The sequence below is a fragment of the Mesoplodon densirostris genome, chromosome 8 (assembly GCF_025265405.1).
Source record: "Mesoplodon densirostris isolate mMesDen1 chromosome 8, mMesDen1 primary haplotype, whole genome shotgun sequence".
Lineage (NCBI taxonomy): Eukaryota > Metazoa > Chordata > Mammalia > Artiodactyla > Ziphiidae > Mesoplodon > Mesoplodon densirostris.
Window position 1 is genome coordinate 38,101,164 of NC_082668.1, and position 72,089 is coordinate 38,173,252.

Sequence of the window (72,089 nt, forward strand, 5' to 3'; positions counted from 1 at the left end):
GAAGGAAATGATAGCAAAGATCAAAAACTAAAAGCTGGTTCTTTGAGAAGATAAACAAAATTGACAAACCATTAGCCAGACTCATCAAGAAAAGAAGGGAGAAGACTCAAATCAATAGAATTAGAAATGAAAAAGGAGAAGTAACAACTGACACTGCAGAAATACAAAAGATCATGAGAGATTACTACAAGAAACTCTATGCCAATAAAATGGACAACCTGGAAGAAATGGACAAATTCTTAGAAATGCACAACCTGCCAAGACTGAATCAGGAAGAAATAGAAAATATGAATAGACCAATCACAATTGAAACTGTGATTAAAAATTTTCCAACAAACAAAAGCCCAGGACCAGATGGCTTCACAGGCGAATTCTATCAAACATTTAGAGAAGAGCTAACACCCATCCTTCTCAAACTCTTCCAAACAATTTCAGAGGAAGGAACACTCCCAAACTCATTCTACGAGGCCACCATCACCTTGATACCAAAACCAGACAAGGATGTCACAAAGAAAGAAAACTACAGGCCAATATCACTGATGAACATAGATGCAAAAATCCTCAACAAAATACTAGCAAACAGAATCCAACAGCACATTAAAAGGATTATACACCATGATCAAGTGGGGTTTATTCCAAGAATGCAAGGATTCTTCAATATACGCAAATCAATCAACGTGATACACCATATTAACAAATTGAAGGAGAAAAACCATATGATCATCTCAATAGATGCAGAGAAAGCTTTTGACAAAATTCAACACCCATTTATGATAAAAACCCTGCAGAAAGTAGGCATAGAGGGAACTTTCCTCAACATAATAAAGGCCATATATGACAAACCCACAGCCAACATCATCCTCAATGGTGAAAAACTGAAACCATTTCCACTAAGATCAGGAACAAGACAAGGCTGCCCACTCTCACCACTCTTATTCAACATAGTTTTGGAAGTTTTAGCCACAGCAATCAGAGAAGAAAATGAAATAAAAGGAATCCAAATTGGAAAAGAAGAAGTAAAGCTGTCACTGTTTGCAGGTGACATGATACTATACATAGAGAATCCTAAAGATGCTACCAGAAAACTACTAGAGCTAATCAATGAATTTGGTAAAGTAGCAGGATACAAAATTAATGCACAGAAATCTCTGACATTCCTGTACACTAATGATGAAAAATCTGAAAGTGAAATCAAGAAAACACTCTCATTTACCATTGCAACAAAAAGAATAAAATATCTAGGAATAAACCTACCTAAGGAGACAAAAGACCTGTATGCAGAAAATTATAAGACACTGATGAAAGGAACTAAAGATGATACAAATAGATGGAGAGATATACCATGCTCCTGGATTGGAAGAATCAATATTGTGAAAATGACTCTACTACCCAAAGCAATCTACAGATTCAATGCAATCCCTATCAAACTACCACTGGCATTTTTCACAGAACTAGAACAAAAAATTTCAAAATTTGTTTGGAAAAACAAAAGACCCCGAATAGCCAAAGCAATCTTGAGAACGAAAAACGGAGCTGGAGGAATCAGGCTCCCTGACTTCAGACTATACTACAAAGCTACAGTAATCAAGACAGTGTAGTACTGGCACAAAAAGAGAAAGATAGATCAATGGAACAGGATAGAAAGCCCAGAGATAAACCCACACACATATGGTCAACTTATCTTTGATAAATGAGGCAGGAATGTACAGTGGAGAAAGGACAGCCTCTTCAATAAGTGGTGCTGGGAAAACTGGACAGGGACATGTAAAAGTATGAGATTAGATCATTCCCTAACACCATACACAAAAATAAGCTCAAAATGGATTAAAGACCTAAATGTAAGGCCAGAAACTATCAAACTCTTAGAGGAAAACATAGGCAGAACACTCTATGACGTAAATCACAGCAAGATCCTTTTTGACCCACCTCCTAGAGAAATGGAAATAAAAACAAAGATAAACAAATGGGACCTTATGAAACTTCAAAGCTTTTGCACAGCAAAGGAAACCATAAACAAGACCAGAAGGCAACCCTCAGAATGGGAGAAAATATTTGCAAATGAAGCAACTGACAAAGGATTAATCTCCAAAATTTATAAACAGCTCATGCAGCTCAATAGCAAAAAAACAAACAACCCAATCCAAAAATGGGCAGAAGGCAAAATTTTAAAATTTTTTTTAAAATGTCATGAAGAACCTAGGGGTAAAATGGGAATAAAGACACAGATCTACTTGAGAATGGACTTGAGGATATGGGTAGGGGGAAGGGTAAGCTGTGACAAAGCGAAAGAGAGGCATGGACATATATACACTATCAAACGTAAGGTAGATAGTGGGAAGCAGCCGCAGAGCACAGGGAGATCTGCTCGGTGCTTTGCGACCGCCTGGAGGGGTGGGATGGGGAGGGTGGGAGGGAGGGAGATGCATGAGGGAAGAGATGTGGGAACAGATGTATATGTATGACTGATTCACTTTGTTATAAAGCAGAAACTAATAAAAAAAATAAAATTAAAAAAAACAAACAAAAAAAGAATCAATCTTATTTATTTATTTTTGGTTGTGTTGGGTCTTCTTTGCTTCGCTCAGGCTTTCTCTAGTTGTGTTGAGCGGGGGCTACTTTTTTGCAGTGCACAGGCTTCTCATTGTTGTGGCTTCTCTTGTGGAGCACAGGCTCTAGCCACGTGGGCTTCAGTAGTGGTGGCATGCAGGCTCAATAGTTGTGGCTCACGGGCTTAGTTGCTTCACAGCATGTGGAATCTTCCTGGACCAGGGCTCTAACCTATGTCCCCTGCACTGGCAGGCGGATCCTTAACCATTGCCCCACCAGGGAAGTCCCTATAATTATATGTCTTCTTTACCTACATTAAAGTTTAACTTTTCCAATATCAGGATGTTATCAGAAGTTGTAAAAGGAAACACTGGACCAGTATTTCAATTCCGTGGATGAAGGACACCTACCCTTAAACCTTGCTCTAGATTGAAGGAATGTTACCAAGAGAGATGTCTTTGTATAACGATAGCAGGGATGGATAGAAGAAGAGTAGAAAATGACATGGTGGAAATGTAAGAAAACAAGACAAACCCACAAACAATTATAAAATAAGGCAGAACATGTCACATCACATAAAAATTTGAGGTCATATCCAACACAGATAACAGGAAAGCATCTTAGAAGAGATGAAATTTGAGAAAAGTCTTGAAACATGTACCCAAGATTCTTCATATTTTAACATAAATGTGAATGTATAGAAACAGACCTTGACTCTTAGTTTGAATGTACGTTAAGCATATGACATGGAGTTGTGACATACTACGAATTTATATATTGAAGATATGATTTAGCCTGTTCATTGAACTTTATCCAGGCCCTAAATCATTGGAAGGGAGGCAAAAATAACATATCTTATGGCATCCATGACTTAAGAAATGATAACAATGAGAGTTTTCTTGCTAGACAGTTTTCTGTGCATGCGTGTTCGTCTTAATGAGCCCTCTGACAGACAAGTGCCTTGTAAACCTTGATTTTCTTTGTTTGACAGCTATAAATTGGGCACAAGGATAGCTGATATGGTGGGCGGTGGGTGGAAGGAGGAAGTTCTCAAACAGCTGAATTCTGCCTGTTCTGCATGCATATGCAAGGCATGCAGCTGTTTCACTTTTTAAATTCCAACTCTAATATAGGCAAAAAAAAAAAAAATAGAAAGAAAAGAAAAACTGGATGGCTGGATGTTTCTTCAAATAAAAGTCCAGAGCTCAAAGGCAAAAAATACTTGAAGACAATGTACAATAAGGGCATTTTTTCAAGTCATATAAAAGCTGTTTTATGAAATTAAGCTGGAAATATTATAAGTGGGAAATGACCACAGAATAAATAGGAACATTTTAGAAAGAGAGCAAACACGTGTTATTTATTTTCCTAGTAAACAGAAGTGGCAGATTCAATCAGCAAGAAACATTGGATAGTTATGACCATTTTAATCAGTAAAAAAATCATAAGATTTGTTTATGGTGCATTAAACAGCATTTTCAGGTTAGTATTAAGGAAAGTGAATAAATTCTATTTACCAATAGACAAGAGATAAGAAGGGACCAGATCTCTTACGTGGCTAGTAAAGCAAAGGGACATAGACTATTTCAGCATCTCTGCTGCTACCTCCTTTTACTTTTTATAAACATATGGAAATAGTTATACCCAATTTCATAAAAAATATTTAAAACTATAAAACAGTTCCAAAGCATGTACTGTGCCATATTTCATGTGGAGAGAGACTTCCTTTAGTTCAATTTTGAAAGGCCTAAAAAGTGCAAAGCAATAGTACTTTAAGTATTTATATCTACTTAGATTCCTTAATGTTTAAAGTCATGTTGAAAAATGTTAATTATAGAGCTGGAATAAAGCATTGGTTATAAAATAGCTAGCTGAGGTTAAATCCCTCCATAATGATCAGTTTTTTGGTACTCCTTGTTATTTAAAATACTACCAAAGAAATACATTACAAAAAATACACTAACATGTGGCATATCTCTTCAGTTGGAATTTTTATGAATGATAAAGCTAACTAGACACAAGGAAAGCAAATATTTTCTGGTCTCAAGTCTACCTTATTCCCTAACATATGACATGTACAAATCTTACATTTACTTAGAATCAAAGATTAAAGGTAACATCCTAATGTAAAAACAAAAATATCAAGCATTCCTTGAAGGATGAAGCCTCAGCTTTACAGAACTTAATTTTTATTTTTGCCTTGAAAATTATAATGGGTTTTTGGGATGGAGATGTACATTTTTTTTAAATGTCAAGAACTCTAAAGATTTTGTAAAATGCTAAAGGACTTTTTTGTAAGTAAATACTTTCTCTAACTATGAACCAGTTTACTTAAGGAAGTTCACATATAGGATTCCACAATACACTGATGTCTCTTTGGCAAAGCAGAATGAACAAGAGTCAATTTACTGATTAAGAATCCTGTACTCCCTCCCCAAGATATATGTCATATGGTTGTCAAAAGGAGGAGTTAGATTTCCTCTGGATATATAGTAAAGAGATTGGTCTCATAAATTTTCACTCACTTTATTATTAATAGAATAATATGTGAAGAAGAGACTGACTCTTAAGGTAATACTGAGAAGCTGAAAATTGTTGATGTTCACATGTCTCTATTCACTAGTCCTTCATTTTATCTTTCAGCCCTTTTCCTTCCTTCCTACTCCAAGCCACCCATGTCCCATGCTGCACTTCTTAGATGCCAATAATACTTGTTTTTTTATTGACTTTTTTTACATCTTTATTAGAGTATAATTGCTTTACATTGTTGTGTTAGTTTCTGCTGTATAACAAAGTGCATCAGCTATACGTATACTTATATCCCCATATCCCCTCCCTCTTGTGTCTGCCTCCCACCCTCCCTATCTCACTCCTCTAGGTGGTCACAAAGCAGGAGCTGATCTCCCTGTGCTATGCGGCTGCTTGACTTTTAATCTACTTTCTCTCATTGAAAATATACCTGATCTACATTCCAGTTCAATAAAACCTTTTACCCATTTTCCAGTGTATCAACTGTAACCTCATGAATAAGTTTATTTTCAGGCAATCACGAATGAGAAGGATTTAAAGTGGCAGCTTTACACAAATATTTTTATTTTGTAAGTATTTAAGTATCAATGCCTAATCTGAAAGTCATCTGTCACTCTATCTACATGAAGTTCCACCCTACTGTTAACAGCACAGAGAATGCTATCAATTTTAGGGCACACCTTTATTTTATAAACCACTAAGGAAGAAAAAATGCTGCTATTTAAACCATGACATGATGCCTTAATGATAATCCTGTACAACACTTGAATTGATAACATCAGCCCCTCATTGCTTTGAAATGATTTCATCTATTCCAAAGAACTTGGCAATCTACCCTACCTTCAGTTGCAGTACTTAGAGTGTGAGAATAATCTTTTTGCAAGTATTTCAGGAACAAAACATAACACATCTTCATTTACTTGTGGATATCTTCCTTTTTTAGGTCCGTAAAACCCTTGGTTGTTAATTTGTAAGAAAATATGAAGTTCTGATCATTTCTACAATGATGCTTTATTAATATAAAACTTATTTTCCACCCAGCAATGTGGAGAACTGTAGAGAGTGTCATTTACACCCATATAATGTAAAAGAGCCAAAAATAAAAATTCATGAGTTTTCTTGAAACTATTGATAGCTGAGATTGCAGGGCAACTAACTAGCCCAAAATCTAAGAAAAGATGAGTGCCTGCAGGAAGTGATAACGTAAGAAATGGCTTACCTATGGCAGATGCAACAGAACACCAGTAAAGAGTTCAATTAAGTTGTTTGGGAAATTGGTGGAGGCAAAATATACTCTAGAGAGAGTACGAAGTCCCTGAGAGATAAGAAAATTGAGGGATTCCACATATTCTTTAGGACTTTTCTCCATGAACCAAGGACAATCACAGAATATACTGAAGAAGGTTTTAAGAAAGTGAGCCTTATGGTGCAGATCCATCACTGCAAGAGAGACACAAGCCCTTACCTACCTTCTACTATGGAGCAAAGCCTTAAACTATGGGAGCAAGGAGGAAAAAAACACCACCACACTTAGGACACTGGTGAAAACAAATGGTAGCTGGGGGGAGGGAGTTACAACAAAAACATCCTGCTCCTGAGAGAGGGTGGGCTTGCATGCAGGGTCCAGGGCCAGAGCGTAGAGAGGGGCATCACTGAAGAGTCCACACTCCAGGACCCAGGGACATGCTATCATTCTGGTGTAAGACTAAGACTTAATATGAACAAGAGAAAATGCTTACTACCACATCCTATAGACAAGCTAACAAGCACTAAGTAACGACATTGGAATATGGGTAGGAGAGGAATAGGGAGGAACAAGAGTAGATAAAGAAACACTCACAGTACAATGGAACATCTAAAATTAATGCAAGAGCATTTGTTGAGAAGAAAGAAAAAAAAACCCTCTTTCAAACCAACTTAACACAAGGAATCAGCTGGAGGAGTTTGAAAGCTGTGGTGGCCTAAGTGTAACCATAGCAACAATAAACCTAAAGCCAGGCCCACCTCCTAACTACGTTAATTCAAATCCCTACACTGTAGGTCTAGCAGAAGGAAAAGGATCCCAATTTCCAGGCAAAAAAACCACACAAGATGGCTGACTTTCAACAACAAAAACAAGGCAAGGAACAAAAATGCAAATAGAAAGAACAGCCTCCTATGGGAAAAAATAATTATCAGATTCTGACTCAAATATGACACAAGTAGTGAAATTTCCCAGGAGGAAATTTAAGGTAACTGTGATTAAGATGTTAAAGTCTCTAATGGAAGTGGTAGACAGCATGAAAGATTAGTCGGGTGATTTCAGGAGAAAGATGAAAACTGTAAGAACGAATCAACTGCAAATGCTAGAAATTAAAAATACAATAACAGAAATGAAGAATGTCTTTGACAGGCTCATTAGGCTTGACACAGGCAAGGAAAGAATCAGTAAACCTAAGGATAATTTGAAGAGAAGTCAACAGAAATTACCCAAACTTAGATACAAAAGAAAAAAGAGTGGAAAAGCAAACAAACAGAGTGTCCCAAAGCTATGGAACAATACCAATATATCAATTGATCTAACATACACATAGTTCAAATCCTGGAAAGAAGAGAGAAGAGGGCAAAAGAAATATTGGAGGAAATAATGGCTAAGAATTTTTCAATATTAATAACAGATACCAACAACAGACTGAAGTAGCTCAGAAAACATCAACCAGGTAAATACAAAAAAAAACCCAAACTACATACCATATTCAAAATGCTAAAAGAGAAAATCTTGAAGGCAATTAGATGAAAAAAGATATATTACCTATTGAAGAACAAAGATAAGAATTACAGCAGATTTCTCATTAGAAATGATGCAAACTATTCAATAGAAGACACTGAGTGACATTTTTTAAATGTTGGGGAAAAAAGAATCTTTCAACCCACAATTCTACACTGAACAAAAATGTATTTCCAAACAGAAGTGAAGATTCTCTTAGGTAAGTAATTACTGAGGAAATTCAACACCAAACATCCTCCTCTCTAAGAAATATAGAAGGAATGAATTTTTTTCATAGGGAAAGAATATGATACCATTGTGATTTATTGTATATATATATATATATATATATATATATATATATATATATATATATATATATATATAGTTAACTTACAACTTAAATATATGACAATAGCACAAAGAATGGGAGAATAAATTGAGAGCATATTGTTATAAAGTTCTTACACTCTATAGAAGTAGTATAATATTATTTGAAGGTTGGCTGTGATAGATTAAATATGTATATTTTAGATAACAGGGCAACCACTAAGTTTTAATAGAGATATAAATAAGTCAGTAGAATAAATAAAATTAAATTATAAATGCAATTAAGCCAGAGAAGGTAAGAAATAGAAAGGAAGTGCTATTTATTAGCAATAAAGAAGGACATTATATAATGATAAAGTGGTCAATTTACCAAGAAGGCATAAGAATCCTAAATGAGTATGCACCTAATAATAGAGCTTTAAAATATATGAAGTAAAAATTGATTGAACTAAAAGGAGAAATAGACAAATCTACAACTAGAGTTGAAGACTTTAAGAATCCTCTCTCAGTAATTGGTAAAGCAAACCATTAAGACTGATAGAATCGCTAAGTGTACAGATGGTTTCAACACTACCAACCAACTTGATCTGATTGACAATTATAGAACACTCCCCTCAACAACATCAAAATGCACATTCTCTTAAAGTGTACATAAAACAATAACTAAAATAAACCATATTCAGAGTAATAAAACAAATTTAAAAGACTAGAAATCATACAAAATATGTTCTTGGACTATAAAGGAATTAAACTAGAAATCATGAGAAAAAAAATCTGAAAATCCCCAAATATTTGGAGGTTAAACTACATACTTTTTTTTTTTTTTTTTTTTTTGCGGTATGCGGGCCTCTCACTGTTGTGGCCTCCCCCGTTGCGGAGCACAGGCTCCGGACGCGCAGGCTCCGGACGCGCAGGCTCAGCGGCCATGGCTCACGGGCCCAGCCGCTCCGCGGCATATGGGATCCTCCCAGACCGGGGCACGAACCCGTATCCCCTGCATCGGCAGGCGGACTCTCAACCACTTGCGCCACCAGGGAGGCCCTAAACTACATACTTTTAAATAACCATAATTCAAAAATGAAATTTCAAAGGAGATTTTAAAATATTTTGAGCTGAATTAAAATGAAAATACAACACATCAAAAATTTGTGGAATGCAGCTAATGCATCATTTGAGGAACATTTGTATGATAACATGCTTACACTAAAAAAGAAGAAAGTTTCAAATTGGTGTCTATTTTAAGAAACTAGAAAAAGAAGAACAAATTAACCTCAAGTTAAGCCTAAGAAAGGAAATAATAAAGATTAAAGCCTAAATCAATGAAAGTGAATAACAGAAAATCAACAGAGAAAAATCAATGAAACCAAGAACTGGTTCTTTGAAAAAAATAAGTATAATTTTACTCCAGCTTCTGTGCCTTACCAAATACACAATAACTTTGCATTTCAACATTAAATCATAGGCTAATCTTTCAGAAGATATTTTAAATGGTGATTAAACTCAATATATATAATTTCAACAATGTACATATCTCATTTGAAATAGAAAATCAAAATAAATCTACAGATATTTCAGATAAAGGAGATATCAGATAGGCAAGGACTTTAACTATAATTAATATATATAAAAATCATATGCACAAATATATGAAAACATGGAGAATTTTAACATGAATTTCAAAAAGATAAAATGGAAATTCTAGAACTGAATGATATAATATCTGAAATTCAGAACTCATGAGTTTAACATCAGATTGGACACAACAGAAGATTGGGTGAATAAGCTCAAAGTCACATAAATAAAAAGTATATAAATTGAAGCACATAAAGCAAAAAAGAATTTAAAAAAAGAACATAGTATAAGTAACATGTGGGACACAAATCCAACCTCTATTTACCCCATCACAGAAGAAGAGGGAGAAATTGGGAAAGAAGTAATATTTAAAGAAATAATTGCAAAGATTATATCAACTGGAACTCTTATACATTGCAGGTGGGAGTATACATTAATACAACTGACTTGGAAAACAATTTGGCAGTAATTACTAAAACTAAACCAATACATATTCTATGACCCAACAATTCCATCTCTGGGCACATACCCCAAAATGAGAGCTTATGCTTACCAAAAGACTTGTGCAAGATTTCTCATAACAGCTTTATTCAAAATAGCCAAAAAACTAGAAACAAATGTCCATCAACAAGAAAATGAATAAACAATTTCTGATATGCATAAATGAAATACAGCACACTAATAAAAGAGAACAAATAACTACACACAAAACCGTCAATGAATCTCAAAAATATTATGTTCAGTAAAAGAAACCAGACACACAAACAATTACATACTGTATAATTCTGTTAATATAAAGTTCAGTAGTATAATTTGCAGGGAATATTAACTAGGAGAGGACACAAAGAAGCATCTGAGTACTAGCATTGTTCTATATTTTGATCCAGATGATGAATATATATATAGGCAAAACATCAATCTTTACATTTAAGATTTACACACTGCTATTGACTGAATGTTTGTATCCCCACAAAGTTCATGTTGAAACTTAATCCCCAATATGATGGTATTTAGAGATGAGTCCTTTGGAATGTGAATAGGTTGTGAGTTAGGGTTAGGGTTAGTGTTAGCTCTCTCGAATGGGAGGTGTGCCTTTATAAAAGAGACCCCAATCATGTAAGTGCCCTTATAAAAGGGAGCTCTCATACCCTTTCCATCATGTAAGGACACAGCAAGATCACCATCTATGAACCAGGAAGTGAGCTCTCACCAGACACTAAATCTTTCAGTGTCTTGGCCTTGGACTTCTCAGACTCCAAAACTGTGAGAACTAAATTTTTATTTTTCATATGCTACCCAGTTTATAGCACAGTTGACCCCTGAACAACACAGTTTGAACTGCATGGGTCCACTTATACATGAATTTCTTTCACTAAATATATACTATAATACTACACAATCCACAGTTGGTTGAATCCACAGATGCAGAATCTGATACAGAGAGCTGACTGTAAAGTTATACTCAGATTTTCAGTTGTGCAGAGGGTCAGTACCCTTAAATCCCAAGTTGCTCAAGGATCAAGTGTATTCTGTTATAGGAGCCAAAACAGACTAAGACATATGCCTACTGTATGTAATTTTATTTCAATTAAAAATATTTTTTAAAGTATATTGTTAAGATCCTTACTTTGTCCCCAGACAGAACCCACACCAGTTTTTGCATGGAGAAAATATAATATAAAGAATTAATAACTATGTATAAAGTTGTTAACTAGGTAATTAAAAGAGTAAAAGAATTATCTTAAGGTATCTCAGAAATAGCAACTTCAGGAAGCAGCTACGAGCCTACAGATTATGGGACAAAACACAAGAGGTTGAGATAATTATAGAACAGAATTCTAGAGGAAGGGCCCAGTGGGCTGAACATTAGTCTTCTCTAAGGGGGGCTGATCAGCTGGGGTTGGTGTCTCTGCATTGATACACCATGAAACTGGTTCTGACCTGCTGGAAAATCTGCAAACTAGATTTCGATGTTACTAGAGTGACTGTCATGGCCACCACAAACTCACAGAAAGCCCGCTGGAAGCTCACAAGGAACAAACAGGAAAGAGAAAGTCCATTCTCTCTCCCACAGCTCCCTGGTCTTCTTCTAGTGCCCTCTATTGGCAGAGTGTTACAGGGAGCCTCTGGCAAAGCTAAAATCTAATTTGCAGACTCCTGGCCCCAGCATCATAAAGGGGAGTATAGAATGCAGATTGTAGAGCTGAGACAACTTAATGATAAGCATCACCTTATTTTGTTGTTGTTGTTGTTTAGAGACAATTTTTCTTTAGGGATAAAAATTTTCCATTTTTATACTCTTATAGAAAAACAATAAAACAAGTAAAGATTGTAGGAGGGTCTAGGTACTAGTGGCCATAAATGCAAGAAATCTTGACTTTATCTCTTATCAGTCAGCAAGACCAACTTTTAATGAAGAGCAAGATGTAACCATTTTTTTTTTAAGTAGAAAATTACTTTTCTCTCTCTCTTGGGTGTCCCTGTCTTCCCACTACAGTACCCATAGGTACCCACAGGTACTGTATGTAAATATGTTTTTTCTCTTAGCCCTCAGCGTCTACCACAGTATCTGGCACATAGTAGACAGTACGTCCTCAGGAAACATTACCAATACATATTATTTTTCTTTTTATAAAACAATGGAGTTTTACTTAAAAAGCTATCACTGCTATTCTTTCTTACCATTTAAAACTGTTCATGCATTAAGAAAGTCACTAGTTATTTATTTTTAGTACTCTGCTACTATAAGTTTGGGAGTAACAAATTATCAAGGTGTATGGTTCCTTAGAGACCATCTTGTTCAGCAAAGCCTTCATATACTGATAAATAAGCTGAATTCCAGGAAGGCTCTATGACTTGCCTATCATCACATAATTTAAATTCATGTTTGCCATCCCCTGTAACCCACTACTCCTCTATTGTTTAATGATTTTTCAACTGATACCAGCCTTTTAAAATATCCAGAAAAGAAACAAACAATTGATAATGGCTAAAAATCTATCTTATTTGAAGTTCTACATTGCCTCCTGAAACTTGCCACATAGTAATGATTTGGTGTCACTCTATTTTAGCCACCTCACCTCATATAATAATAGCTAACATTATTGATGGCTTATTATATGTCAGACTGTTAAAAGTATCCTACATGTATCTCCTCATATAATTTTCATAACCATCAACTATCAGTAGGTATTCCAACTTTACAGATGAGGAAAAGGAAGCATAGAGAGAGTTAAGTAATTTGATCAAGGTCACACTACAATTGTAGCCTGCACAATTTGCCTCCAGAGCCTGTATTTTCCTAAAACAACAAACTGACTCTGAAAATTTTCTCATTTTCTCTGATCTTTTTTTATCCCTTCTGAAAACAAAATAACTTTTCATTTCCAGTTCAACTTTTTAATCTGTATGCCTGTTCTCTGCTTGAAAATACTGAAAAGTTTAAAATCTAAATTCCTTATATATTCTTAAATGAATTATATAGCTTTCACATTGTCTTGTAGGAAAATCAGCCACTGTATCAGTTGTCTATTGCCACAATAATACTATTTAACAAATCACCCTAAAGGTTAATGGCTTAACGCAACAACTACTAATTATTTCTCACAAAACTACGGCTGTGCTGAGCAGTTTTGCTGATCAGGGCTGAGTTCAGTTGATCTAGGATGGACTCATTCACGTGTCCAGTCAGTTGGTGGATGGACCAGAATTGGCTGGTCTGGGATGGCCTCAGCCAGGACAATTTTGATCTTTTCCACTCTCTCCCATTCCCTCCAGTTAACCAGCCTGGGTATGTTCTCTGGGTAGTGGCAAAAGTCCAAGTAAATAAGAGGAAATGCACAAGCATTTTTTAAGGTTCTCCTTATGGCAAATTTATTCTGTCTCGTTGGCCAAAGAAAGTTATGTGGCCAAGTCTAAGATCAGTGTTGGAGGGTGACACCAAAGGGCATGGCTACAGGGAGATATAAAAAGTTGAGGCCATCGATTCAATCCATCTAGCACATACACTTGCCAGTTTTTCCTGGGCTCTACCCTCAAATCTATCATAAGCCATCCTTTATCTATCATAAGAAATCCTGTAACATGCAAGATGCTTATATCTCAAAGAATTCATCTTTTCCCTTGAGGAATCTTGTAACTCAAGTGGTGTATCCTTAAGGGAATTATCAAATGTCACCTCAGTAATGAAGAGTAATGCCTTATAAGGCTTGCTGTACTATATAACCATTTTAAATATCTTCTGCATATAGTAATGTTTAACTCAGCTTTATTTTATGATAAAGTAAATGAACTAAGATAAATGGAAGGCAATGTCTGCAAATATTAATGTAATTTGAACCACTGTGAATTAACACCTTCTGCAGAACAGTCTGCACATGGTGAGTTCATTTGGTTGGTGAATGGAGTTAATACAGATAGAATCATGTATTTAATTCCCATTTATTCTGCCTCATGGACAGAGAGATGGTCCCTCATTCTAACTACTCATTATATTAATTACTAAGAAGAGGAGACAAACAAATCTCAATTTGTTGATTAGTAGATTATCTCACCTATGCAGAAAATATGTAGTGTACATTTGCTATGTCCTTAGTTCTAGACATACAAAGAGGAATAAGTCTTGGTCCCTGTCCAATTCCCGTCTTGAGGGAGAGAAAGAAGTGCATGGTTGGTACTACAGAGATGTTCCGTGATAAGATATGAGATGTTAGATCAGCCAGCTCAAATTGGGTCTTAGGTAGCAACAATTTGGGCAGAGCCAATTTAGAGAGTCCAAGCAGTTGCCAGGAGTAGGGCAGAGTCAAAGGGTTATATTTTATGTTTAGCCTCTGATTCATAGATGAAGTGGACACATGAAAAGGAGCAAAATTAGGTCAGACAGACCCTCCCTTTAAGAAGTTCCCTGGGCATGGGACTTCCCTGGTGGCACAGTGGTTAAGAATCCGCCTGCCAATGCAGGAGATGTGGGTTCGATCCCTGGTCCAGGAAGATCCCACATGCTGCTAAGCAACTAAGCTGGTGTGCCATAATGGCTTAGCCTGCACTCTAGAGCTCACAAGCCACATCTACTGAAACCCATGTGCTCTAGGGCCTGCAAGCTGCAACTACTGAGCCCTCATGCTGCAACTACTGAAAGCCATGTGCCTAGAGCCCATGCTCCACAACAAGAGAAGCCACAGCAATGAGAAGCCCGTGCACCATAACGAGAGTAGCCCTGCCCACCACAACTAGAGAAAGCCCGCATGCAGCAACGAAGACCCAACATAGCCAAATATATATATATATATATATATATATATAAAATAAAATAAAATAATAAATAAATAAATAAGAAGTTCTCAGGGCAGAAGTCCTTTAAATGACCAAGTGCTATAGCAATGAACAGAACAAAGTGTTATAAGCATACTGAAGACATAGGAGCAAATTTTTTAATTAATTAATAATAATTATTATTACTATCATGAAAAGTTCCATTCTAATCGATAGGGCCTAGGGGCTTAGGAGGTATTAAATCTGTGTGTATATAAGGATAAAAGGCACTGAACTATGTCACTAAGAATTTAAAGCTGGGGAAACTCACTTAGCTCCTGTCTTCAAAAGCAAGAACAGGGGAGGAGCTTCAAGACACGGAAGAGTGAGATGTGGAGATCACCATCCTCCCCACAAATACATCAGAAATATATCTACACGTGGAACAACTCCTACAGAACACCTACTGAATGCTGGCAGAAGACCTCAGACCTCCCAAAAGGCAAGAAACTCCCCACGTACCTGGGTAGGGCAAAAGAACAAAGAAGAAACAGAGACAAAAGGATAGGAATGGGACCTGCACCAGTGGGAGGGAGCCATGAAGGAGGAAAGGTTTCCACACACTAGGAAGCCCCTTCGTGGGCGGAGACTGCGGGTGGCGGAGGGGGAAGCTTTGGAGCCACAGAGGACAGTGCAGCCACAGGGGTGCAGGGAGCAAAGCGGAGAGATTCCTGCACAGAGGATCGGTGCCGACCAGCACTCACCAGCCCGAGAGGCTTGTCTGCTCACTCTCCGGGGCGGGGGGGTGCTGGGAGCTGAGGTTCGGGCTTCGGTCGGAGCACAGGGAGAGGACTGGAGTTGGCGACGTGAACACAGCCTGAAGGGGTTAATGCGCCATGGCTGGCTGGGAGGGAGTCCGGGAAAAAGTCTGGACCTGCCGAAGAGGCAAGAGACTTTTTCTTCCCTCTTTGTTTCCTGGTGCACGAGGAGAGGAGATTAAGAGCTCTGCTTAAAGGAGCTCCAGAGACGGGCACGAGCCACGGCTATCAGCACGGACCCCAGAGACGGGCGAGGGACGCTGGGGCTGCTGCAGCCACCAAGAAGCCTGTGTGCGAGCACAGGTCACTCTCCACATCTGCCCTCCTGGGAGCCTGTGCAGCCTGTCACTGCCAGGGTAACATGATCCAGGGACAACTTCCCCAGGAGAACACGTGACGTGCCTCAGGCTGGTGCAAAGTCATGCTGGCCTCTGCCACTGCAGGCTCGCCTCACACTCTGTACCCCTCCGTCCCCCTGGCCTGAGTGAGCCAGAGCCCCTGAATCAGTGGCTCCATTAACCCCGTCTGTCTGAGCAAAAAACAGACACCCTCAGGCGACCTACATGCAGAGGCGGGGCCAAATCCAAAGCTGAAACCCAGAAGCTGTGCAAACAAGGAAGAGAAAGGGAAATCTCTCCCAGCAGCCTCAGGAGCAGCGGATTAAATCTCCACAATCAACTTGATGTACGCTGCATCTATGGAATACCTGAATAGACAACGAATCATCCCAAATTCAGGTGGTGGACTTTGGGAGTAATGATATTTTTTTTTTCCTTTTTCTCTTTTTGTGAGTCTGTATGTTTATGCTTCTGTGTGTGATTTTGTCTGTATAGCTTTGCTTTTACCATTTGTCCTAGGGTTCAGTCTGTCTTTTTTTTTTTTTTTTTTTTTTTTTAGTATAGTTTTTAGTGCTCGTTGTCATTGGTGGACTGTTTTTTGGTTTGGTTGCTCTCTTCTTTCTTCCTTTCTTTCTTTTTATTACTGTTAAATTTTTTTATTTTTTATAATTATTTGTTTTATTTTTTATTATAATAACTTTATTTATTTTCTTTCTTTCTTTCCCTTTTTCACGCTTTTATTCTGAGTCGTGTGGATGACAGGGTCTTGGTACTCTGGCTGGGTGTCAGGCCTGTGCCTCTGAGGTGGGAGAGCTGAGTTCAGGACATTGGTCCACCAGAGATCTCCCAGCTCCACGTAATGTCAAATGGCGAAAATCTCCCAGAGACCTCCATCTCAACGCCAAGTCCCAGCTCCACTCAACAACCAGCAAACTAAAGTGCTAGACACCCTATGCCAAAGAACTAGCAAGACAGGAGCACAGGCCCATCCATTAGCAGAGAGGTTGCCTAAAATCATAATAAGGCCACAGACACCCCAAAACACACCACCAGACATGGACCTGCCCACCAGAAAGAAAAGATCCAGCCTCATCCACCAGAACACAGGCACTAGTCCCCTCCACCAGGGAGCCTACACAACCCACTGAACCAACTTTAGCCACTGGGGGCAGACACTAAAAAACAACGGGAAGTACGAACCTGCAGCCTGTGAAAAGGAGACCCCAAGCACAGTAAATTAAGCAAAATGAGAAGACAGAGAAACACATAGCAGATGAAGGAGCAAGGTAAAAACCAACCAGCCCAAACAAATGAAGAGGAAATAGGCATTCTACCTGAAAAATAATTCAAAATAATGATAGTAAAGATGATCCAAAATCTTACAAATAGAATGGAGAAAATAAAAGAAAACTTTAACAAGGACCTAGAAGAAATAAAGAGCAAACAAACAATGATGAACAATACAATAAATGAAATTAAAAATTCTCTAGAAGGAATCAGAGGAGAATACCTGAGGCTGAAGAACGCATAAGTGACCTGGAAAATAAAATATTGGAAATAACTACTGCAGAGCAGAATAAAGAAAAATGAATGAAAATAATTGAGGACAGTCTCAGAGACCTCTAGGACAATATTAAATGCACCAATATTCGAATTATAGGGGTCCCAGAAGAAGAGAAAAAGAAAGGGACTGAGAAAATATTTAAAGAGATTATAATTGAAAAATTCCCTAATATGGGAAAGGAAATAGTTAATTAAGTCCAGGAACTGCAGAGAGTCCCATACAGGATAAATCCAAGGAGAAGCACACCAAGACACATATTAATCAAACTATCAAAAATTAAATACAAAGAAAAAATATTGAAAGCAACAAGGGAAAAACAACAAATAACATACAAGGGAATCCCCATAATGTTAACAGCTGGTCTTTCAGCAGAAACTCTGCAAGCCAGAAGGGAGTGACAGGACATATTTAAAGTGATGTAAGGGAAAAACCTACAACCAAGATTACTCTGCCCAGCAAGGATCTCATTCAGATTCGACAGAGAAATTAAAACCTTTACAGAGATTTAAAAACTTTAAGAGAATTCAGCACCACCAAACCAGCTTTACAACAAATGTTTAAAGAACATTTCTAAGCAGGAAACACAAGAAAAGGAAGAGACCTACAATAACAAACCCAAAACAATTAAGAAAATGGTAATAGGAACATACATATTTATAATTACCTTAAATGTAAATGGATTAAATGCTCCAACCAAAAGACACAGACTGGCTGAATGGATACAAAAACAAGACTCCTGTATATGCTGTCTACAACAGACCCACATCAGACCTAGGGACACATACAGAGTGAAAGTGAGGGGATGGAAAAAGATATTCTATGCAAATGGAAATCAAAAGAAAGCTGGAGTAGCAATTCTCATATCAGACAAAATAGACTTTAAAATAAAGACTATTACAAGAGACAAAGAAGGACACTACATAATGAGCAACTGATCAATCCAAGAAGAAGATATAACAATTGTAAATATCTATGCACCCAACATAGGAGCACCTCAATACATAAGGCAAATACTAACAGTCATAAAAGGGGAAATCGATAGTAAAATAATAATAGTAGGGGACTTTAACCCTCCACTTTCAACAATGGGCAGATCATCCAAAATGAAAATAAATAAGGAAACACAAGCTTTAAATGATACATTAAATAAGATGCACTTAACTGATATATAGGACATTCCATCCAAAAATAACAAAATACAGTTTCTTCTCAAGTGCTCATGGAACATTCTCCAGGATAGACCATATCTTGGGTCACAAATCAAGCCTTGGTAAATTTAAGAAAATTGAAATCATATCAAGTATCTTCTCTGACCACAATGCTATGAGACGAGATACCAATTACTGGAAAAAAATCTGTAAAAAATACAAACACATGGAGACTACACAGTACACTACTTAGTAACTTAACTAAGTAACTACTTAGTAATAGATCACTGAAGAAGTCAAAGTGGAAATCAAAAAATACATAGAAACAAATCACAAGGAAAACACGATGACCCAAATCCTATGGGATGCAGCAAAGGCAGTTCTAAGAGGGAGGTTATAGCAATGCAATCCTGCATTAAGAAACAAGAAACATCTCAAATAAACATCCTCATCTTACAACTAAAGCAATTAGAGAAAAAAGAACAATAAAACCCCAAAGTTGGCAGAAGGAAAGAAATCATAAAGATCAGATCAGAAAGAAATGAAAAAGAAATGAAGGAAACAGTAGCAAAGATCAACAAAACTGAAAGCTAGTTCTTTGAGAAGATAAACAAAATTGATAAACCATTAGGCAGACTCATCAAGAAACGAAGGGAGAAGACTGAAATCAATAGAATTAGAAATGAAAAAGGAGAACTAACAACTGAAACTGCAGAAATACACAGGATCATGAGAGGTTACTACAAGCAACTATATGCCAATTAAATGGACAACCTGGAAGAAATGGACAAATTCTTTGAAAAGCACAACCTTCCCAGACTGAACCAGGAAGAAAGAGAAAATATGAACATACCCATCACAAACACTGAAATTCGAACTGTGATTAAAAATCTTCCAACAAACAAAAGCCCAGGATCAGATGGCTTCACAGGCGAATTCTATCAAACATTTAGAGAAGAGCTAACACATATCCTTCTCAAACTCTTCCAAAATGTAGCAGAGGGAGGAACACTCACAAACTCATTCTACGAGGCCACCATCACCCTGATACCAAAACCAGCAAAGATGTCACAAAGAAAGAAAACTACAGGCCAGTATCACTGATGAACATAGATGTAAAAATCCTCCTCAAAATACTTGCAAACAGAATCCAACAGCACATAAAAAGGATCATACACCATGATCAAGTGCGGTTTATCCCAGGAATGCAAGGATTCTTCAATATACTCAAATCAAACAATGTGATACATCTTATTAACAAATTGAAGGATAAAAACCATATGATCATCTCAATAGATGCAGAGAAAGCTTTCAACAAAATTCAACACCCATTTCTGATAAAAACCCTGCAGAAAGTAGGCATACAGGGAAACTACCTCAACATAATATATGACATATATGACAAACCCACAGCCAACATAGTTCTCAATGGTGAAAAACTGAGAACATTTCCTCTAAGATCAGGAACAAGACAAGGTTGCCCACTCACACCTCTATTATTCAACATAGTTTTGGGAGTTTTAGCCACAGCAATCAGAGAAGAAAAAGAAATAAAAGGAATCCAAATTGGAAAAGAAGAAGTAAAGCTGTCACTGTTTGCAGATGACATGATACTATATATAGAGAATCTTAAAGACTCTACCAGAATACTACTAGAGCTCATCAATGTATTTGGTAAGGTAGCAGGATGCAGTATTAATGCACAGAAATCTCTTGCATTCCTATGCATTAATGATGAAAAATCTGAAAGAGAAATTAAGGAGACACGCCCATTTACCATTGCAACAAAAAGAATAAAATACCTAGGAATAAACCTACCTTAGAAGACAAAAGACATGTGTGCAGAAAACTATAAGACACTGATGAAGGAAATTAAAGATGATACAAATAGATGGAGAGATATACCATGTTCTTGGATTGGAAGAATCAACATTGTGAAAATGCAAAGCATTTTCAAAGCAATCTACAGATTCAATGCAATCCCTATCAAACTAGCAATGGCATTTTTCACAGAACTAGAACAAAAATTTTCACAATGTGTATGGAAACACAAAAGACAGTGAATAGCCAAAGCAATCTTGAGAAAGAAAAATGGAGCTGGAGGAATCAGGCTCCCTGACTTCAGACTATACTACAAAGCTACAGTAATCAAGACAGTATGGTACTGGCACAAAAACAGAAATATAGATCAATGGAACAGGATAGACAGCCCAGAGATAAACCTATGCACCTATGGTCATCTTGTCTTTGATAAAGGAGGCCAGAATATACAGTGGAGAAAAGACAGCCACTTCAATAAGTGGTGCTGGGAAAACTGGACAGCTACATGTAAAAGAATGAAATTAGAACACTCCCTAACACCGTACACAAAAATAAACTAAAAATGGATTAAAGACCTAAATGTAAGGCCAGACACTATCAAACACTTAGAGGAAAATATAGGCAGAACACTCTATGACATAAATCACAGCAAGATCATTTTTGACCCACCTCCTGGAAATAAAAACAAAAATAAACAAATGGGACCTAATGAAACTTAAAAGCTTTTGCACATCAAAGGAACCCATAAAGAAGATGAAAAGACAACCCTCAGAATGGAAGAAAATATTTGCAAATGAAGCAACTGACAAAGGATTAATCTCCAAAATTCACAAGCAGCTCATTGCAGCTCAATATCAAAAAAACAAACAACCCAATCCAAAAATGGGCAGAAGACCTAAATAGACATTTCTCCAAAGAAGATATACAGATTGCCAACAAACACATGAAAGGATACTCAACATCACTAATCATTAGAGAAAGGCAAATCAAACTGCAATGAGATATCATCTCACAGCAGTCAGAATGGCCATCATCAAAAAATCTACAAAAAATAAATGCTGGAGAGGGTGTGGAGAAAAAGGAACCCTCTTGCACTGTTGGTGGGAATGTAAATTGATACAGCCACTATGGAGAACAGTGTGGAGGTTCCTTAAATAACTAAAAATAGAACTACCATACGACCCAGCAATCCCACTACTGGGCATATACCCTGAGAAAACCATAGTTCAAAAAGAATCATGTACCACAATGTTCACTGCAGCTCTATTTACAATAGCCAGGACATGGAAGTAACCTAAGTGTCCATAGACAGATGAATGGATAAAGAAGATGTGGCACATATATACAATGGAATATTTCTCAGCCATATAAAGAAACAAAATTGAGTTATTTGTAGTGAAGCGGATGGACCTAGAGTCTGACATACAGAGTGAAGTAAGTCAGAAAGAGAAAAACAAATACCATATGCTAACACATATATATGGAACCTGAAAAAAAAAAAGTCATGAAGAACCTAGTGGCAGGACAAGAATAAAGACGCAGACCTACTAGAGAATGGACTTGAGGACACGGGGAGGGGGAAGAGTAAGCTGGGATAAAGTTAGAGAGTGGCATGGACATATATACACTATCAAATGTAAAACTGATAGCTAGTGGGAAGCAGCCGCATAGCACAGGGAGATCAGCTCCGTGCTTTGTGACCACCTAGAGGGGTGGGATAGAGAGGGTGGGAGGGAGATGCAAGAGGGAGGGGATATGGCGATATATGTATATGTATAGCTGATTCACTTTGTTATAAAGCAGAAATTAACACACCACTATAAAGCAATTATACTCCAATAAAGATGTTAAAAGAAAAAAAAGCAAGAACAGGTGGGAAAATATCTGTTAAAAACAGACAACAAAAAGAATGTCAATAATAGAAAGGGTCTTACGTGTTAGGGAGATCACTTATTCACTTGACACGATTTCAGAGGGAAGAAATGATTTGTAGAATTGATAGATTTTGAAATAGAGAACTAGGAAAATAGTGCAGAAACTCTAGATGAAAAGAAGAATTTAGCAGCAAAGGAAATGTGCTGTTTTGGAGACCAGTCAAGAGTGTCATCATTGGATAAGTTGTTTTCCTTATAAGATAGCCCATGACATAGATCCAAGGATGCAGGTAGCTCTTTGTGGCTTATCTCTCTATTTTTGCATGCAAGCATGTTTCAATAACAAAAGGACATCTGAAGTGATGTTGCAATGGGAAGCATGTCCACCCTCTATACTTGTCTACTACTAAGAAATGACCAATCTTTCTCCGAATAATCACTTCAAAAAAAGAAATTGGGGCTTCCCTGGTGGCGCAGTGGTTGAGAGTCCGCCTGCCGATGCAAGGGACACGGGTTCATGCCCCGGTCCGGGAAGATCCCACATGCCGTGGAGCGGCTGGACCCGTGAGCTATGGCCGCTAAGCCTGCGCGTCTGGAGCCTGTGCTCCGCAACGGGAGAGGCCACAACAGTGAGAGGCCTGCGTATCGAAAAAAAAAAAAAGAAAGAAATTGTTCTGGTTTAGAGCTGAAAAACCACATTAAATCTTAGTATAAAATCCTTTGGTCAAGTTATAATTTTTGAAATAGGTACTATAATGAAAACACTAACATCATTTTAACCATAGAAACACTGATTATTCATAGGACCCATACTATTATCTATTTTTGTAACTATATTTGGGATTTTCATATAATGTTGAGATTAGTATACATTTCATCAAAGTGACATATATGTATTTTGTTAGTGTGAATTTTATGTGACACTGGATCACGGTAACAACTATATAAGAACAAGCTAAATGTAAGTCAGTTTATCAGAGGAAAAGAAGTCTAGAGATTTGAAATACCTCAACGTATTTTACCTTTTTTAATCAGAAAACATGGGCATGACAACGGAAAGGATATCCAAGACCAAAGAAGAGGGCAAAGCTTCACTTTAAATGGCTTCAATCACATTATAATTATATAATTTTCCTAGATATCTTAAAATATACATTTTGGTTAAAAGCATTAATTACGCTGCATTTGTCTGTTAGACTATCAATATGACTACTATTTATAAACAAAACTATTTTCAATAAATTTCCACTTCCCCTTTAATTTTCCTTGTTTAGCATGTTGCTCTTTGTATTAAATGCACTTTTCAAATCAGAAAAGAAGTTTTGTTCTACATTGAGCTAAAGCTTCTTTCTGTACCCATAATCGGATGTGATCACAAAGAACAAGCATGGGATTTAAACGATTCAAAGGCAGGGAGCCCAAATATATTTGGGGCTTTTCATATTCCACTGAAAGGCCTGGTCTCGTTCTGTGCTCTCTGTCCAATAAGCATGCCACCCTCAAGGTTTGGGAAATGTTCTTCCCATACTGACACAGCTCTGGGCTTCAGGAAATGGCATCTTCACCTCTCCAGAGCCTTGAACTTTTCTGTACCTTCTGCCCGCACTATGTTGCAGGGAAATCTGAGAGGTGGTACAGCCCCATATGACAACCTGTACCACATATGCCACTCCGCTTCAGTGTCATTCTGAGTGCCAAGAACCTGCTGTCCTGTTGCTTCCCTGGGGCCTTACCTGGGCAGGTAGAAACAGTCTTTACATGATAACATATTCCATTTTTACTCTGGCTCAGAAGTGCCCAAGATTTTGAGACTAATGTCAAGAAAAACCCCCTCTTCTGTCTCTGAATTTCTGAGGCAATGAAGATAAAATGCGTTGCTGAAAAGAGTTAGGGAGTAGAAAGAGATACCAAGAACAAAAACATCAGTTAGTACCTCAAAAATATTTTCTTGGATCATGGCTATTCAGATCATGAATAAAGAATATAGTTATTCTCCTTTATAGAATCACAATGCATGCTCTGAGGGAACAATCAGTTGGTGAATATTTGCTCAGTTCTTGCTTCAGAACGCTAGGTTCTACACTCCTGATTCTACCATTGAACTTGTGCTTAAATAAGTCCACATCCCTACTGCTAAGAAGCAGGGTCTCACCTAAAGGTAAGGTCCCTCTGGTGCCAGTTAGCGGAGAGGACACTGTCTTTCAGGCCAGAGGACAAGCCTGGAAGAAAGAACTTGAACCCTAAGGGCAGAATGGGTCAGGGACGGGATATAGAGTGATACAGGTTTTCCTGGTGGCCTTTATTCCATTCCCAAACTCTTGTGTGAAGTTGAATGGGAGTCAGTTAGCTAGGAGAGGATTAAAAATCTACATTTTGTGAGACAATTTACACTCCCTATAGACTACTCATACATAGTTTCTTGTCCCTTTAAGTATTTAGTAAAAACTATCTGGAGTCGTGGGACGCCTCAGCTCCAGAGGAAATGATTTTGACTCTGCTTGGGCCATAATCTACTTAGAAATAGCAGTACACCCCTCGAGATCAGTATGCACATGACTCTGGGGAAGAAACTCAAAGAACTCAGGAGGCTCAGGCATATCAAAGAGCAGTATTTTTCAAAGCCAGGGTTCCTTTTCCTAAATGTAAACACTCTACACATGCACACACACACTCACACACACACACACACGCACCCTGCATCTCACTAGCCCAAATTATTTAACTTTTCCAGGGTGGCCTATCCCATACCCCTCAGTGAAGACATCAGTCTACCACCACCACCCAAGAAGACCTGTCAAACTTTACCTTCTGTAACTAGCATCTTTTTCATTTTCCATGTATGAAATTATGTTTTAACATAGAATATGCCTTTTAAATACCACAAGCACTATTCCCTCTAACACTGATTGAAAGTTGCTACTATAGGGGTTTGGGGTTTTACCTTATTAAGGGTGATTTTAATACCTAACAGGTCTGTTGTGTGTCAGACATAGGGACATAAAGTTAAACAAATCTTGGTCCCCATGTTCAAGGAGCTCAGAGTCTAGTGGTGGAGACAGAAATGTAAACAAGTCATTAGAACCCAATTCCCTAATAGAAGCTCTGTGAGAACTAAGGAGGGAACAATTAACTTTGACTAAGAAACCGGGGAAGGCACCTGAAGAGAGGACATTTAAGTTATGTGTGTGTGTATTTAATTTAAGTGATTTTTCTAATTATAAATCTTTTGCAGGAAATACAGAAAAGTAAAAAAATGCAGCCCAGAAATATTCATTGAAATCTTTTATTGTGTTTTAGCACATAATCTATTTATGAAAAATGAATTTAACATATATATTGTAATTTACTTTTCTCTCTTAAGACTATAGCTTTCAAAGTTTTATGTCATTAAATATAATCCTACAGGATGATTGACAATGTAAGTAGCTTTATATAATAATAATAAGTAAATACATGGAGCACTTACTATGTACCAGGCACGGTAAGTGCTATACATGTACTAAATTTTTCTGAGTGCTATACATGTACTAAATTATTTATTTCTAAAATAAACATATAAACAAAATTTAAAAATAAAAACAGAACCTTATGACAGAGATTATTAATTAATCCTTATTTTAATGCCTTTATTTTACAGCTGAATAAAATAATACCCACAGCAATAATGTAACTTGGTCAAAGGCTAATAATAACAGTTACTAATGCCTAGTAAGTAATAAAGGTGGGATTCAACCCAGGAGTCAGTTTCCAAAGGCTACTGTTTTTACTATTATATCATATTGCTTCTCCAGCCTACAGACAGACAGACAGACAGACACACACACACACACACACACACACACACACACACACACGTACTGATGTGTTATTATGTTGGGCTCTCTTTCCTATGAAAATAATATAAAATATATCAAAAGCCCCCCAAATGTTTATATGATGTGTCCCAGCAGTTCTACATCATGAAATTTATCTAAAAGACACTATTATATTAACAGATACCATATTTTTAAACAAGCATACTCAATGTTGCAATATTTTATTTGCATTTTTTAATTATTAATAGTGATGACCACTTTTTCACATTTGTTGGAATTTGTATCCATGTTTTATAAATTTTTTAGTCAATACTTTTGCCCATTATTCTATTAAGTTGCCTTTTTTTTTTTTTTTTTTTTTGCAGTACACAGGCCTCTCACTGTTGTGGCCTCTCCCATTGCGGACCACAGGCTCCGGATGCACAGGCTCAGCAGCCATGGCTCATGGGCCCAGCCGCTCCACAGCATGTGGGATCTTCCCAGACCGGGGCACGAACCTCTGTCCCCTGCATCGGCAGGTGGATCATCAATGACTGTGCCACCAGGGAAGCCCTGGGTTGCCTTTTTAAATAAGTAGTTCTTACATAAAAATATTAATTTTTTGTAAATATGTTATAGTTTGTCACGTGTCTTTAAAGATACTTATGGTATATTATGAAGCATACGAGTTTCAGATTTATCTGAAATTTATCAATTATTTTAGTTGTGGTTTCTGTCTGTGCTGTTATATAATAAAAACACTGTACCCCTCTGAGAACAGATAGCTAGCATTTATTTTCCTAATAATATCTAGGCATTCAATATTTACTTTTTTTCAAAATGTAAATGGCTTATTTCCTGATAAAAAATTATATCCACACTAAAAATATAAACTATAGATAACCACATAAATGAAATTTTTAAAAACAGTATCAGTGAACTAGAGGACAACACATGTAATTAGAGCTCTTGAATGGAGAGAGGTGGGTACAGAAAAAAATATTTGAAGCAACAGTGATAGGAAGTTTGGCAGATTTTATGAAAATAATAAATCCACAAATTCAAGTTCAGTAAAACCAAAGCACAAGAAACATGAAAAAACTACACTGAGGCAGAGCATAATTAAGTTGCTCACAACATGTGATAAAGAGAGATCTCAAATGCAGCCAGAAAAAGAAAAAAACAAAAAAAAAGAATTTTTATGTATTGAAAAAAAAATAAGAAAGGCAGCAGATACCGTGTTGTAAACAATGCAAAGGAGAGGACAGTGGAACAACCTCTTTAAATTATTAAAAGAAAAGATATCAACTTAGATTTCTATACCTCACAAAAGTATCCCTCAAAAAAGGAAGGTGAAATAAAGACTTTTTCAGACATGCAAAAGCTGAAAGAATTCATGATCAGTAAACCTACCCAACAAGAAACTTTAAAAGGGAGTCTGTCCAGTGGAAGAAAAATAATACCAGATAAAAATATGAATATAAACAAAGGCATAAAGAGCATTTAGAAACTGTACTATAGGAGTAAATATGTGTCATTAAAAGATAATTGACTCAAATGAAAGCAACAACAATGTAGTGTAGGGTTTATAACATATGTAGAATTTAAATGTGTGACAATAAAAGAAGATTGGAAACAAAGACATGGAAGTGTACTATTGTAAGGTTTGTGAACTATACATGAAGTTGTATAATATCACAAGAACATAAGCACAAAATTAATAATCACCTTACATGTAAATAGTCAAAACAGTCCACTAAATATCAGGGATTGTCTGATGCAATTAAAAATTCAATTATAGAAATACCATATCATCCAGTAATGCCATGTCTGTGTATATACCCAGTGGAAACAAAATTGCTATCTCAATGAGATATCTACACAGCCATATTCATCGTAGCATTATTTACAATAACCAGGTCATGGAAACAACTTAAGTGACCATTGACAGACAAACGGAAAAAGAAAATATGTGTATGTATGCATGTGTGTATATATAATATTATTCAGCTATAAAAAATAGGACATACTGCCATTTGCAACAACATGAATGGAACTTAAGGGCATTATGCTAAGTGAAATAAGTCAAAGAGAGAAAGACAAATGTATGATCTCACTTATATATAAAATCTAAAATAACTCAAACTCATAAAAACAGAAAACAGATTGCCTGAGGAGGGAGTTGGTGCATGGGGGAAATGGGTGAAGGTGACCAAAAGATACACACTACCAGCTCTAAGAAAAATAAGTTCTGGAGATACATTGTACAGTTTTGTGACTATAGTTAACAATACTGTATTGTATATTTGAAAGTTGCTGAGAGAGTAGATTTTAAAATTTATCACTATAAGAAAAAGATACATAACTATGTGAGACTATAGATATTAACAAAACTTATTGTGGTAACTATTTCACAGTATATACATGTATGAAATCATTATGTTATACATCTTAAATTAATACAATATTGTATATCAGCTATATCTCAATAAAACTGGAGGTTGGGGGGACTACAACCCAATTACACACTGCCTACAAGGAGCACACTTTATTATAAAGACACCTACAGAGGAGGTGGCCAAAATGGAGTAGGAAGACCCTGAACTCACTTCTTCCCATGGGCACACCAAAATTACTAATACTTACAGAGCAACTATTTATGAGAACAACCTAAAGACTAGCAGAAAAAATTTTCACAACTAAAGGTATAAAGAGGGAACCATAATGAGACAGGTAAGAGGGCCAGAGATGCAGTATAGTCAGAACACATACCCCTGCACAGTGACTCAGGTCAGTCAGAACGGGGAGAATATCACAACTGTAGAGACACTCCCCAAGGGATGAGGGGCCCAAGCCCCACACTGGGCTCTCCAACTTGGGGGTCTTGCCCAGGGACGACAAGCCCCCAGAACGTCTGGCTTTGAAAACCAGCAGGGCTTTTGCTTGGGAGAGCAGGAGGGATATAGGAAAAAGATACTCCACTCTTAAAGAGCATGCACAAAATCTCATATGCTCCAAGTCTCAGCATACAGGCAGTAGTTTGAAATGATCCTGGGTCAGAGCATTTACTGATCTTGGAGAGCCTCTCAGAGAGATAGGAGACCACTGGGACTCCCTTTAGGAACAGAGATGCTGGCAGCAGCCATCTTTTAGGAGTTTGTTCTACTGCAATAACAATGGTGCTGGTGAGCACCGTTTTGGAATCCTCTCTCTAGCCTATTAGGACCAGAGCTTACCTGCCTTTCAACAGGCCTGCACCAACCCCAAGCCCTGCCCCCAAGCCATACAGACAATGGGGAGGGAACCCAGCCCTGCCCACTAGCATACTGACATCATTCACAACCCCCCGTGGACCACACAGGGACCCAGCCCCATCCACCAGTAGATGAGTACTAAACCTGAGCTCCCTGGGCCATGCAGACAGCATCACAAGAACATGGCCCTATGCAGCAGTGGGCTGACAGTAGCTGTGCACCCTATTGGGTCAAGCAACCATGGTGCGGGAAGCCTACATTGGGCCAGCAGCCACCACACAAGGCAGGACCCTACAGCCAACTGGACCAGGGGACAGCCCACCTACCAGCACACTCAAAGTAGGCAGCTGCACCACAACAGATGGATGCATACAGCCCACATAAGGGACATTCCTGGAGACTATAGCTCTGGTGACCAGAGGGGAGAGTGCTGCTGGGCCACATAGGATATCTCCTACATAAGGTCACTTACATTTCCAGATCAGGAAATGTAACCAACACATCTCATACATAGAAATAAATGCAGAAACTTGGGGAAAATAAGGAGACAGAGGAATATATTCCAAATGAAAGAACAAGACAAAATTTCATAAAAATAACTAAATGAAGTAGAGATAAACAAACTACCCAATAAAAAGTTTAGGTAATGATCATAAAGATGCTCACCAAACTTGGGAGAAGAATGGATGAACACAGTGAGAATTTTAACAGAGTCAGAAAATTTAAAGAAAACCAAACAAAGCTGAAAAATATAATAATTGAAATAAAAACTACACTAGAAGGAATCAACAGTAGATTAGATGATACAGAGGAAAGGATCAGTGATCTGGAATGCAGAGTAATGGAAATCACCCAAGCTGAACAGGAAAAATGAAAAAGAATTTAAAAAATGAGGATAGTTTAAGAGACCTCTGGGACAACATCAAGAATACAGACATTTGATTATGAAGAAGAAAGAGAGAGTAGGGTAGAGAATTTATTTGAAGAAATAATAGCTGAAAACCTCCCTGACTTGAGGAAAGAAACAGACATCCAGGTCCAGGAAACACAGAGAGTTCCAAACAGATGAACCCAAAGAGGTCCACACCAAGACAGATTACAAATAAATGACAAAAATTAAAGATAAAGAGAATAATAAAAGCATCAAGGGAAAAGCAACTAGTTACATACAAGGGACCTCCCATTAGAGTATAAGCTGACTTTTCAGCAGAAACTCTGAAAGCCAGAAGGAAGTGACACAATATATTGAAAGTGATGGAAGAGAAAAACCTGTAGCCAAGAATACTCTACCTGGAAAGGCTTTCATTCAGATTTGATGGAGAGATCAAAAGTTTTACAGACAAGCAAAAGCTAAAAGAATTCAATACTATGAAACCAGTCTTACAAGAAATGTTAAAGGGACTTCTAAGTTTAAAATAAAAGGCCACAAATAGAAATATGAAAATTAAGAAAAAAATTTCATTGGTAAAGGAAAATACACCGTAGAGGTAGTAGATCAATCACTTATAAAGCTAGTAGGAAGGTTAAAAGACAAAAGTAGTAAAATCGTCAATATCTATTAGTTAAGGGATACACACATACACACAAAGATGTAAAATATAACATCAGAAAGATTAAACAGTGGGAGGGCAGAAGTAAAAACATAGTGTTGTTAGAATGAATTTGAACTTCAGACATCAGCAGCTTAAAATAATCTCACACACACACATGCACACACACAAACATAGATTGTTGTATATTAACCTCAAGGTAACCACAAATCCAAAACCTATAACAGATATGCACACACAAAAAACAGAAAGGAATCCAAACATAACACCAAGGATAGTCATCAAGTCCCAAAGGAAGAGAGCAAAAGAAGAAGAAAACAAAAAGAACTACAAAAATAATAAGAAAACAATTACCAAAATGGCAACAAGTATCAGTAATACCTATCAATAATTACTTTAAATAGAAATGTAAACTGGAGCCATAAAAAATGAAATCTTGGCATTTGCAACAACATGGATGGATATGGAGGATATTGTGTTAAAGGAAAAGTCAGACAGAGAAAGAGAAATACCATATATTTTCACTTATATGCAAAATCTAAAAAACAAAACCAACCAACAAATAAAACAAAAACAGACTCAGACATACAAAGAACAAATGGGTGATTGCCAGGTGGGGTGGGACAAAATTGGTGAAATGGAATAAGAGGTATAAACTTCCAGTTATAAAATAAATAAGCCGTGGGGGTATAATATACAGCATAAGGAATATGGTCAATAATACTGTAATAACTTTGTATGGGGCCAGAAGGTTACTAGACTTATGGTGATAATTCTACAGTGTATGTGAATATCAAATCACTGTGTAATACACCTGAAACATAATATTGCATGTCAACTATATTTCAATTTTAAAAATTAAATAAATAAAGACACCTACACATTAAAATAAAAAGATGAGTAATGATATACCATGTGAACACTAGTCAAAAGAAGGTTGGAGTGCCTAATAATCAGACAAATCTATTTCTGATCAGAGATAGTACCAGGGATAAAGAAGTTTATTTCATAAAGAATTCATTTAATCAGATAACATAGCAATCCTAGGCATTTATGCACCTAACATCCACGCTTCAAAAAACCTGAAGCAAACCTGACAGAACTTAAAACAGTATAAGTAGACAATGCCACAGTTATAGTCATTTTTATGCCAGCTTCTTCCCTTGTTCCCCATTGTATCTGTTGTACCTGATCCTGGATCCTCTTTAGTGTTCTGGTGAGTATCTTAGGCAGCTTTTCTCTGCTGAAAATCCTCTTCTACACATTCTGCATTGCTTCTTTTTTTTTAACGTCTTTATTGGAGTATAATTGCTTTATAACAAAGTGAATCAGCTATACGTATACATATGTCCCCTTATCTCCTCCCTTTTGCATCTCCCTCCCACCCTCCCTATCCCACACCTCTAGGTGGACACAAAGCACGAGCTGATCTCCCCATGCTATGCGGCTGCTTCCCACTAGCTATCTATTTTACATTTGGTAGTGTATATATGTCCATGCCACTCTCTCACTTCATCCCAACTTACACTTCCCCCTCCCTGTGTCCTCAAGTCCATTCTCTACATCTATGGTCTGTGTCTTTATTCCCGACCTGCCCCTAGGTTCTTCAGAACCACTTTTTTTTTTTTTTTTAGATTCCATATATATGTGTTAGCATACGGTATTTACTTTTCTCTTTCTGACTTACTTCACTCATATGACAGTCTCTAGGTCCATCCACCTCACTACAAATAACTCAATTTCATTTCTTTTTATGGCTGAGTAATATTCCATTGTATATATGTGCCACATCTTCTTTATCCATTCATCTGTCGATGGACACTTATTAGGTGGCTTCCATGTCCTGGCTATTGTAAAGAGAGCTGCAATGAACATTGTGGTATATGACTCTTTTTGAATTATGGTTTTCTCAGGGTATATGCCCAGTAGTGCGATTGCTGGATCATATGGTAGTTCTATTTTCAGTTTTTTAAGGAACCTCCATATTGTTCTCCATAGTGGCTGTATCAGTTTACGTTCCCACCAACAGTGCAAGAGGGTTCCCTTTTCTCCACACCCTCTCCAGCATTTATTGTTTGTAGATTTTTTGATGATGGCCATTCTGACTGGTGTGAGGTGATACCTCACTGTAGTTTTGATTGGCATTTCTCTAATGATTAGTGATGTTGAGCATCCTTTCATGTGCAAATGAAGCAACTGACAAAGGATTAACCTCTAAAATATACAAGCAGCTCATGCAGCTCAATATCAAAAAAACCAACAACCCAATCTAAAAATGGGCAGAAGATCCAAATAGACATTTCTGCAAAGAGGATATACAGATGGCCAACAAACACATGAAAGGATGCTCTGCATTACCTCTTGCTTTCACTATTTAACATATCAAGAGGTATCCAAAGCCTTTACTTCACAAAATGTGTTAAAAGCTTATTCACTCTTTCTCCTACTTCTCTGTATCTTTCAACCAGGAAACGTTAGGACACAGTTATACTTGAACTGACTCTTTAAGAGGACCAGAATTGAAAGAGGCAAAATACATTCCTAGAATATAAGTAAATAAGGGCCAAGAGCCTGAAGCACTTTGGAAAACATCCAGTTGGAGTTCAGATTTTACTTTTGAGGTAGGCAAGTTCATTTAAAGAATTAAACAGTGAATTAATAGGATCATCTTCGTATTTTAGAAAAATAGTCCTGAAGATCTCCAATTAAACATGGCAGCCTAAAGTCAGACATTTATCTTAGTTCCTTCCCAAAACCCTACTAAAAGGAATAAAACCACTAAAATCCCAGATCAAAAGAATGGGAGAGGCAACGACAGCAGGTGATATGAATTATATCATGAAAAACGAAAAGAATGTCAACAAGTGGTTATTGACTTAACAAAGCTGAGAGGGACTTAAGTGCCAGAGAAAAGGAAGCCAACAAGGGAAAAATGGACCTGCCCTATTAAAACCTGGAAATGCCATAAAGCAGAGCAACTAAGTACCTCTGGAAATAGGAAAGGAGGCTGCAAACAAAAACAGGAAGATTGGTTGAAACTTGGAAGAAGGAGAACTTAAACCTCAGATTCTCTTTCACCATCCCATTCAGCCAGAACCAAAGCCCTCACACTCAGTCAGAAGAGAGAAGGCTGACTCTCTGGAAAAGTTAAATGGAACACCTTCTGTCTTGGGGACACCAAACAAACAGAAGGCTGCAGTGAGGCAACATATTAAAATGAGTGGGATTAAATACAAATCTATTTTCTGAACCCTGGCTTATATCTTCTAAGCATGAGTTTGAAGGAATCCAAGACTATTTAGAGAACATAAAAACTGAAAAAAAAACTCAAGAAAAATGATGTACTCAGAGTCTCAAATTTGGCAGAAGAAGATGACAATTTAAGAATGTCCTTGGAATGTGACAGAAAGCCATTTGTATCTTAAAAAGAAAAAGAAAAGAAACATAAAGAAACTGGGTTTGGGAGATAGTATTTTTACCCTAAGGAATTTCTAATATGGCACGTTTATCACTGTGACTCATGGGTTGCCGAAGAATGAGCGAGAAAGCATTCCTGGAATCTCCCCATCATGTAACACAGATGACCACCCACTCTACATATGTAAAAAACAAGTCATGGGCAGGAACTCTAATAAGCCAAACTTTTTCAATTTAACCTTTAAACAATCCTGAAATTGATAGCCTAACATTTAGGCCCTAAATTATCTAAAGATGCAGAAACGTATAGATAAAAGACCACCATGTTTGAATGGACTTAATGATCTCTGTTCTTAAAGAAAAATGGCAGGAAACGCTCAGGCTGGTTATTTAAACAGTTTTATAATAACATTATCGAGATTATGAACTCTTAAATCATGACATTAACCTAAAATGTAATGGAGATAAACTGCATAGAATGAAGTTTTCATGTTTTACAGCCTTCTCAGTTACTGATGGAGCATGCTAAGTCCTCATCATTTTTTGCAGAAATATCAGTGCAGCTAGGAAATGGGTACCATTCCTTGCCACTCCCCTTCCTGTATCCTCTGTTCCAACCTCACTGATCATTCTTGTTAACATGTCATACTCTTTCGCATCTGCATGCCTCTCTCCTCTTCTGAGAATGTTCTCCTCTTTATTTTTCACCTTCTCTTCCTGGCCAACCCCTACTCATTCTTAAGTTGCAGTCCGAAAATCTCATGTGTGGAGCCTTTCCTGGCTTCTTTATGTAGCAAGGCAGTTTATACAGTACTCTTCTATGGCACTTACCACACTGTACTATAATTATCTGTTGATATACAGGTCTCTCCACTACAATGAAATCAAAGATCATGCCACGTTCAGCATTACAGTCCCAGAGTCCAGAAAGCTTTCTGGAATACAGTGGTACTCAGTAAATGTCAGGTAAGAGGAGTATAATTATTTATTATTCCTGTCATTCTTTCTAAGCTTTTTCCCACCATGGCTATCAACAAAAGCATCTCATGGATCTTTAATTATGGAACTTTGTTGATTTTCAACTTGGCACATTATTTACTAAATGAGGATCACTAGGTCAAAGCAGTCACTAGGTCTTGAATCAAACTCATCATGTACGTTTGATAGAGCAGGGTTCTTAAGAAAGCAAGTGGGGTTACGTGTAAAATTATTTTATTGACCCAGTGTCACCACAACTGCTTGTTCATTAACTATTATTTCAAAATAGTTTTTAGACCCTAAAATAGAAGTTACCATGTAATCATATAGCATTATTATATAAACACATATAATTAGAGATTACCATTATCCAAAGAAAAATTTTATGGAATCTCTTTTGAGAACACATATTTTTAATAATGAAGATTTTTTTACTGAATATGATATAATATAATGGAGAGGATAAACATAAGCAAAAATTCCACTTGTTTCAAGTCTGAATTTGGTATAGACTTCATTTAGCAACTATTTATTATATGCCAGGAACTGTGCTAGGACTGGAGGCTCAGTGCTAGGACTGGAGGCTCAGCAGTCCTAGCACAGAGAGACAAGAGAGCAAGAGAGACATGGTTGACCTCGTGAAACTTAAAATTTAGTGAGTGATATGGCAATTCAGGTACATAAATTTTTTTAAGTAAATAAGTATAAATTATCATAATTTTCATAAGGGAAACAAAAAAAACAGGATAATATAGTAAAGATTATCAAGGGTGGATTTGTGATACATAGTGTAGTCAGGGAAATTTTCCCTGAGGGATTGACATTTAAACCGAGACCTCGACAACGAGGGGTCAGTTCTGAGGGATCAAGGGTCGGTTGTGAAATAGCAGGAAAGGTCAGGCAGTCTTGGTATAAGGATAGCATAGGCAGAGCCCCTGCAATAAGAGTTTGGGGTGTTCAAGGAATTTAAAAATAAAGTCAAAGTCAGTAAAGGATAGTGACCAAGGAAAAGAGCAAACTGAGATGAAACTCTGGATGTAGGTAGAATTCAGATCATGCAGGGTCTTATTGGCCATAAGGAGGCTGGATTTTATTTCACAGGAGTAAGAAAATATTAAAGGGTTGTAAACAGTAAAGCCACATCATCTGATTGACATTTTAAAAAGATCACTCTGACTGCTATGTGCAAATGGAGTAGAAGCAGCAGAAGGGAAAGTTGGCTGCTCTTGTTGTGCAGGTATTCAGGTAAGTGGTTATCATGTTTGGACTAGCCAGGTAGTGGTGGGGATACAGACAGAAGCAGGGACATGCAAGGATGTAGTTTGATATTTTTCTCACTCAGAAAAAAATACATCACAAGTTAATACAAATTACTTCCAACTCAAATATAAGGATAACAGGATTTTCACTTGCCCTCCTTGATTTTATATTTGTATCTTGTTCTATGATAAAATTCTTGGTTTCCAGTGACATTAACAGAATTAATTATTTATATATAAGTACAAAATATTATTATTAACAATATAACTCATTTAATATTTCTTTGCCATTCTTTTGTCTTTAGAATATATCTCACTAGGGAGGGCTGACTGTAAAGTTATATGCAGATTTTCAAGGGCATGAGGGTCAGCACCCTGACCGCCACATTGTTCAAGGGTAAACTATGCACAGTTTTGTTTGTTTTATTTTCCATTTAATATTTAGAAATGTCTTTTTTCATTTTGGTATAGTTTTTTGTAAGCAAATATATAGAATATTTACATAGTTCCAAAGCTAGATATGCAAAATAAAGTATCTTCAATTAATAAAAGAATGTAGTTTGAAAGTAAAATCAATAGGGCTTGCTAATGGTTTAGAAGCAGAAGTGAAGAAAAGCAAAAATCAAGCATGTTCACTGGTCTCAAATGAGGAAAGCTGGGGGATGGACATGCTAGAGAGAGGGTGACTGGGTTAAGATAAAGAGTTAAATTTGGAGTATGTTCAGTTTGATATGTCTATGAATTCTCCAAGTATATGTGGGGAAGAAGTGAGTCTGAAGTTGAGAATCTAAGCTGGAGATGGAAACTTAAGGGGTGTAGGCATATGGATGGTATTTAAAGTCATGAAAGGGATAAGCTTCCCAAGAGGATAGCAAACCCAATGGAGCTCCAACATTTACTAGTCAGTTGGCTGAGGAAACTGAAAAGGAGGAACCAGGGAAATAAGGGAAAGACCCATAGATGGTAGTGTCAGTTAAACTAAGAAAGGTGAGTGTTCCTATAGGGAGAAAACCCCCAACTCTGTTGAATGCTTCCAAAAATTTGAGTGGAATGAAGATAGAAAATTAGCTGTTTTTAGATGGATTTGCCAACACAAACGTTGACCTTGTCAAGATCGGTTTTCCATTGAGTGGTAAATGCAAAAGCCATATTCAACTGAAAAAGTAATGGAGAAGGGGAGAGAGACAGCTGAGAATATTACATCCAAGAAATGAGGTAGTAACTACATGGAGTGTAAGTACCAAAGAAAGACCTTGTTGGTTCATTTTAGTGGGATTGGAGGGGGGCTTTCAGGCAGAAAATTCTAGAACATGTTTAAATACTAGTAGGAATGATTCACTATAAAGGGGAAATGATTGATATGGGAGAGAGATAGGGGAATCACTGAAGAAGGGAAGTATTTGAAAAGGTGAGAGGGGGCGTGTCCTACAGGACAAGTGGAAAAACTTACCTTTGTTAGGTAGAGGGACATTTCCTCCACTTTAATAGAGAAAAAGAAGAGAAAATAGATGTAGATGTAAGAAGATTTGTAAATTTACTGTAAATTTAGGAGGCATTCCAATAAGATGTGTTTTTTTTTCTTTCATAGAGAGAAATGAAGGAAATACCTCCTGAGAGGAATTGGACTGAGTACACATCTGAACATCTGGAGGTATGAGTACAGAAAATTTGAAGAAAGAAAGAAGGTAAAAAAGAGTCATCCTAGTTTATGGGAAAGAAATTTGGGTGGGAGGAATTGTTTTTGGTTTTGTTTTTGGTGTTTTTTAACATCTTTATTGGAGTATAATTGCTTTACAATGGTATGTTAGTTTCTGCTTTATAACAAAGTGAATCAGCTATACATATATCCCCATATCTCCTCCCTTTTGCCTCCCAGCCTCCCTATCTCACCCCTCTAGGTAGTCACAAAGCACTGAGCTGATCTCTCTGTGCTATGTGGCTGCTTCCCACTAGCTAGCTATTTTACATTTGTTAGTGTATATATGTCCAGGCCACTCTCTCACTTTGTCCCAGCTTACCCTTCCCCCTCCCTGTGTCCTCAAGTCCATTCTCTACGTCTGCGTCTTTATTCCTGTCCTTCCCCTAGGTTCTTCAAAACCATTTTTTTTTTAGATTCCATATATATGTGTTAGCATATGGTATTTGTTTTTCTCTTTCTGACTTACTTCACTCTGTATGACAGACTCTAGGTCCATCCACCTCACTACAAATAACTCAAATTCATTTCTTTTTATGGCTGAGTAATATTCCATTGTATATATGTGCCACATCTTCTTTATCCATTCATCTGTCTATGGACACTTAGGTTGCTTCCATGTCCTGGCTATTATAAATAGAGCTGCAATGAACATTGTGGTATATGACTCCTTTTGAATTATGGTTTTCTCAGGGTATATGCCCAGTAGTGAGATTGCTGGGCCACATGGTAGTTCTATTTCTGGTTTTTTGAGGAACCGCCATACTGTTCTCCATAGTGGCTTTATCAATTTACATTCCCACCAACAGTGCAAGAGGGTTCCCTTTTCTCCACACCCTCTCCAGCATTTATTGTTTGTAGATTTTTTGATGATGGCTATTGTGACTGGTGTGAAGTGATACCTCATTGTAGTTTTGATTTTCATTTTTCTAATGATTAGTGATGTTGAGCATCCTTTCATGTGTTTGTTGGCAATCTGTATATCTTCTTTGGAGAAATGTCTATTTAGGTCTTCTGCCCATTTTTGGATTGGGTTGTTTGTTTTTTTTGATATTGAGCTGCATGAGCTGCTTATAAATTTAGGAGATTAATCCCTTGTCAGTTGCTTAATTTGCAAATATTTTCAGGTTGGAGGAATTGTTGAATGTCTATTTGATGTTTGTGATCATGTATTTAGAGTAAAAACCTGTCCCAGTTGCATGATTTTTTTTTCCTTTTATTACTCTGCTGCTCAGATTCAGGCACATAGAAATTACATGAGTGTGTTTATTGGAGCCTGGAGATTCCCCAGATAAGTTCAGTGGGTAAGGAGATGGACAAGGGGTGGAGAGCAAGTCAAGAGAGTGATCAAAATGATGTACCATGAAAAAAGACCCATGAAGTGGGTCTGATAAACAGAGTTATAGTGATAGGAGTAATGCATTGGACTTCTCAAAGTGGACAAAGAATTGATCTGGAGGGAGTAGCTAAGCAAATAAGAAGCAGAGGAGTTGGGATTCGCATAAAAGGCTGAAAACCTATAATTAGGAGGTGCTGCAGATTTGATGATGAAATACATGATACAACAATGGGAGCAATGGCTGAGGAGGAAAAGTCATGGGAAGTGAGACTATCAAGATACTGAGAGGACAGGAACTGACCTTTCTTTTACCAAGGAGCCATGAGGAACAGTAGTAAGAAGTTGTTATAATCACCCATGAATGTTTAAGTAGCCCAACACGGTGGTCAGTGTTAGAATATGACAGAAAACTTTAGTAAACAAAGGAAACTGCCAAGAAATTTGGTAGATTTGTGAGTAGATGGTAGGAATGTGGCAGAGTACAAGTACATGAAGCTCAGAGTAACAATGGGCTGTGCAGGAGTTAGGTGAAATATAGCTGAATAAAGGCTACCAAGAGGGAGGAGGTCACCTACTTCACCTAGTGACCTGAGGACATGCTTGAGAGGGGCTGCAGAGAAAGTGGGACATCCAGTTTTCAGTTAAGGCATGAGATGGAGTTCTGAGTAAAGGTTGAGGAATATGAGAAGTCACAGAAGGGGATGTTCAGTAGACAAACTGGAAGAGTTTGGGCGATGGGGTGGATGAAGTTATGGAGAGGAAAATGGACACAGCAGCATAAAGTTGGGACAGGAAAGTAGTGACTGAGATCAGGAGGGAAGTGAGGCATGGTGAAATCTCTCTTAGTCTTTTAGAGAAGATGTTCTTGATTCTATTGCTTTAACAAGAACCAAGAGCAATTCTAGAGCATGCTTTGTCATATGTCAGTTTCCAGAGCAGTCACTCCTTTTGGCCGCTGGCAGAAAAATGGTAATGAAGAGTAGCATCATTGGATGCCATTGTGTGGTATGTATTACTCTAGATTTTATTACACAAAATATACCGTCTTTTCATTTTATTTTATTTACTTCAGTCTGAGTTTTTCTAAAATAGAATCCTAGCTATAGTGTACAGTGTTCATCTGAAGTTTCAGCTTGTGACCATGCTTCTCGTAAGCTCACAATAATAGTCACACATGGGCTTGGTAATGCTTTTATACTAAATGCACCATAGTAACTGTCCACTAAGGAAAAGTCCTAGTGGATGGCCTGTGTCTCTAAAACAGCTCCATTTCCTGGGGCTAGTGATGGAGATGCAGGAAGAGGACCTCAGAAGTTTTCAACCTCATCCCATCTGGTGACGTTTTCAATGGGAACACATATCTACTTCATTTGTCACACACAATCTTATTTCCCAACCATATTCAGACCTCAACCAGAAAAATTAAAAACAAATTTTAGCATTTTATAGGCCCAGTCAGAGCAGCCCTTTCCTGTGTCACCTTTATCTCCAATCCCCAAGGAACCAGGGAGAAGAAGAAGGATCCAACATGGAAGCAGAAGGATCCAACACAGCAACAGTGAGAAGCTGTCTATGAGAAGCTGTCTATGATAAAGCCTTAAGGATGGAAGGGGAAAAAGAGGGTTTAAAGCATTATACAGAATGACAACTACGTTAGAGAAGCTATTACATTATTTTTTTGAGTAACAAACTAATAGTTTTTATATTGAACAAAAGTAATAAGTAGTTTCTCCCTGGCAAAGAATACTAGAATCAGGTTTAGAGTTAGACTCAATGACAAAATAGAGATTGGAATGCTTATGAGCAAAATTTGTGCCACTTTAGTATTTCTGACTATATCTGCCCTCTTTGAGGAATATCAAGTTATTTTTTCTATACCTGTCTGCTCTAATTATATGCTATCTCTTCATCAGAGAGATATATGAAGAATTAAAATTTAAGAACTGCTTTCAAGAGGATTATATACATACTTATACATACCTAGCTGTTTTTTATTTTTAATGAGGAAATAGAAAATGTGTTCTTCATTATTTCCCTGACATTAAGATCCAGCTCTCCTTCTCCCTCTTTCTTTCCTCTTCTCCTCATCCTTCCCCTTTCCTTCTTCTCCCTCCCACCCACCTCTGTTTGTCTCTCCCCCATCCACCACCATCTGCTTTCAGCTAAGGTGTCAGAATCTACAGAGCTAAAACATACCATAGCATGCAATGATAAATAAGACCCAATAACACAGGTGTGAGGAATTCGGGGCAGGGCAATTGGTTGGCACATTTGTTATGCCACAGACAGGGACAAAATACTCAGCGTCACTGAGAGATTCCCTTGAGATTTCCTGGTGCGCTGGAGCAGAAGAAGCTGCCCTGACTTGGGGTGGGACAGGTAAATCTGAGCAAGAGAGAAGGAGGACTAAACACACTGTATGGCTTTCCCTCCCAATTACTGATCTAGGACAGAGCTACAGGAAACCATTCTCACAACAGCCCTACCCCGCTCAAGGACATGTAAGCAATGCCACAATGCCTCTCCTGTCCATGAGCTCTGATTTCTCACTTGTACCATCTCACAAGCCTGGTATGCAGGTCCCAAAGCCATGTTCCAGGTAGCAGCCACTATGGGTGCCCCACCCATCACCTGAAGCAGCTGCTCTGCCCCAGGCTGTCTTGACTCAAGGGGTAGTTTCTCAGAACAAATCACATAGGTGCGAGCTACTGTGAAGAAGTAATCAATGTGATTGTTTATACATCCATTTGAATAGGCTTATTTTCTTGCTCTGACATTCTTCTGAGATTCTGTGGTTGCGGGCATTGTTACGTCTGTGGCCCATGGGCAGCAGGTGGTTCATTCTGTCTTTAAGGCATTAGTGATACAACATTCACTACGGAGCAATAGTGCAGTATGGATCAGGTAGACGATGTGGGGATAGAAAGAGAGGGAGTGACAGGAAATGCAAAGAAAATGAACAAGTGCAGATCTGGATGAAGGGAACACCAAGAGAGAGGGAAATACTTTTTTAAAAAACTGAGATGAAGACTTGTCTCCAAATGTTTAACACACACAGAAGTTTCTGATGAGGTGTGTAGGTTCCCAGCTATGTTATACGTTAGATTTGTTTGTCACCCCCGGTGGCCTGGCAGCCTGAAGATGTGTCCAGCCTGCTTCTGGGCCGGACACAAGCCCAGATGACAGGGTTGTTTAAATGGGACCATGGAGGAGTGATAACATGGTTCAATGCTTCCAACTTATTTTATTATTACTGTTGAAGGATAAATATAGAAAGGAAAGAAAAGCCACTGCAGACCTTGAAAATAAAGTCTAGCAATTTTTTGTGGTATGTTTAGTCTCCTGCATTTACCCCAACTTTATTTTAAGTTAAAGTCCAATTAAACATCCATAAATATGATATCACAAAATGGAGATGATGCTGAGATAAAGTTTTAAATTAAATTCTTACTCTATTTAAATTATTCTGCTGTCAACTTCTTCTTTTTACATCTTTCCTTTAAAATGTCCTACCACTCATTAAAAAGCATTTGAATTCATATTTATAAATATTAGTGTTTCCCTCAACCTTGATAAATTATATATTTTATTAATATATATTAATTTTGATGTATCTAAATGGAACAGCCCAAGCATAATGTTACGTGGATGTCATTCTGATAATCACAGTCATCCTCACAATCGGCACAAAAACTGTGACTAAATAAATCAAGCAATATTCTTAAAGGTAGTTATAATCAAATTGGCCATGCTGAAATCCATTTCAGTAACAGGGAACAAATGTGGTCAGAGCTAGCATTTTACATGCATATATACATTGAAGCTGAGGATGTCTCATTTTCTTCCTTTTCATTCATTCATTCTTTATATTTATTGATTGCCTACTATGTGCCAGCCTTCTGGTAGATGCAGATTTACCATGGTAGCAAAGGCCATGGAGTAGTGGGGTCCTTGCTCAGGGACTTACAGTCCAGAAGTGGATTTAGAGAGGCAGTTGTAGGGTATGGCATAGGCATGGGAGGTGCAACAGTAGAGAAGCACAGGGCATTTTGAGAGCACAGAGGCAGGACTCCTAGCCTAGGCTGGGGCTCAGGGAAGTCTTGCAGAGGAAATCACCTCTCTGCTGACACTGAAGGTGAATAGGATTTAAACCAGGCAAAGGCAGGCAGAGTGGGAGATGAGAGGGAGACAATTCTGTCCTGAGGGAACGCATCTGCAAAGCAGAGGGAAGAGAAAGCACAATTGCTCAGGGCAAGCACCGGAACTCACGATGATGGCTGATACAGTGTGAATGGAAGTGAGAGAAAACAGAAGCCAGCAATCATGAAAAGGTGGGCAAGCCATAGTGGGATTTCACTTTATTTCAACAGTGATCCTCTTAAGGCTTTCTTGATAACCACCTTATAACAAAAATGTTTCATAATGAAATCTTTAAATAAACCAAATTTATATAATTTTAAAGTTTTTAGAACTCTAAGAAAAAAATCTCATGTACTCTATTATTATTCTATATTTTGCACAAAGCTTACAGCGTATTTGGAATAAAAATCAAACCAAGGTTTCAGAAGCGATATTCATGCTGATTTGTGACAGTTATTTATTTCCAGGATACATTCAGCTATTGATCAAGTGAACAAAACTTGAGTTTGTAAGTTCAGTTCTGAAAGTCCAGCTGACTCTGAATTTATTTTATGAAACATTTCCCAAGCACTCTCACTCCTCAACATGCAAATTGTAAAATGTTTAGCATTAGATGTTTAATAAAAATCTAAAATATTTATAACGGTTGCTAATGATTAATGTAGATCTCTTCTGAAACCCATGTTAATTATTCATATCATCCTCTATTTTTCTAATCTGTACCAGACTGTTCTATTTTTCCCCTTATATAAAAAGTAATTAACTTCCAAATATTAAATATATGGTGAAAATAATAAATTTAGGATAGCTGTTTTCTCTATTGCCACCTGTTATATATTGACAGCCATATGAATTTAAAATAATAAGGCAAAATGGGTACTTCTGAACACTTCTGGGAATAAATCTAATAAGACGTTGTTTATGTTTAATTTAGAATGGTAAAATTGGGTTTGCTGTAAGATGAAAATTAAAATTTTACAAGAACATAATCTATATTACTTAATGGTTAATGTCATTAAAACAGCTATACTATTTACAATTTCATATGGAATCAGATGAGGAAGCTAGTTAAGAAAAGGGCTTAGTGGGCTTCCCTGGTAGCGCAGTGGTTAAAAATCCACCTGCCAATGCAGGGGACACGGGTTCGAGCCCTGGTGCAGGAAGGTCCCACATGCCGTGGAGCAATAAAGCCCGAGTGCCACAACCATTGAAGCCCATGCGCTTAGAGCCTGTGCTCCACAACAAGAGAAGCCACCACAATGAAAAGCCCGTGCACCGTAATGAAGAGTAGCCCCCGCTTGCTGCACCTAGAGAAAGCCCACGCACAGCAACAAAAACCCAATGCAACCAAAAATAAATAATAAATAAATTAATTATTTTTTTTAAAAAAAGAAAAGGGCTTAGTAATCAGTATTAATGACAGTACATTAGGAAGAATCTTATAGTGCTGACATAGAATCATTCTGAATTTTATGCGAAAGAAAATTGATCAGTTTCTATATGCCATAATAACTATTTATAATGCATATTTAGTTATTTATTCATAATTTTCAAAACCAACTTTTTCTATTGTACAAAATAGAAAGAAAGGTTGTATATTGGCAAAAGACAAGTAAGGTAATTTGAGGATTTAGAAATCTGACTTTTGACAAAAAGTACAACACTAGTACCAAAGAGATGTCAATACCAATGTTTAAGGAAAATGCCTCTTTTAATTATCTGAATCAACCTGGCTTATTCTATAATTTTCAAAGTTTTTATTCTTAGAAAAAGGAAAGGGGGAAATAAGACCACTATGTTACTTCTTATGTTACCTCATTTAATCATCTAATATTCACCACCAGCCAGGCAGTAGATGTAACTGCGTTTCCACAGATGAGAATGTGACTTATCTGTAGTCACACTTCCGGAAAAAAATTCAAACTAAGGTCCATTCTTTACTGCATACTAGCCCTCCCTCATAAGATGCTGCTTAAGATCAAGAACTAAGAAATTGTATTTTATTTTAAGTCCTTTTTCTGTAGCCAGAGCAAATAATCTTAAGGTGATAACACCCTCCCTCAGGTAGTTTTATCTGCCAAGAAATCAAACATGACTTAAGAGGACCTATTATGTCTATAATGTTTTTCTATGTTCCAAAGGAGATTAATACACAATGTTTTAAATTGCCTTTGTACTAGTGAGACTTAGAAAATTGTAAAATAATTGAAGCTTATACGAATAGAAGTTACTTTCTCTCTTATGTAAGGAAGGCTGGAGATTAGCAGTCTAAGACTGGTAAGGCAGCTCCATCAGGCACTCAATCTCCTATCTTTCTGCTCCATCATTCTAACATATGGATTATAGTATAAAATTACCTCATGGTCCAAGATGGCTGCTGAAGCTCCAGCCATTACATCAGTGTTATAAGCCAGAATAAAAAAGAAAGACAAAGGGGCCAAAGACTGGGTCCTCTCAGCTGAGACAGCTTCCTTTAATCAGCCTGCCCAGAAAACTCATAAACTACCTTCACTTATATATCTTATTGGTCAGAGCTTCTCACATGGACACACTTAAAGTCAGGTAGATGGGAAATAGAGACTTTAATTTCAGGTGGCCAGGTATCCAGCTAAAAGTCAGTTGCTAAGAAGCAAAGAAAGAATGGACATTAGGGTAAGCACATATCCCAGTCTCTACGTGCAAAGATATTATAATGGGAATTAACACACATGCAATGTTAAAGAAAATTAATTTAAAAAATAAGGTTTTTTTCCATAGGATTAGGTCTATAGTTAAGCTGGCTTTCAAGATCTCTCACATATTGATGTTTTATAACTATGCCTAAACTGCATGTCCCATAAACCTTCAGCTTTCTTCACATCCAAACATCTACTCAGGAAAATGTGTGGGCCCCACTCCTTGCACTGACCCAGGAGTGATCCCACCTTTTCATTTTGTACAGCCCGATGCCTAGCAGTGTCTGACATGTAGCAGTTACCCATTGTTTTATGAATAATTGCACCTACCATGGGCAAGGTAATATATTAGATGTAAGAGAAAAGATCACAAAGACAACGTAGAAGCATCCTTTTCCTCAAGGATCTAACAAACGTCAATCAGACATACAAAATGGAGATAGCAACTCAACACTGTTAGGGTGTTATTGGATTAATTCTTTTAACAACTCCTTATTAAGTATGTTCTTGAAACAAACCATGAGGCTGAGTGCTACAGAGACCACAGAGAAAGCAAAACACCGACCTAACCTCTAAGGGAGTTTATGAGAAGGAAGGGAAGAAACCATGTGTAGAAGTAAATATAATTCTGACCATAGAATGAAAATAATAAGAGAGAATGTACAAAAAGTGCTCTAAAACCCAAGAGCATATATAGCAACATACATAAACACACCACGCAGGCACGCACCAGGAAAAAATGAGCTATTCTAAATGGTTGAGTAAAAAAAAGTTGGAATGCAAGCTTATTTGGCCTTTTCTTTTACAATTCATAGGCTCACATATGAATAAGAAGAAGCAACCAAGTTAGCCTTAATTGTGGTTTTACTAACTTGACCTGTTCAATGACTAATCCATCTCTAAACTGGATGGTTTTATAGGTACACATTTAGGTTACACCATGCCACATTAAAAATAGCTATTAAGTTGATTAAGACTAAACTCATTTCCAGGATTCATTGCAAACAATTTTCCATGCTTGATATGCACTTGCAAAGGGAACCTGTGGTAGGTATTACACTGTAAGCAAAAGTTAGTTGAACACCAAAAGTGAACTTGCCCAGCAATGCTACAGGTTGTAAAGTAAACGTCATACTGGAATTTTACAACTAGCGGCAGGTCAAAGAAAAATGGCCTCATGATCTTCTTCAGCTAATCAGGTCCCCTTTAATGTACAATGGGATCACATGTGAAAGGAGGTGTGAAAAGTTGGAGACAATTCTTTAAAGAGCCTCAAAAAAACTGTTAAAAGTTTTCAAAATTATGCTTTATTAGGTTAAGCAAAAAGAAAGTGACTCATTTTTGCCTAAGAAACAGCACAGCTGAAGGAGAACATTTAACAATTTTCAAATACATGAAGACAAGTTGAATGCTTAATTGTGAGTCATTCATAAGCAACAGCAGGGCATAAATTCCTCCTGACCCACTGCCACTCTCCCTGCACGCCGGCTCCTAGCCCCACCTAGCAAAAGTTACCCTTAGCCCACCCTTTCCATGAACTCTGTGTGTTTGTCAGTCTCCATTATTCCTTCCATCCTTCTTCCTTCACCTGTTTGTGGAGGATTTTTGTTCCATCCTTTTCCTCTTGCTATAAATCCTTTGTCTGGCTGCTTTTAGCTTTTCCCTGGGTTTCAACAATCAGATCTATGCTATGACTTTTAAATCTGAATTTATAGCCCCTTATCTCTTGAATTTCCTATCTGAATTTTTGATTCTCTACATAACAATGTCCATAATCTGAATTGAATTCAGACTCAGTGGGCCAGAAACTGAATCCATACTCATAGCTTGCCACCCTCCATCCTCCAGTGTTGTTTCCCAGATCTGCTACGGCCTGTCCTTCCTATCACCCATGCCAGGACCATCAGGAAGATTTGCCAACACTTTGAGGATGAAACACTCTATCAGTCTTCCTCTGCTACAACTCCAAAAGCCCAGCCCTCCTGATTATCCAATTTAGGGCCTCTTAACCTAGTCTATCACAAGAGACTTTTGTTTTCTTACTTCTAGTTTTTCATACGTCCTGTCTACCTTTCACACCCCCATCATGCGTATACCTGAAAATAGAGGTTTTGTTCATCCATTTCCCAGCTGTAAACCTTCCAAGGGTGTCAGGCATCTATAGGTCTAACCTTTTAAATGTGAGATGCTCAATGCCCTAGCCTTGAATTCCTAGATTGTTGCCATTTTTTCTGTAGCAAGGAAACAGAACTTGAACTTCCACACAACCCTAACATTTTTTTACCTTGTCTGATCTTTGCTCAGGTCCTGTCAGCCTGAAATCCCATTTCCTCATCTCTACCTCTTGAAATCATATTTAGGAATAAAAGTTTTCATAAACAATTAAAGCCCAAAATTCTTTATGGTCCATTCTGGCAAGTAAGGACAACACTTGGACACAATTTGAAATAAAATACCCAAAATACCTAAACTAAAACCAATATAATGAAAGATCAATGCTTTACATGTAGTAAGTCAGCAGTAATAAAATAAAGATGAAAATCATCACAAATAGTTTTTAGCACATCAGTCTAAGAAGGGCCTTTGAAATTGTAAGATGAACAAGGCAAGACATTAAATTGTCCTGGGTGATTTTTCTGACACTGTATGCTATTTATTAAAGTCCCTTTCTCAACTGACCATGTTACTATGGCCTTAGAAAATTTTTTTAAAATGTAAACAAAATAATTCCCTTTTTGTCCACTGCTCTGAAATGATCTCACAAGGAAATACATTCATGGATACATCATTCATTTGTTTATTTGACATGTATCAAACAGCATTACTGTTTGAGAAAAATTGTAGATAAAAATGACTGGATAGTAAAAACTAGAATCTAATAAATGCCATTAAAACTGTGCCATGGACATTTAAAAGAGAGAGAAAGATCAGTTATTTAAGCTAAAGGAGTCAGATAAGCACCAGGAAGGAGGAGACGTTTGAAATGGATCCTGAAGCATGTATAGTATTTCAAACAAATAGCAAAGCTGAAAAAAAATCCCCAAATGAAGTGGAGAGTTTTGGGATTGTTCGGAGAATGGTTAACAGTCCAACTTCATGGTTGAAAGTGGCATGAATGAATGAAAGGAAATAACTGAGAGGAGGATTTTGATCAAGTGATCATGGAGGGCCTTGAATGTCAGGTTAGGCATAACTTGGACCACTTTATTCTGTCATCAAGGAAGGCCATCAATGAGGTTTGTGCTTTAGGAGATGAGTCTAGAGGTGTTTTAGAGGCTAGATTTTCGGAATATAGGGAAGCACTGGAAGGAAAGACTAGATGAAGGATGGCCAAATAAAGGAAAGGAAATAATGGTTGTATCACATTCAGTCTTCAGATCTTGGCAAATATTTGGCTATGTAGTTAATGTAGAAAGTGAGGAACCAGAAAAACTGTGAAGTTTCTAGCCTTGGTAAAAACGAGACTGGGAGTACCATAAGCAGAAGTCAGAAAAGGAGAAAGAGGGTCAAGTCTCTGAGAAGAACTTTTCCTTGAAATGCTTTCCTATGGTGATTTAAAATGAGTTCCTTGAGTTAAATGGTACTCCTAGTGGCCCCAGAGATCATGCTAAATCTGGTTTCCTCCTACCACTCATTACTTGTTCCCTCTGGCCCTCTCTCTTCCCGCTGCAGCATCTTTGTAGCATGACATCCCATCCCTCCTACCTTCAAACTGTCTCCCTATCCCTCAAAAACTTAAATCAACCTAGATGTTTCTAAAGGAGAGGGTAAAACCACTTCACTGACACAGGGAATGAATTCTTTGGGGTCCTAAAAAGCTTTACTGCTTGACACAACCCCACACCATCCCCAGAGCTGCTGAGTCAGGAGATGAGAGAGACAAGATCTAATACCTGGGAGCCGACCTGGATCAACCAAGGCTCGTCGTAGCTGAAAGCATGATGTTTTTAAACATATATCAAGATCTCTTATATGTTTCTAATTGTTGGGACTTTCTTATCAATAAACTTGGACCAACTATTCTGCATTATCAATAGTTTTCTTTCTTAAACTAGTTTATTCAGTTCTGCAAAAAAAATTGGTCTAGTAGCCAAATTTTGTCAATTACCTAATCCTGCCAAAAGACTGTCAATAAATTACTATTAACAGAGATGACAACATAGCTCAAAGTGATGAAAATATTTCATTTGGTGTATTATTTATTCTGCTCAATGTTTATTTTAAATCTTCTTGATTCTTGAATACCAGAGAAATGCTGAAATTCCTGGAGGTTTTGAATAGTTCATAACTAACATTAACATTTTATGAAACCCAATAAACACAATTTTGAAAATGACTCTAAAAACTTAATAACTTGGGTAACAATCAGGCCAAAACTTTATCATCCAACACTAAGTCTGCAAGACTGTTTCAAAGATTAATTCCTTTAGGAGAAACCAAAGTGTGGATGGTCTTCAGGACAAGTTTTCCCATTTGAACTAGCCTTTCCAATTTATATGTTTTTTGTGGGGAAAAAAATAGCTGAAGTACTAAAACCAAAGCAAAACTTGATGCAAAATTAGGCTGATATGATAAAGATATTGTATTTTCAGTCTTGTCATCATCCATAATAAAAAGAAGAATTTTATGAAGAACTCAGGGTGCTACTGCAAACGGAAAACCTAAGTTTAGATATTTGGTGACATTTCATAATTCGAGCCTCCAAAATTGCCTATTCTTTCTTTACTTCATTCACTCCCTCACTTATTAGTATTTGTTTAGCATCTATTGCTACAGAGCACTTAGAGAGAATACAGAAATAAACAAAATAAAATTGTTAGCCTAAAGGTACATATTATCTTATTTCCTAGTAGTCTGAAATACCAAATTATCAGTCCCAACCAGAATAAATTTTTTTAACTAAGATCAAAGAAATCCTCAGGAAACTGAAGATAGGCCTGTATGAGACTTTTAAATAAACAAACAAAGCTCCAGAGGGAATGGACACAGGAGCCTGCAATGTGATTAGAATGACACTAAACAAAAACTTGCAAAACTACCAAGAAGTACTTTATTCTGGTTGACCTTCAAGAAAGCAACAAAGAAGTAAGAAGATCAAATAATAAATAAATGTAAAGACAGACAGACAAATAAAATAACATTTACACCGCTACTTTGTAGTTTACAAAGTGTTTGCATGTATATGATTTCTTCTAATTTCATCTTCTTCAAGTGTAGTATTCATGGCGATGTGTGTGTGTGTGTGTGTGGTTTTTTTCTTTTAAGAAAATGATCATTACTTGTCCTGTAAGATCTTCTCTCCATCTCCAAAGACACTGAAGATTCATCCATCTATGTCTAAGTTAAAATGACAAGGAATGTCTTCTTTATTAGTAAACAACTAAGTAGCAACATTAAGCTTTTAGGAAAAGATTAACAACATTGCACTGTGGTACCTGTCATGTTAATTTAAGGAAAAGCTGTTAAAAATGTTCATTCTTTATAATGGACCATTCAATAGTCTTTGCCTAATGGATGAGGAAGTGGTATGAAATACCTTTAGAACTAGGGCAGCGTAATCAAGATGTAGCAATGCTTCAGTCTAAAAACTTCAGTCTAGAAACTAGTTTGTTTTAAAACTGGTTAAATGCTGAATGTAGGAGATATATTTGTGTTTACTTAGTTTCACTTAAAATTTTTCTTTGTTCAAAACTCTTAGGTCTATATTCTGTATGAAACAGAATTAACTTGATAAAATTAAGGGTTACTCACCTCATTTTTCAGTTTATTTTTTTTCTGAAGACAGCTGCTTATATGTAAACAGAAGTTCCTCCTAAGTATCAAAACAACAGTCAAGTATGAGGACATGGGATTTTCTTCTCTTGTAACTGTGAGAATAATTATCGTTACTATCTTGAAAGTGGGGCTGATGAATAAATCACTGATGAATAAAATCGTTTTTTTTTTTCAGTTACACAGGAAGTAATGGAGAGTTAAGAAGAGAAATCTAAAACTTAAGTTATTGTTTTTCACCAAAAGTCACAATGAATCTTCCAGGGACTAAATGTTCAATCCATCCACTCACTTAGGTTTCAAGATTTTTTAAAAAACCCTTCATAATATGTTCAAGCAAATGAAAACTCCTTCGCTCTGGATATGAATTAGTATAAAAGTTTCTCTATCTCAGAAATTAAATTTCTGAACCCTTATTTAGAGACCAGGTTCATGTCCTTATGAAAATCTAGGTCAATGTGATATTTCCATTGCACATTTTCTTCTCTCTTCTGATTACAAAGCTGAACAACATGTGAAATCTGAATCTATAAATGTTTCCATTATGTCCACTTGTGTTACATAAACATTGATGAATCAGAGATAATTGTACATATTTGTCTGGTTAATTTGTTTGTTTTTATGAGCCTCTGCTACTAGGGTCCCTATATTTTACCACACTGAGTTTATTTTCATAGATAGAAATGAAAATTCTTTCATTTGGAAAGAAATGAAAATATTCTAACTCATATCAACATTGCCTAGGTTAAAAAAATATATTAAAAATATGTATTGGCGGTCTTTATACTAAAAAGAAACACTCAGGAAATCAATCAACATCAAAAAGGCAGCTTCAGGGAAGTAGAAGTTGAATGTTATCTATTGCAGACTACTGATTGCAACAACAGCATAGAAAAGGTGTGTGTGTATGTGTGTGTGTGTGTTTTAAATTAAATTTGAAAAACTAATCTGATTATATTATAAAATGGAATTGAATCCTGTGAAAACTAAATCATCTAGGGAATGTCTATCAGTGTATAAAATACATTTAGAACCAATGAATTATTATGTGCATGTCTCCGAACTATGTGCAAGTAAGTAAGATGGGTTGAAGAGGGTTTTGCTGGTTTTCTAGGCAGAAGCCTCCAAAGTGAAGATGCATAAACCTCAGGAGATGAACAACACAAACCACATGGCACAGGAACATTATTATCAGAACTTTTACTTATGTTTACTATTCACATAAAAGTGAGAAAGAAATAAAGCTTTACTAATATTTAAACTTAGGTTGATACTAGTGCCCTTTTTGGGTCTCTCTCGGTGGGTGGTGTGTGCCCCATGGTGTTCACAATATTCAGAAGGAAAAACCAGAGTGGATGACAGAGAAACCCAACCCATTTGTTTAGCCATCACCATAATCCAGGGGACGGCAGTGCATGTGGGCTCAAGAAAGTGGATTTACAGATTTTATTATCAAATTTTACCTAAACTAAGCTTCACAAGAAAACAACAGCTTAAAAGATTGTTGCAAAGAAACCATGGACCAAAGGAGATACCACAAAGTAAGCAGAAGCAAACCACTGGAGAAAGATAGTGGCGCCATTTCTCTTCTCCCTCTGCTGAGCTCACCAGCCATATTTTGGGGTAAAAGCAAGGATGAAAAACATCTGAGATGATGTAGGGTCAATTTTTGCCGTCTTCAAAAAGACTACTTGAAATATGGATTTATATTCACTATTGCTGATGATAAACTCACTATCAGGGTATAGTTTGCTTTGAGACATTACCTAAGATAAGTAATGCACTTATCATAGGATACACTAATATATTTCTTCTTAACCATTATTTTTATTTTAAATTTAAATATTATTTTGTTATGTTATTATATTTATTATATATATTACATATAAAACAATTATTATTTAAAGTAATATGATAACATATAACAATAATATAATAAAAACACATGCATTTATTGAGGGCTCAGAAACTGAGTGCTCTAAATATTTTTCCTGAAATGGGTCCATGATCCAAAAATGTTTGGGATCCATTAGAAGAGTAAATAAGGGCCTCCCTGGTGGCGCAAGTGGTTGAGAGTCCGCCTGCCGATGCAGGGGATACGGGTTCGTGCCCCGGTCTGGGAGGATCCCATATGCCGCGGAGCGGCTGGGCCCGTGAGCCATGGCCGCTGAGCCTGCGCGTCCGGAGCCTGTGCGTCCGGAGCCTGTGCTCCGTGACGGGGGAGGCCACAACAGTGGGAGGCCCGCATACCGCAAAAAAAAAAGAAGAGTAAATAAAACAGCTCATGGTTTATCTATTGAAACACAAAATAGAGAGCTCTATGAATCTGTACCCTTAAGAAAAGCAAACCAAAAGATACATGGTGAGTACAGTTGCTTTTGCTCCTGCTACCTGAAATTCATTAAACTTGTCTGTACTCTATTTGGACTAGAGCAATTATTTTCATGTATAAGATGGTTATACTCTGGTTGTGTACTAAAGAAGGAAAGAAGGGAGAAAGAGGGAAAGAAGGGAGAAAGAAGGAAGGGGAAGGAAAGGAGGGAGGGAAGAAAGAACATCAGAACAAAAGAAAGACAACAAGATGGAAAGACAGACACAGAAAGAGACAGAAAAATAGACAAAAAGAAAAAAAGCAAGAACTGCCTCTCCAAGAGACAGATGACTGTTCCTGCATGCGTCGTTCCTCTATGAAACTGGGAGATGCCTACAGAACACTGGGCAGCCTGGCCATCTCATGCCCACTTCCCACTCCTCCACTCCACCAGCCTCCCTCACCTCTCACATCTACAGGAAAATTTCTCTATGTACTTAGAAGAGCTGCTTATTTTCCCTCATGCCACAGGAATGAGCTGAAGGCCACAAGTTTCCATTGCAAAAAGATAGGAAAGAAGTAGAAAATAGTGAGTAATTTAGAATAAGGGTTAATTAGGTCTTTAAATAGTGCAAACCTTAGTGTATAACCTTCTTCCAAAACATAAAGCGAATCTGCAGCACCAGCTCTGCAAAGAAGAATGACTGATTGATTCACAAGGAGAACCCTATGATATCAACTGGATAAAGAGCAGGAGTTGGAAATGCTACAGATATCTGCAAACACAGTCCAAATGGGTTATAAAGAAATTGAGAATATTCATTGAATATACAATGGGCAATAATACTACCCATAATACGGGCATCTAACATTAATTCAAAGAATTTTCAAGGCCTCAGATCATCAAAAACATCCCATAGACTCTAGCTTTTTATCTTTATTTCTATTGACTTTGCTTCCACAAGGTCAGGCCTGATGACCACTCATTTCCAATATTGCAATAATCCTTTATGCGTTTATACTGCCCTCAATTCCCTCACTTCCATTTTTTTAATAACTATTGCCATAATAACCTTCCTGAAGTGTTTTTATTTTGTGACTCTGCTGAAAATTCTTCAATGGCCGTTCATTGCCTATTAAATACTTCAACAGCATGGTTCCAATCTATTTTTCTAGGGCTGTTGTGCATTCTTCCCCCATCACTTTGACCACTGTGGTCTCTCATTCCCTTGGCTTAACTTAAATGATCCTCCACTCTCTAAATAGTCCTTCTCTTCCCAGCCAGCTCCAAGTTCTCTGCTCCTTGATTCATTCCAGTCTGTCGTCTTTATCAAGGTCCATGCTCACAGCCTCCACAAAGCATCAGCTCCAAAGGACTTTGTCTTGTTAAATCCCTGAATTCCCAGCCACCAGAAGGCTATCAGGCATATCCTGGGGCTCAGGAAATAGCTATTGAATGAATGAATGAATGGTGTGCCTACTGTTAGGATTTACCTTATTTTCCTTCCTGACATAAGGCGAGGACATTGAAGGTGAGGACACAGTCTTGTCCTTGTCAGAATCCCTGTAGATCCTACCCAGCATCTTATGTATGAAAAGCATACACTAAATTCTCATTTGAGTCAAATATTATAACATTTTAATGCTTTAGAAACCAAGAGAAAAAAGGAACTTGTTTCAAAGAGCAGATTCCATTTAACAGCTTATCCTTTCAAAGGATGTGCACACAAGCACTGGGTCTGGAAGGCCCTGCTGGGAGGTAGGCAGCACAGTTATTCCGACACGGTGACTTCATTAATGAGTTTATAGAGCCCCTGTTGTAGCCTCAGTCAGAAGGGATGTAAAGTCCAGCAATTATCTGCTCCTTTGGTGCTTGGTCTCAGTGAAATGCATCTCTGTCCACTCTGTCATCTGTCTTAGACTTGTTTAAACCCAGGAAAATCTGCCCGTTACTCCTTTGTAAGGAAATGTCTCCCTTTTGCAAAAATGAGGTATTTAACCACCAACAGTCCTGATCTTATTAGAACCACTGGGTCTTTCTATTATAATCATGTAAAAGACTAAATATCATACCACATTTGTCACTTTAAATCCATTTAACATGGATTATGTAACCTTCGTTAAATGACTACTTAACCTTTATTTTGATACTCTTGATACTCGGGAACACTAAAGGGGAAGGTTGTGCTCTCAAGCTTATCCACCTACTGTTAGTCTAAGTGATAATTATTGTTGTCAGGGATTAGCAACCAAGTAATGCCTTCTAATTAACAGAAGCTTAAAAAAAAAAGTGAAACAGAAGAAATTACTGTTTAACCATAATATTATAAATACCATGTTTCATATCCATTTACCTTTGCTTATTTAAGTTTAATAATAAGCATTGTATATCCATACAATTGTATTATTCTTTATCAGACTTTAAAGTACAAACCCAAATGTAATTTGACCACAAGTGATTTCAAATATTGTACCATTTATTTATGGCTGTACTGTTACAACAGAGGCTCTGCATAGGATGTCACCTTTGAAGAGAAAGAAATGTTTCTTCTTCAAAACTTGACCACCTCACTGGTATGTGAGGTGTGCTCTTCATTCATCTACAGAGCCTGACCAAGAAACAATGAACCACAGCTCTTCAGCAGAAAGATATTGGCCTTACAGAGTGAGACTTCTCCCTACACAGACAGTTCAGTTAATTCTGGCAAAATCAGATATGGAGAGTTGTATGGCTATCAAAATAGCCCTCCATTTTTCACATTTGTAAGCAAAATATTGCTTTTCTCTGGCTAAGTGGACAGGCACCAAGTTTGCAAGTTTACTTCCTAAAAACATTTTCAACTTTTTTGTAATTGGATATGATATTGCATACCACATGATAAAAATAATTATGTTCACAAATTCTTTTACATTCTAATGCATATGTGGCCACAGAGCTAAGGTAATGTATAAACTTCGACATTTGTGTTTTTAGCATGTATATTTCTTCATGAGGAAGTTTTCTTCTCCCAAGAAATAGCCTTCTGTTGCCATTCCATGTTAATTTTATGGAACATAAAAAATGTATCGCATGTGTCTCATGAGAGCTCCTAGGTAAGTAATGAAAAACAAAACAAATCTTGGTAAAATCACCAAATAAAAACTTACAACTGCTTAAAAGTCACATACTTACTCTATGTGCCTTTTTTATTAGAACATAATAAGTGGCTTTTAATAGGTGAATTTTATGACAAACAACTACTAACAAACATCTGGCCTTTTGAGACAAATATTATATATCACTTGAGCAAGCTCCCCAAAGAGGGGGTGTGAGTTTGAGGCCACATAAGAACTCGGTATTTCTTGGGTATGTACAAATCAAAACTATCCAATACTAATATTGATCTATCTTTGAGCTTTAAATGTAAAGGGATTAAGAAACTTAAAGAGGTTGAGTAGGCATGACAAATGAAAGGCCATGTGGTATACTGCATTCTGAGACCAGATTTTCTGAGTTGGAATGCTGGCACGACCACAGTTTTTTTTTTTAACAAAACTGACTTCTCTGTGCCTCAGTTTTCTCATCTGAAAAATGGACACCATAGTAGTACTCAATGGACTATTATGAAGATTAAATTAATTACCACTTGTAAAGCACTTAGAATGGTACCTAGCACATAATAAAGACTGGCATTCATTAAAAAGTAATAACTGTACTGTAAGATTCCAACTATATGACACTCTGGAAAAGGCAAAACTATGGAGACAATAAAAAGGTCAGTGGTTGTCATGGTGGAAGAGAAAGGGTAAATAGGCACAGAGGATTTTCAAGGCAGTGAAAATATCCTATATGATGTTATGAGGATGGATATGTGTCATTATACATTTGTCCAAATCTATAGAGTGTAAAACACCGAGAGTAAACCTGATATAAATTATGGGTGATTATGATGTGTCAATGCAGGATCATCCTTGATCAAAAAATGTACCATTGGGCCTCCCTGGTGGCGCAGTGGTTGAGAGTCCGCCTGCCAATGCAGGGGATACGGGTTCGTGCCCCGGTCTGGGAGGATCCCATATGCCGCAGAGTGGCTGGGCCCGTGAGCCATGGCTGCTGGGCCTGCGCATCCGGAGCCTGTGCTCCGCAACGGGAGAGGCCACAACAGTGAGAGGCCCGCATACCGCAAAAAGAAAAAAAAAAAAAAATGTACCATTGTGGTGAATGATGTTAATAATGGGGGAGGCTATACATGTATAGAAGCAGTGGGTATATGGGAAATCTCTGTCCTTTCCTCTCATTTTTATTGTAAACCTGAACCTTCTTTGGAAAAATTGTCTTTAAAAAAAGTTAAGAGGGCTTCCCTGGTGGTGCAGTGGTTGAGAGTCCGCCTACCAATGCAGGCGACACGAGTTCATGCCCCGGTCCTGGAAGATCCCACATGCTGCGGAGCGGCTGGGCCCGTGAGCCATGGCTGCTGAGCCTGCATGTCCGGAGCCTGTGCTCCGCAGCAGGAGAGGCCACAACAGTGAGAGGCCCACATACTGAAAAAAAAAAAGTTAAGTAACAAGAATGACAAAATAAAGAGTCTGAACACCTATGGGAAAAACAAAGAAGGAACAACTGATAAGATAAAATCTCACTTCCGGGTAAGATGGCGGAAGAGTAAGACGCGGAGATCACCTTCCTCCCCACAGATACACCAGAAATACAGCTACACGTGGAACAGTCCTACAGAACACCTACTGAACGCTGGCAGAAGACTCCAGACCTCCCAAAAGGCAAGAAACTCCCCACATACCTGGGTAGGGCAAAGCAGAGAGATTCCCGCACAGAGGAGCGGTGCCGAGCGGCACTCACCAGCCCGAGAGGCTTGTCTGCTCCCCCGCCGGGGCGGGCGGCGCTGGAGCTGAGGCTCGGGCTTCGGTCAGAGCGCAGCGAGAGGACTGGGGCTGGCGGCGAGAACTCAGCCTGAAGGGGGCTAATGTGCCACAGCTAGCCGGGAGGGAATCCGGGAAAACTCTGGAGCTGCCGAAGAGGCAGGAGACTTTTTCTTCCCTCTTGGTTTCCTGGTGCGCGAGGAGAGGGGATTGGGAGCGCCGCGTAAAGGAGCTCCAGAGACGGGCGCGAGTCGCGGCTGAAAGCGCCGAGCCCAGAGACGGGCGTGGGACGCTGGGGCTGCTGCTGCCGCCGCCAAGAAGCCTGTGTGCGAGCGCAGGTCACTGTCCACACCGCCCTTCTGGGAGCCTGTGGAGCCTGCCACTGCTGGGGCCCCGGGATCCAGGGGCGGCTTCCCTGAGAGAACGCACGGCGCGCCTCGGGCTGGTGCAACGTCACGCCGACCTCTGCCGCTGCAGGCTCGCCCCGCACTCCGTGCCCCTCCCTCCCGCCGGGCCTGACTGAGCCAGAGCCCACGAAGAGGCTGCTCCTTTAACCCTGTCCTGTCTGAGCGAAGAACAGACGCCCTCCGGCGACCTAAACGCAGAGGCGGGGCCAAATCCAAAGCTAAGACCCAGGAGCTGTGAGAACAAAGAAGAGAAAGGGAAACCTCTCCCAGCAGCCTCAGAAGCAGCGGATTAAAGCCCCACAATCAACTTGATGTACCCTGCATCTGTGGAATACATGAATAGACAACACATCATCCCAAATTGAGGAGCCAGGAGTCAGTGCTGTGCCTCTGAGGTGGGAGAGCCAACTTCAGGACATTGGTCCACAAGAGACCTCCCAGCTCAACATAATATCAAACGGCGAAAATCTTCCAGAGATCTCCATCTCAACACCAGCACCCAGCTTCACTCAACGACCAGCAAGCTACAGTGCTGGACACCCTATGCCAAACAACTAGCAAGACAGGAACACAACGCCACCCATTAGCAGAGAGGTGGCCTAAAATCATAAAAAGTCCGCAGACACCCCAAAACACACCACCAGACGTGGACCTGCCCACCAGAAAGACAAGATCCAGCCTCATCCACCAGAACACAGGCAGTAGTCCCCTCCACCAAGAAGCCTACACAACCCACTAAACCAACCTTAGCCACTGGGGACAGACACCAAAAACAACGGGAACTACGAACCTGCAGGCTGCAAAAAGGAGACCCCAAACACAGTAACATAAGCAAAATGAGAAGACAGAAAAACACACAGCAGGAGAAGGAGCAAGATAAAAACCCACCAGACCTAACAAATGAAGAGGTAATAGGCAGTCTACCTGAAAAAGAATTCAGAATAATGATGGTAAAGATGATCCAAAATCTTGGAAATAGAATAGACAAAATGCAAGAAACAGTTAACAAGGACCTAGAAGAACTAAAGACGAATCAAGCATCGATTAAAAACACAATAAATGAGGGCCTCCCTGGTGGCGCAAGTGGTTGAGAGTCCGCCTGCCGATGCAGGGGATACGGGTTCGTGCCCCGGTCTGGGAGGATCCCATATGCCGCGGAGCGGCTGGGCCCGTGAGCCATGGCCGCTGAGCCTGCGCGTCCGGAGCCTGTGCTCCGCAACGGGAGAGGCCACAACAGTGAGAGGCCCGCATACCGCAAAAAAAAAAAAAAAAAAAAAAAAAAAAACACAATAAATGAAATAAAAAATACTCTAGATGGTATCAATAGCAGAATAACTGAGGCAGAAGAACAGATAAGTGAGGTGGAAGATAAAATAGTGGAAATAACTGATGCAGAGCAAAATAAAGAAAAAAGAATGAAAAGAACAGAGGACAGTCTCAGAGACCTCTGGGACAACATTAAACACACCAACATTTGAATTATAGGGGTTCCAGAAGAAGAAGAGAAAAAGAAAGGGACTGAGAAAATATTTGAAGAGATTATAGTTGAAAACTTCCCTAATATGGGAAAGGAAATAGTTAATCAAGTCCAGGAGGCACAGAGAGTCCCATACAGAATAAATCCAAGGAGAAATACACCAAGACACATATTAATCAAACTGTCAAAAATTAAACACAAAGAAATCATATTAAAAGCAGCAAGGCAAAAACAACAAATAACACACAAGGGAATCCCCATCAGGATAACAGCTGATCTCTCAGCAGAAACTCTACAAGCCAGAAGGGAGTGGCAGGACATAATTAAAGTGATGAAGGAGAAAAACCTGCAACCAAGATTACTCTACCCAGCAAGGATCTCATTCAGATTTGATGGAGAAATTAAAACGTTTACAGACAAGCAAAAGCTGAGAGAATTCAGCACCACCAAACCAGCTTTACAACAAATGCTAAAGGAACTTCTCTAGGCAAGAAACACAACAGAAGGAAAAGAACTACAATAACGAACCCAAAACAATTAAGAAAATGGGAATAGGAACATACATATCAATAATTACCTTAAATGTAAATGGACTAAATGCTCCCACCAAAAGACACAGACTGGCTGAATGGATACAAAAACAAGACCCATATATATGCTGTCTACAAGAGACCCACTTCAGACCTAGAGACACATACAGACTGAAAGTAAGGGGATGGAAAAAGATATTCCATGCAAATGGAAACCAAAAGAAAGCTGGAGTAGCAATTCTCATATCAGACAAAATAGACTTTAAAATAAAGACTACTAGAAGAGACAAAGAAGGACACTACATAATGATCAAGGGATCGATCCAAGAAGAAGATATAACAATTGTAAATATTTATGCACCAAACATAGGAGCACCCCAATACATAAGGGAAATATTAACAGCCATAAAAGGAGAAATCGACAGTAACACAATCATAGTAGGGGACTTTAACACCCCACTTTCACCAATGGACAGGTCATCCAAAATGAAAATAAATAAGGAAACACAAGCTTTAAATGATACATTAAACAAGATGGACTTAATTGATATTTATAGGACATTCCATCCAAAAACAACAGAATACACATTTTTCTCAAGTGCTCATGGAACATTCTCCAGGATAGATCATATCTTGGGTCACAAATCAAGCCTTGGTAAATTTAAGAAAATTGAAATTGTATCAAGTATCTTTTCCGACCACAATGCTATGAGACTAGATATCAATTACAGGAAAAGAGCTGTAAAACATACAAACACATGGAGGCTAAACAATACACTACTTAATAACGAAGTGATCACTGAAGAAATCAAAGAGGAAATTAAAAAATACCTAGAAACAAATGACAATGCAGACACGATGACCCAAAACCTATGGGATGCAGCAAAAGCAGTTCTGAGGGAAGTTTATGGCAATACAATCCCACCTTAAGAAACAGGAAACATCTCGAATAAACAACCTAACCTTGCACCTAAAGCAATTAGAGAAAGAAGAACAAAAACATCCCAAAGTTAGCAGAAGGAAAGAAATCATAAAAATCAGATCAGAAATAAATGAAAAAGAAATGAAGGAAACGATAGGAAAGATCAATAAAACTAAAAGCTGGTTCTTTGAGAAGATAAACAAAATTGATAAACCATTAGCCAGACTCATCCAGAAAAAAAGGGAGAAGACTCAAATCAATAGAATTAGAAATGAAAAAGGAGAAGTAACAACTGACACTGCAGAAATACAAAAGATCATGAGAGATTACTATAAGCAACTCTATGCCAATAAAATGGACAACCTGGAAGAAATGGACAAATTCTTAGAAATGCACAACCTGCCAAGACTGACTCAGGAAGCAATAGAAAATATGAACAGACCAATCACAAGCACTGAAATTGAAACTGTGATAAAAAATCTTCCAACAAACAAAAGCCCAGGACCAGATGGCTTCACAGGGGAATTCTATCAAGTATTTAGAGAAGAGCTAACACCTATCCTTCTCAAACTCTTCCAAAATATAGCAGAGGGAGGAACACTCCCAAACTCATTCTACGAGGCCACCATCACCTTGATACCAAAACCAGACAAGGATGTCACAAAGAAAGAAAACTACAGGCCAATATCACTGATGAACATAGATGCAAAAATCCTCAACAAAATACTAGCAAACAGAATCCAACAGCACATTAAAAGGATCATACACCATGATCAAGTGGGGTTTATTCCAGGAATGCAAGGATTCTTCAATATACACAAATCAATCAACGTGATACACCATATTAACAAACTGAAGGAGAAAAACCATATGATCATCTCAATAGATGCAGAGAAAGCTTTTGACAAAATTCAACACCCATTTATGATAAAAACCCTGCAGAAAGTAGGCATAGAGGGAACTTTCCTCAACATAATAAAGGCCATATATAACAAACCCACAGCCAGCATCGTCCTCAATGGTGAAAAACTGAAACCATTTCCACTAAGATCAGGAACAAGACAAGGCTGCCCACTCTCACCACTCTTATTCAACATAGTTTTGGAAGTTTTAGCCACAGCAATCAGAGAAGAAAAGGAAATAAAAGGAATCCAAATGGGAAAAGAAGAAGTAAAGCTGTCACTGTTTGCAGATGACATGATACTATACATAGAGAATCCTAAAGATGCTACCAGAAAACTACTAGAGCTAATCAATGAATTTGGTAAAGTAGCAGGATACAAAATTAATGCACAGAAATCTCTGGCATTCCTATATACTAATGATGAAAAATCTGAAAGTGAAATCAAGGAAACACTCCCATTTACCATTGCAACAAAAAGAATAAAATATCTAGGAATAAACCTACCTAAGGAGACAAAAGACCTGTATGCAGAAAATTATAAGACACTGATGAAAGAAATTAAAGATGATACAAATAGATGGAGAGATGTACCATGTTCTTGGATTGGAGGAATCAACATTGTGAAAATGACTCTACTACCCAAAGCAATCTACAGATTCAATGCAATCCCTATCAAACTACCAATGGCATTTTTCACAGAACCAGAACAAAAAATTTCACAATTTGTATGGAAACACAAAAGACCCCGAATAGCCAAAGCAATCTTGAGAATGAAAAATGGAGCTGGAGGAATCAGGCTCCCTGACTTCAGACTATACTACAAAGCTACAGTAATCAAGACAGTATGGTACTCGCACAAAAACAGAAATATAGATCAATGGAACAGGATAGAAAGCCCAGAGATAAACCCACGGACATATGGTCACCTTATCTTTGATAAAGGAGGCAGGAATGTACAGTGGAGAAAGGACAGTCTCTTCAATAAGTGGTGCTGGGAAAACTGGACAGGGACATGTAAAAGTATGAGATTAGATCACTCCCTAACACCATACACAAAAATAAGCTCAAAATGGATTAAAGACCTAAATGTAAGGCCAGACACTATCAAACTCCTAGAGGAAAACATAGGCAGAACACTCTATGACATAAATCACAGCAAGATCTTTTTTGACCCACCTCCTAGAGAAATGGAAATAAAGACAAAAATAAACACATGGGACCTAATGAAACTTCAAAGCTTTTGCACAGCAAAGGAAACCATAAACAAGACCAAAAGACAACCCTCAGAATGGGAGAAAATATTTGCAAATGAAGCAACTGACAAAGGATTAATCTCCAAAATTTATAAGCAGCTCATGCAGCTCAATAGCAAAAAAACAAACAACCCAATCCAAAAATGGGCAGAAGACCTAAATAGACATTTCTCCACAGAAGATATACAGACTGCCAACAAACACATGAAAGGATGCTCAACATCTTTACTCATTAGAGAAATGCAAATCAAAACTACAATGAGATATCATCTCACACCAGTCAGAATGGCCATCATCAAAAAATCTAGAAACAATAAATGCTGGAGAGGTTGTGGAAAAAAGGGAACACTCTTGCACTGCTGGTGGGAATGTGAATTGGTACAGCCACTATGGAGAACGGTATGGAGGTTCCTTAAAAAACTACAAATAGAACTACCATATGACCCAGCAATCCCACTACTGGGCATATACCCTGAGAAAACCATAATTCAAAAAGAGACATGTACCAAAATGTTCATAGCAGCCCTATTTACAATAGCCCGGAGATGGAAACAACCTAAGTGTCCATCATCGGATGAATGGGTAAAGAAGATGTGGCACATATATACAATGGAATATTACTCAGCCATAAAAAGAAATGAAATTGAGCTATTTGTAATGAGGTGGATGGACCTAGAGTCTGTCATACAGAGTGAAGTAAGTCAGAAAGAGAAAGACAAATACTGTATGCTGACACATATATATGGAATTTAAGAAAAAAAATGTCATGAAGAACATAGGGGTAAGACAGGAATAAAGACACAGACCTACTAGAGCATGGACTTGAGGATATGGGGAGGGGGAAGGGTAAGCTCTGACAAAGTGAAAGAGCGGCATGGACATATATACACTACCAAACGTAAGGTAGATAGCTAGTGGGAAGCAGCCGCATAGCACAGGGAGATCAGCTCGGTTCTTTGTGACCGCCTGGAGGGGTGGGATAGGGAGGGTGGGAGGGAGACGCAAAAGGGAGAGGATATGGGAACATATGTATATGTATAACTGATTAAATTTGTAAAATAAAAAAAATAAAAAAATAAAAAGATAAAATCTCAAGAAACGGTATATGAGTGAAACAAATATGTATGTAGAAGAGAAACACATTTTCTCAAACTATATAGATTTCTTTTTTCTGTAACAGATTTATCTTCCTCATAAGTCTCTACCCTATTAGATGGAGGTAAGATTAGGAGGTGGTGGACACAATACAAAACTTGCCCATTAATTTTATCTCCAGCTTTTCTAATTGCAATTACCTTCTTCAGAAGATATTTTTGGATGAATGGTTAAACATTTATATTTTCTCTTCTATCTTCTGTTGCTCCCATATCAAGAGCAAGGATGTCATGTATTCTCATGACAGTGGCCAACGAAAGGCCAAAGACGCTGTGCAGTGTGCTCAGCCTGCAGTGTTTCTTCCCCTCTTGGGTCTATGTAGGAGCCCCAGTCAACCCTGAATCCTTGGTGATGTACCAGTTCCTCTTGGCCTTTCAGCATAGGATGGCATCCACTGCTACTAACTGCTGACTGTGCCATTGCCTCTTACTGACCCCTGACTAGTGCCCCCATCCAACCCTCACTAGGGTACCACACAATTATATTTCAATCCCCTAAAGACCGTGCACAGGTTGAGAAGCTTCAACATTCTCATCCCAGCTCCTGCCTCTGCCAGAGCTACTCTATTTGTCAAAGCCATATTGCACATGGCACTGAGAAGAATGCTTGGGAAACTGAACCATTAGTTCTAGTGTTCTCCAATTTTCTCAGGTCTTTCTAAGTAGTTCTTCAGCTCTCTGCCCTCATTCAAGATTAGGGATAATGAGGGCTTCATCATGTGATTTTCTTAACCTACCTGACCTTCCTTTGTTCTTCCCACATTCCTCTAAGGATAGAAGGGATGGAATTTTCCCCTTCCCACATGGTAGGGATTTCCTCATGGCATATCTTTAGGTCTAGCTACACCTGGTTTATAATAACCTTGATGCTTGAATTGGCCAGGCCAGCTCTTGTTATACAGCAGCAGAATACAACTAGAAACCAGAGATTATCATGTTCAAAAAAATATTGGTTTACTACTCTAAAAAGATAATTCTTAGATTAAAGAGATATTATCTTTCTAAAAGTAGAGGAAAGATGCCTGGAAAATTGGCACAAATTTATTATTTCTTCATCATAGTTCTTTGCATCTATGAAGTAATTCACAAGCTTTCAGAGAAGTTTCACATACCGTATCTCATTTTAACCTGATAACAATGGGATGACATAGGCAAAGTGGGTAGTAATAATCCCATTTTTATCAAAGAAGAAGCCAAGGCTCAGAGAAGTTAAGAACGAAGGTCAAATAAATAGGAGAGGTAGGTCTAAAACCCAGGGTTTCTGAATCACAGTTTAGTTCCCTTCAGTATTCCATGACTACTAACACTACATCCAAAAGTTTTTCCCTGCAGCCCTATGCCCTGTAGGACAGCAAATTCCACTTGCATAAGAGGAAACTCTTAAATGATCTCTTTAATACTTTGTCATCAACAATCTAAGAATATTCTACTTTCCATTGGTAAGGTTTCTATTGTAAAAGAAAATAATCATTAAAGCAACAGTTCATGAAAAGCAGTATATTTCCTGCATGTCTACTTGTATATTCTTTAAATATATATAATTAATAATTTCTAGTTACACAGAAGTCCATTTATAAAGTCATACTTATAAAGTCATTCTTTTGGTGTATGTCATATCATAACTTGTAGATTAAAAATGGCCACTAAAATCTTATTTGCTAAATAAAATGGTTATGAAGCAAAACAGAAGAGAGTATCCCCAAATAACTGTCAAATGCATGTTCCAATAGAGATCCTTAAAATTGGCTCTTTTAATGATCAAGCCCTCCCTGCCCAGCATTCCTCTTCTCAGCCCTTTTATTTATGCATTCTTCTCATTCTACATACATCCAGCTAAATTGTAAGCTCCTTGGGGCCAGGGCCAGTGTCTTACTCATTTTTACCAACTTCCACTCCCCCCATCATCTGTACCCTACTTCCCTGCATGTTATTTCCCCCAGAATAGAGTTCAATGAATGTATGATTTCAAAAGATTCTATTCATGGAATACCTTGGAAGTTTGTCAGCATTGTTCCTGATTCTAGTTACACATATCCTCTTAAACTCTGAACCTTCTAATCTCCATTAAAAGTATTATTTTTAAAAGATTGTATTCTTTCAGTGAAAAGGAACATATAACCTTTTTCACTTCTGCAGTTTCATAAAATCCCTCCTCATCTACAACATATAAATAATTTTTAAAATACCCGAATGCATTTAACACCTTTTCATGCAGCCCTTCATCTCTTTTGCACAATCAAAATATTCATTTTATATTCGTACTTTTTAAATGTGTATATTCTAACCTTGTTACAAATATAATTTAAAGCAGATATATCATAAGTGAAATATTTGCTCCTGGAAATATAAGCAGACAAACCTTGAAGAAACGTGCAAAGGATCAACTACTTACAACATATTTAAGTAAACGAAATGAGAGCATTTAACAGACAAAATATGGAGAGAGAGATACACTAGGTGTCCATGAGAACAGACATCCAAGAGAAATCAGTTCCTCTCCACCAGTGACCAAGGAAGAAAGGCTTCCTACTGGTGTTTGGTGTTTTCTCCAGGAATCAATAGAAAGACCCAATGCCAATAAATGACTGAAGTCTGATTTAATGGGAAAGGTGTTTATCAAATTTTAGAACTGGAGGAGACCTCAGATTTACAAGTTCAAGCCCCCATTTTAACTATGACAAAACAAGTACCTAAGCTTTGTATGTCAGGTCAGTGCTCCCCAAGCAGAGGCCTCCACACCAACTAGAGAGGAGAGGAGTTTTGTTTTCCCTAAACTCCATGCTCATCTACAAATGGGATGTGTGTTCCCTTTTTGTCCTGACTTGTCTGAAGATACCACCTGTGAACTTTCAGAACATCAGCCTAACTAGCAATGCTCTGAGTGTTTCTCTTTTAATCCTCACGGCCTTTCTTCATTTCCAAGGTCACATACTGATCACTTGGCAGAGTCAGAAAGGTTTTACTTTAATTGCAAACCTCAGAATGTTTTTCCCCCATAGCAGCTCAGCAATAGTTTAGACACACATATCTAGGTAATTCTGTATTCATAAAGTGGCTCTTTCTTTGCACATAGAACATTTTACAATCATTTGAGGAAATGAAAATATCTGTAAAAATAGCTAGCATTGACATCTGCCTTTTGTAAGGCAGGGGCCCACTTTTCCCCTGAGAAGACTATCATCAATATGCAGTATTTAAATATCTCTTACATATACCCAATGTTCACGTATATCAACACTAAAATGGACTTACTCCCAGTAGGCATAAACTCTCTGTGAGGCATAGGTGGTCTATTTCCTACTGCCCAATAATGAGAAATTATTATTTTCATGTCATTGAGGCAAATGGATCAAGAGAGGCAATTAATAAAACCTATGATGAAAAATTTTACTCCTGCAGTATCACTGCAAATGTTAAATGATTATATCCGTTGACTGTTTCCTTATTGGCAATGTTGATGTCAAATTAGCCTCAGATGTATTTCATTTGCGTATATAAAATATTTAATGCTACTTGAGAGCTTAGCCTGATTTATCAGTCTCTATTGAAACACTTCTATTAAATTTAATGTCATTGTCATAAGTTGTTAGATTATATTTTTTGCGGTTTGCTAGTTTTTGCTAAGTAACACTTTATGCTCTGAAAATCTACAGACAACCCTTTGAGATTTTCACATTAAAAAAAAATCACAGTGATATTTGCTTTATATAGTCTGCTTAACAAGAGCTGTTTATTTTGACCTTAGTTTTTCTATTTCAGCTGTAAACAATGTTAATGTTTTTAAGCAAAATAACATATTGCAGATATATAAAGTAAATTACAAAATTTAGTAACCTCTATGAAAGTAGATTGGGGTATTCATAAGCACTAGAATCTATTCAAAAATATCAAATATTCTATCCCCTTCCATGTGCTAACACACATCCCTGGAATTGGTCAAAAGTTGCCATGAGTGAGCTCTGTAGCTCAAAGACAAAGGTTGAAGTACAGAGCAGCTCAGCTAAGCACCTGAGTGGCAGTCAGAAAATCTGGAATCTGTCTGGTCCAAGATTTAGCCAGTTTTTTCCCACAAATGGAACTGCATTCTCTCCCTAATAATTACTATGTTTTTGTAGTACATTTTATCATATACAATTCATTTTCACAAAGCAAATTAGTACTGTTTGGTATCATGTACTGTTCTCACAACCTGAAATACGTAGTAAAAGCTTCAAACGAAATGACACAATTTTTTTTTTTTTTTTTTTTTTTTGCGGTACGCTGGCCTCTCACTGTTGTGGCCTCTCCCGTTGCGGAGCACAGGCTCTGGACGCGCAGGCTCAGCAACCATGGCTCACGGGCCCAGCTGCCCCGAGGCATTTGGTATCTTCCCGGACCGGGGCACGAACCCGCATTCCCTGCATCGGCAGGCGGACTCTCAACCATTGCGCCACCAGGGAAGCCCAAGAAATGACACAATTTTATGTGAATTAACAAAAAGAAAATGGGTTGCTGGATATTGAAATCACATCCATACAAAAATACATTTTAGATGTATTTCAATTATTCAGATAGTAGATGATGGGAAAATGTGTCTGCCTAAGGAAATAGAAATTGCAAAATTTCATGCAAGGTTTAGGAAAGCTAACTAGAATATTTATCTAGAATAGGTCACTTAGGTGAAAGTATGTGAGCTCATTTAATAAGTGAATAATATTTAACATATATATAATCACTAGTAGGAAAATACAAGGAAAAAATCATACTACCGCTGTTATCTTATTAAACCTCACTTGTACACGATGTATCCATTCATTCAAATTAGCCACAATTGGTCAGTACGTATATTGGTTGTACATACAGCAAATAGCAGTACCATAAATCACTATTTTATTTAATATCAAAATACCTATACTACTACTGTAGACATTTTATTAATAGCAAGATATAATTTAATTTCAAGAAAAAGCATTTCCAGTTTAACTTTATAGTCATCAGTTATTATCGTATTAGATAGAGATTCTGATGCAGAATTATTTGTATAATTTTAATATGGTCACATATTCTACTAGTTTATAAATCTTTGAAGTAGCTATGACTGTATACACTTTTGTTGCAAAATAAATTTTTGCTTTGACAATTATCATATTTCTTCCTTCTTAGGAGGACTATGCAAGTACAGAAAAACACTTTCTAAACTTTATTTGATTTAAAAAAATTTCATCCTGAGTATGCCTTAAAATGTGAATGATTCAAGTTTCAGATTTTTAATGCCCAAACAATATTATTCTAACAAAACACTTGTATTTCAATGCATAAAAAATATGTACTTGAATACCAAAATGTTAGTATTGCTAACTGTGTATTAAAAATCTAAAAAAGATTTGGTCAACTTCTCCCCTTGTATGGACATTAACAAACACCGTCCAAATGTGTTTCCAAGCACAGAGGTTGCTTTAGTGAATACATCTATGATTACACTTAGGGGCAGGGCACAAATGGCCTTTCAGGAAGATAGTATTTGTGACCATCATTGTTACCATTTCCAGCAGCCTGGAACTATCAAACTGCATCTGAACTATCAAACTCATTGCTCCAATCTGACTGGTAGGTGGGTTCTTTTTTTTTTTCTTTTTTCTAATCTGTACTCAGTTGCCAACACTTAAAAATTGTTAGATTTCGCATTGAAAGTCCATATTTTCCATGAAATCCAAACTCGTGGTTTCTCTCGAAAATTGCATTCCCACTTGGCAAAAAAAGCTGTCTCCAGGACCCAGCTGAGAAAGGGCTTGTGTTCCCCATGTGGCTACAGCTTGCACTCAACACACTTGACTCATTTAGATTAATTACTTGGGCCTAGGAGTGCATTAAAGTTTGCTAACCC